General features: G+C 45.1%; 1 protein-coding gene across 1 annotated transcript; it reads left to right on the top strand.

Annotated features, from left to right (window-relative positions):
• Positions 1-24,719: 24,719 nt before the first annotated feature.
• Positions 24,720-68,623, top strand: LOC138680987 (fucolectin-like). Its single transcript, XM_069768174.1, has 5 exons — positions 24,720-24,850; positions 38,759-38,817; positions 46,964-47,041; positions 67,218-67,518; positions 68,404-68,623. The coding sequence occupies exons 2-5, from the start codon at positions 38,760-38,762 to the stop codon at positions 68,546-68,548; spliced, it is 582 nt and encodes a 193-aa protein (XP_069624275.1). The 5' UTR covers positions 24,720-24,850; position 38,759; the 3' UTR covers positions 68,549-68,623.
• The last annotated feature ends 3,466 nt before the right edge of the window (positions 68,624-72,089 follow it).

Raw genomic sequence — 72,089 nt, 5'->3', positions numbered from 1 at the left:
GATGCAGCGATAGGACCATACGCAGTGAAACGGCAGTGACCCAAGCAAGTTCAAACAAAGCATTTCTTTATTGTGTTACTTCACGCAGTCTTTTAGTAATACATAGTAAACGGCTTCTTCATCCAGACCAATTGAAAATATACAGTACACAGCTTCTTCACATAGTCCATCAGAAATACGCAGTAACCAGTACCTTTGCAGTTCCTACACAGGCCACACAAGTCCCTTTGTCCAGTTTCCCTCGGGCAATCGCCTACCGATTCCAAGTCTCTACTCACGCCGTGCACATCACACTATCCTCCGGATTGCAGCCTGGCAACACAAGACAGCCCGGGTCGCAGGGTGTCAGTTCCTTTTGCCCCTGTGTTGCTCCACATAGAGAGAGCTTTGCAGACAACTTCTCTGTCTGCTTCCACACCAACACTGACACACCTCCCCCTCTACTACAGGGCTTTTAATCAGTCACTGCTTCACTATTCTAATTACAGCCTCACCTGTGTCTGCAGTACGCCCTCATGGCCTCACTACGCCTCTGTGCGCATTCTGGAGAGCACAAACAGTGCCCCCTAGCTGTGTCAGGGTTCACTGCCTCACATATCCTCCCTCCTGTTCATACCTGTGGGGTTGAACATTTGTTACCCCATAAGGGCGCAAGACAGGGTATCGGTATGCCCCTGTGACATCCCCGCTCGACACTACACTAAGAAACCAAAGTAGGGACTGGAACCATCGATCAGCTCATGCATCCCTCCCCTTTGCATTTCTCTGTCACTTCACTACGGGACCACCCCCCTCATTCTCCATTACAGAAGCCAAGCCCTCCTTTCTGTTTAACCATAGATTTGGGCCCGTTTTGGGTGGTCTTGACCTTGTTTATTTTGGGCACACTAACCCCACGGGTCATCCTGTTACCTAAGTATCTGCTTTTGGGCCCCTGGTACCGTTTCCTCTGTACCCTTACCCGTGACTCAGTGACTATATCACACTGAAACGCCGCGGACCGCGCTGGCAAATCCAGGCATATATCTGTAATACGCCCCACCCAAACCTGAGCCTCCCGACACTGCTGTCTAGCGAGCGCTCGCTCTATCTAATTTACCCTGACCCCGGCCCCCATCCTTGACAGATGCCAGAGGGTTCCTCGTGTGGATGTCCCCAGTCGCCTCTGTGACCATACACTCCCGACTCTTCTCATACCTGCGTCTCCATGTGGGACCCTGGATATGAGCTGTCCCGACCTTACCAGGGAATACCTACAGCTCAGGGTTCAATGGGGTCCCTACAACCTCTACTGCCACAACCTCTAGAGGGAGCCTATTGGGATTACACTCTAATCCTAAATTGACGACCCCTGTGGCATACATCTTAGGATCTTCGGGTTCTACGCCTGAAACAACATCTTTAGTTTCTCCTGCTATTACCTCTAGGGGGAGCCTATCGGGATTACACTCTGTCCCTAGGTTGGCGACCCCTATGGCAGGTACTGTATCTCAATATCTTTGGGTTCTGCACACGGGACAACACTTTCCTTACGAGAGTTGACCATGGTCTTCCACAGGGACCAAAACAGGGGCAAATCTCTCCCCAACACAGCCCCATATGGAAGGGTCTTTGCCACTCCCACCACATGCTTAATGTCCCCACATACTGTGGAAAAATTAACCTCCATGGTCGGGTACTCCCGGATTTCCCCGTGGATACCCATCACTTCCACTTTCGGCCCTTTTGAGTTGTCCCCGTCAACAAGGGACCGATGGACCAGAGTCACTTTACACCCCGTGTCCAGGAGAGCCTCTGTTCGGCACCCATTCACAAGTACCTGGCACAATTCTGGTTCGCTGCTGGCTGTGCCTGTAGTGGTGATATAGACAGGCTGGGCACACATAGACTCCTGACCAGTGTTCCCACAGTCCATGGGCTTAGAGGTCACTGAACAGTTACTAGCCCCATGCCCAGGCTCTGGTGTAATATCCTGAGTGGGTTTATACCGCTCAATCAATTCTATCAGCTGTTCCAGATGGCCTAGGTCCCTCAGCCCGACCCAACGCTCTATGGCGGTCGGCAGAGCCATCACCATCCCATCAGCCACGATTCTCTCCATCATCTCATACAGAGAACAGAACTCAGGCTGGAGCCACTCCTCCACCAATTGCAATAAGTCATTTGCTTGAGACCGAGTCTCTACATAGGACCACTGGTATGCCCAATGATCGCCCCTCAGCTGTGGAGTCTCTTCAGGACTCTGCTGTTCACCCCCATTTTAGGGGTCTTCTTTTTAACATGCTGAAGTTCTGCTACCTTCCACTGCAGCGCCTCTTGCTGCCGCTAAAACTGCAGCTCCTGCTGCTGCAACTGTAGCTCTTGCTGCTGCAGAACTTCTTGCTGCGAACGCTGAAACTGCAGTGTCTCTTGCTGAAGCCTTTGCTGATTGAGTACAACCTGCTCCAAAAGTTCCTCCATTTCTCCAGAAGTCTTGCACAACGATCTACAGCACTCTCTGGGTGTGCCTTAGTTCACATGGCCCACATTCTCCACCACATGTGATGGAGTGGTAGGACCATACGCAGTACACCTGGGTTCGTTTGTATACATATTGATTTTTCCTGTATTTTTTACAGTGTTCTCCAGTTCCTCACCTGGGTTCGTTTGTATCCATACGCAGTACAGCAGCAACCCAAGCAAGTTCAAACAAAATGTTTCTTTATTGTGTTTCTTCACACAGTCTTTTAGCAATACATAGTAAAAGGCTTCTTCATCCAGGCCAAAGGAAAATATACAGTGCACAGCTTCTTCACATAGTCCATCAGAAATACACAGTAACCGGCTTTACCTTTGCAGTCCCTACACAGCCCAGACTTCCCTTTGTCCAGTTTCCCTCGGGCGACCGCCTGCCGATACCAAGTCTCTACTCACACCGTGCACATCACGCTATCCTCTGGATTGCAGCCAGGCAACACAAGACAGCTTGGGATGCAGGGTGTCAGTTCCTTTTGGCCCTGTGTTGCTCCACACAGAAAGAGCTCTGCAGTCAACTGCTCTGTCTGCTTCTAAGCCAACACTGACACACCTCCCCCTCTACTACAGGGCTTTTAATCAGTCACTGCTTCACTATTCTAATTACAGCCACACCTGTGTCTGCAGTACGCCCTAACGGCCTCACTACGCATCTGTGCACATTCTGGAGAGCACAAACAGCGCCCCCTAGCTGTAACAAGGATCACTGCCTCGCTATATATATATATATATATTATATATACTGTATATATATATATATCTATATATACAGTGGGGCAAAAAAGTATTTAGTCAGTCAGCAATAGTGCAAGTTCCACCACTTAAAAAGATGAGAGGCGTCTGTAATTTACATCATAGGTAGACCTCAACTATGGGAGACAAACTGAGAAAAAAAAATCCAGAAAATCACATTGTCTGTTTTTTTAACATTTTATTTGCATATTATGGTGGAAAATAAGTATTTGGTCAGAAACAAACAATCAAGATTTCAGGCTCTCACAGACCTGTAACTTCTTCTTTAAGAGTCTCCTCTTTCCTCCACTCATTACCTGTAGTAATGGCACCTGTTTAAACTTGTTTTCAGTATAAAAAGACACCTGTGCACACCGTCAAACCGTCTGACTCCAAACTCCACTATGGTGAAGACCAAAGAGCTGTCAAAGGACACCAGAAACAAAATTGTAGCCCTGCACCAGGCTGGGAAGACTGAATCTGCAATAGCCAACCAGCTTGGAGTGAAAAAATCAACAGTGGGAGCAATAATTAGAAAATGGAAGACATACAAGACCACTGATAATCTCCCTCGATCTGGGGCTCCACGCAAAATCCCACCCCGTGGGGTCAGAATGATCACAAGAACGGTGAGCAAAAATCCCAGAACCACGCGGGGGGACCTAGTGAATGAACTGCAGAGAGCTGGGACCAATGTAACAAGGCCTACCATAAGTAACACACTACGCCACCATGGACTCAGATCCTGCAGTGCCAGACGTGTCCCACTGCTTAAGCCAGTACATGTCCGGGCCCGTCTGAAGTTTGCTAGAGAGCATTTGGTTGATCCAGAGGAGTTTTAGGAGAATGTCCTATGGTCTGATGAAACCAAACTGGAACTGTTTGGTAGAAACACAACTTGTCGTGTTTGGAGGAAAAAGAATACTGAGTTGCATCCATCAAACACCATACCTACTGTAAAGCATGGTGGTGGAAACATCATGCTTTGGGGCCATTTCTCTGCAAAGGGGCCAGGACGACTGATCCGGGTATATGAAAGAATGAATGGGGCCATGTATCGTGAGATTTTGAGTGCAAACCTCCTTCCATCAGCAAGGGCATTGAAGATGAAACGTGGCTGGGTCTTTCAACATGACAATGATCCAAAGCACACCGCCAGGGCAACGAAGGAGTGGCTTCGTAAGAAGCATTTCAAGGTCCTGGAGTGGCCTAGCCAGTCTCCAGATCTCAACCCTATAGAAAACCTTTGGAGGGAGTTGAAAGTCCGTGTTGCCAAGCGAAAAGCCAAAAACATCACTGCTCTAGAGGAGATCTGCATGGAGGAATGGGCCAACATACCAACAACAGTGTGTGGCAACCTTGTGAAGACTTACAGAAAACGTTTGACCTCTGTCATTGCCAACAAAGGATATATTACAAAGTATTGAGATGAAATTTTGTTTCTGACCAAATACTTATTTTCCACCATAATATGCAAAAATGTTAAAAAAAAACAGACAATGTGATTTTCTGGATTTTTTTTTTCTCAGTTTGTCTCCCATAGTTGAGGTCTACCTATGATGTAAATTACAGACGCCTCTCATCTTTTTAAGTGGTGGAACTTGCACTATTGCTGACTGACTAAATACTTTTTTGCCCCACTGTATCTATATATATAATTGTCTAAGGTCCATTTCCATCTGTTTGTCTGTAACGGAAATCCCGCGTCGCTGATTGGTCGCGCCCGGCCGGCCGCGACCAATTAGTGATACTGGGGCGGGATTTAAACACAGCTTCACTTTTTACTATTGATGCTGCCTATGCAGCATCAAGAGTAAAAAAATATAATGTGAAAAATAATAATAATAAAAAAAATCGTGATATTCTCACCTCACCTTCTCACCTATTCTCACCGGCAGCTTTTGCCGCTCCTTGCGATGCTCCAGTCCCAGTAATGCTTTGCGGTAATGACCCCAGATGACGTAGCGGTCTAGCGAGACCACTACATCATCGCGGGTTATTGCCACAAAGCATCCTTGGGAACGGACCTAGCGGGAGCATCGCTAAAGGCCTGGGCTGGATCTGGGGGCCGCTGGAAAATGAGTATATAACTATTTTTATTTTAATTCTTATTTTAACAGGGATATGGTGCCCACACTGCTATATACTATGTGGACTGTGCTATATACTGCGTGGGCTGTGCTATATACTACGAGGTCAGTGCTATATACTACGTGGGTTGTGTTATATACTTCATGGGCTGTGTTATATAGTTTGTGAGTTGTGCTATATACTACGTGGCTGTGTTATATACTACGTGGGCTGTGTTATATACTGCGTGAGCTGTGCTATATACTACGTGGGCTGTGCTATATACTACATGGACTGTGTTATATACTACGTGGACTGAGTTACATATTGTGTGGGCTGTGCTATATACTACGTGGGCTGTGTTATATGTTACGTGAGCTGTGCAATATACTATGTGGCTGTGTTACATACTAGGTAGCTGTGCTATATGCTATGTGGGCTGTGTTATATACTACGTGAGCGGTGTTATATACTATGTTGGCTGTGTTATATGCTACGTGGCTGTGCTATATACTACGTGGCTGTGTTATATACTACGTGGCTGTGTTACATATTACATGGGCTGTGTTATATACTATGTGGACTGAGTTAAATACTGTGTGGGCTGTGCTATATACTACATGGGCTGTGTTATATGCTATGTGGGCTGTGCAATATACTTTGTGGCTGTGTTATATACTAGGTGGCTGTGCTATATACTACTTGGCTGTGTTATATACTACGTGGCTGTGTTACATATTACGTGGGCTGTGTTATATACTATGTGGACTGTGTTATATGCTACGTGGGCTGTGCTATATACGACATGGGCTGTGTTATATACTACGTGGACTGAGTTATATACTGTGTGGGCTGTGCTATATACTACATGGGCTGTGTTATATGCTACGTTGGCTGTGCAATATACTTTGTGGCTGTGTTATATACTAGGTGGCTGTGCTATATGCTATGTGGGCTGTGTTATATACTACGTGGGCTGTGTTATATACTACATTAGCTGTGTTATATGCTACATGGCTTTGCTATATACTACATGACTGTGTTATATACTATGTGGCTGTGTTACATACTACGTGGGCTGTGTTATATACTACATGGGCTGTGTTATATACTACGTGGACTGAGTTATATACTGTGTGGGCTGTGCTATATACTACATGGGCTGTGTTATATGCTACGTGGGCTGTGCAATATACTTTGTGGCTGTGTTATATACTAAGTGGCTGTGCTATATACTACGTGGCTGTGTTATATACTACGTGGTTGTGTTACATATTACGTGGGCTGTGTTATATACTATGTGGACTGTGTTATATGCTACATGGGCTGTGCTATATACGACATGGGCTGTGTTATATACTACGTGGACTGAGTTATATACTGTGTGGGCTGTGCTATATACTACATGGGCTGTGTTATATGCTATGTGGGCTGTGCAATATACTTTGTGGCTGTGTTATATACTAGGTGGCTGTGCTATATGCTACGTGGGCTGTGTTATATACTACATGGGCTGTGTTATATACTATGTTGGCTGTGTTATATGCTATTTGGCTTTGCTATATACTACATGACTGTGTTATATACTATGTGGCTGTGTTATATACTACGTGGGCTGTGTTATATGCTACGTGGGCTGTGCAATATATTACGTGGCTGTGTCATATGCTACGTGGGCTGTGTTATATGCTATGTGGGCTTTGTTATATACTATGTGGGCTGTGTTATATGCTATGTGGGCTGTGTTATATACTATGTGGGCTGTGTTATATGCTACGTGGGCTGTGTAATATACTATGTGGCTGTGTTATATGCTACGTGGGTTGTGCAATATACTACATGGCTGTGTTATATACTATGTGGCTGTGCTATATGCTACATGGGCTGTGTTATATGCTGCGTGGGCTGTGTTATATGCTACGTGGCTGTGCTATATGCTACGTGGGCTGTGTTATATACTACATGGGCTGTGTTATATGCTACGTGGGCTGTGCAATATACTACATGGCTGTGTTATATACTATGTGGCTGTGCTATATGCTATATGGGCTGTGTTATATGCTACGTGGGCTGTGTTATATGTTACGTGGCTGTGCTATATGCTATGTGGGCTGTGTTATATACTACATGGGCTGTGTTATATGCTACGTGGGCTGTGCAATATACTAGATGGCTGTGTTATATACTACATAGCTGTGTTATATGCTACATGGGCTGTGCAATATACTATGTGCCTGTGTTATATACTACATGGTTGTGTTATATGCTACGTGGCTGTGCTATATGCTACGTGGCTGTGCAATATACTACATGGCTGTGTTATATACTATGTGGGCTGTGTTATATGCTATGTGTCTGTGCTATATGCTATGTGGGCTGTGTTATATAGTACATGGGCTGTGTTAAATGCTATGTGGGCTGTGCAATATGCTACGTGGCTGTGTTATATACTACGTGGCTGTGTTATATGCTATGTGGGCTGTGCAATATACTTCGAGGGTGTCTTATATACTACATGGCTGTGTTATATGCTACGTGGCTGTGCTATATGCTGCATGGGCTGTGTTATATACTATGTGGGCTGTATTATATGCTACGTGACTGTGCTATATGCTACGTGAGCTGTGTTATATCACCGGGCATGACCAATCAGCGACAGGCGCAGTCCGCCCCCGAATTGGTGTGGGATTTGAACCACGCTTTGCTGTTTGGTCATGCCCAGCCGGCCGAATCCTGTGTATTCATTGCATTATTCTTAAATCTTCATAAATAAACTACATGCATATTCTAGAATACCCAATGTGTTAGATTCGGGCCACCATCTAGTATATACATATATATATACATATCTATATATATAATTGTCTAAGGGTCACTTCCGTCTTTCTGTCTTTCTGTCTGTCTGTCTGTAATGGAAATCCCGCGTCACCGACTGGTTGCGGCCGGTAGGCCGCAGCCAATCAGTGATGGGCACAGTCCGGCCGCAAATTTGCCCCTTCCTATGCTCCGTCAGCGCTCCCTCCATACTCCCCTCCAGTCAGCGCTCACACAGGGTTAATGGCTGCGTTACACCGTATTATGCCCCGGTGTAATGCTGCTATTAACCCTGTGTGACCAACTGTTTACTATTGATGCTGCTTATGCAGCATCAATAGTAAAAAGATCTAATGTTAAAAATAATAAAATAATAAAAAATCATTCTATACTCACCTTCCGGTGCCTTTCCCACTCCTCGCGACGCTCCAGTCCATGCATTGCGATCTCGCGAGACTGCTATGTCATCACCTCGCGAGACCGCAATGCATTCTTGGGACCGGAGCGTCGCGAGGAGCATCGATAAACGCCTGGGCTGGATCCGGAGGCCACCGGAGGGTGAGTATATAACTATTTTTTATTTTAATTCTTTTTTTTAACAGGGATCTGGTGCCCACATTGCTATATACTACGTGGGCTGTGTTATATACTGCGTGAGCTGTGCTATATACTACGTGGCCTATAATAATAATAATAATAATAATAATAATAATAATAATTTTTATTTATATAGCGCCAACATATTCCGCAGCGCTTTACAAATTATAGAGGGGACTTGCACATACAATAGACATTACAGCATAACAGAAATACAGTTCAAAACAGATATCAAGAGGAGTGAGGGCCCTGCTCGTAAGCTTACAAACTATGAGGAAAAGGGGAGACACGAGAGGTGGATGGTAACAATTGCTATAGTTATTCGGACCAGCCATAGTGTAAGGCTTGGGTGTTCATGTAAAGCTGCATGAACCAGTTAATTAATTTTTTTTTTTTTTTTTTAATATAGGCCACACAGGGATCGCTAGGTTAATGCATTGAGGCGGTAGGCCAGTCTGAACAAATGAGTTTTTAGGGCACGCTTAAAACTGTGGGGATTGGGGATTAATCGTATTATCCTAGGTAGTGCATTCCAAAGAATCGGCGCAGCACGTGTAAAGTCTTGGAGACGGGAGTGGGAGGTTCTGATTATTGAGGATGCTAACCTGAGGTCTATGTTATATACTATGTGGGATGTGTTATATACTGCATGGGCTGTATTATATACTGCATGGGCTGTGTTATATACTACATCTCTGTGCTATATACTACGTGGGCTGTGCTATATACTGCATGGGCTGTGTTATATACTGCGTGGGCTGTGTTATATACTATGTCTCTGTTCTATATACTACATGGCTGTGCTATATGCTACGTGGCTGTGCAACATATTTTGTGGATATAACAAAGCATAAGTGGAAAAACTAAAACGTAACTTTTATTATAACTAAAGCCACACAAAAACTAAATCAAACACCCAAGTGAATAAAAGCTGGGGCAAGGTCTAAGCCCAATGGTATGGTGACCATAGAGACCAGTTAACCCCTGACAGGATTGTCTGATTTCATCTACAAAATGTTAGAGAAATCAAACTATACTAGGATGTGACTTGGAAAAAGCTGAAGTCAAAAAACATATATTGTACTCAGCATCATATACCTAGTTACATGTAAAAACAAAGAATTGCCAGCAGTAGACGCATATAATTTGACCAGTACTACTGGTGGCTATATACATAAAAAAGGAACAATCTCACCAATTCCAAGATGTAGTCAAAGGAGCACCGGATGGCCTCTAGTCAGGGGATAATCCGGAAAGGAAGAGACGACAGTCCCTATGTCAGTCCCTATGGGGCTATCAGTAAGCTATCCCCAAAGCTCCTGCCCTTACAAGGGCAGTCCGCAACTACCCCTGTATACACATGCCCTGCACTCTCCCTGTATAGTCCGTCCCGACGCGTTTCATCCAAGCTGAATCTTCAGGGGACTTGCTTGTGCATGGAGATAAAGTACCTATGTGCTAAAAAGGAGGGACATAAAGTCCTGCCACCCTCTATGCTGTCCTGCAGAGAGTGGTACAGGCGTGGGGCTTGTATTTAAATAGACAAAGGGGGAGGAGGAAAGGGGATGACCACTTCCCCTGGGTAATCATATGACAGCTGTGAGTAGCCATGGCAACTTTGAAAACAAAAACATGTGGAAGATCTACTGTTATATGGCGTACATGCGTGCTGCCGCTCAAGAAGTCCACGTGGCTACCCGCATTTCCAGTTCACTTACTAACATGTGACGTCACACGCCGAAGATCATGAGGCAAATTACCTGCAGATGAGGGGCAACGGGCGCTTCCTGTCCAGCGTACCGACGCCGGCGCGAAGCGTTCCTTAGTAACAGAGCCGCCGCGCTGTAAAGTAATGGCGCCGCTCACACTTCCTGTCAGAAGCGCTCACACCGGAAGTGAGTGTAGCTAGGCAACGAGAGACGCCAGGCTGTATGCCTATGCCGCTGTCTGCAAAGCCCACTAAAAAGTATCGGTGATCCTGCGGTAAGGACTAAGGTAATAGAAAGCACCTAAGAATATGTTTAAAAGTAGCATCAGGCGCCTAACTCAATGCTGAGTATACTGAACGGCAAAAGAACTAACCGGAAGTGCCCATCACTAGGCAACCAGACGCCACTAAGGGCTATAATGGGTGCTGCAATTGAACGTGCAATCTAATATATAAAGCTGAATGTGTGTATATATGTGTGTGTATGTCCGGAATTGGCATCTGCACCGTCGCAGCTACAGTTATAAAATTTTGCACAGTCACACGTCTGGACCCCGAGAGCATCATAGGCTATGTTGTGAGGCGAAATTTTAACCCCGCGCTTTCCAATTCACCAAACAATTTTGCCCCTATCTACATAATGGGGAAAAGTGAAAGGTAAAGTGTTGGAGGCAAATTGACAGCTGCCAGATGTGAACAAGGGGAACTTAAAGAATGAGAGCGATGGCGCCAAAGAGTATATACCGTACAGTTGCTAAGTTGGGGCCCCGACATGGGATACTCACCACACACGGGGATATGAACACACACTCAAAATGCGCCACACACTACCACATGCTTGAACACATATTACCCTCAGCACACATTTCACCACACATACACCAACCTCGCCACATAAAAGTTGAAACACAAAAGTCGCCGCTCAAAACTCGCCACACGCAAAACTTGCCACATGCAAAAACTAGGCTCATGCAAAACTCGCCACAAGTGCAAAACTCACCTCATGGAAAACTCGCCACACGCAAAACTTGCACACGCGCAAAAATTGCCATATGCACAAAAGTTGCAACACATGCAAAAGTTGCCTCACACAAAACTTGCACATACTCAAAAGGCACCACACATAAAACTCGCCACGCGCAAAACTCACCATGCGCAAAACTTACTGCACACAACTTGCTACACTAACCTGTCACATGCAACTCGACACACAAAAAGTTGCTACACGCATGTTGCCACACAAAACTCATCTCACAAAAGTCGCTACATGCATGTCGCCACACACAACTCAACACACACAACTTGACAAACAAAACTCGCTCTAAAACACACACAAGTCTGGTATTATCCTTCAAAAATAATAATCTGATTAATAAGCAGACAAACTACAAGAGCAACAAATGTTCCATATAGGAAATACGGCAGCTGTCACTCACATGACCTGTCTATTGTGTGTATGTGTGAGCTAATATATACTGCCAGGGGGTGGGCTTCCTGTTGGCTGGGGATTAATCAGGCTGCCAATTTAGCTTACAAATACTGAGGTAAAAATACTGAGCAAATAACGTGTGAATGAGGTCTAATACAGGAGGAGATGACACACAGGTATATACTATATACAGGGGAGATGACACACAGATATATACTATATACAGGAGAGATGATACACAGGTATATACTATATAGAGGAAGAGATGACATACAGGTACATACTATATACAGGAGGAGATGACATAAAGGTATATAATATATACAGGAGGAGATGACACACAGGTATATACTATATACAGGAGCAGATGACCTACAGGTATATACTATATACAGGAGGAGATGACATACAGGTATATGCTATATATAGAAGATGACATACAGGTCTATACTATATACAGGAGGAGATTACACACAGATATATACTATATACAGGGGAGATGACACACAGATATATACTATATACAGGAGGAGATGACATACAGGTATATACTATATATAGAAGGAGATGACATACAGGTATATACTATAAATAGGAGAAGATGACATACAGGTATATACTATATACAGGGGAGATGACACACAACATGTGTATACTATATACAGGGGAGATGACATACAGGTATATACTATATACAGGAGATGACATACAGGTGTATACTATATATAAGGGAGATGACAAACATGTATATACTGAGGTGAAAATGAGAGGTGTGAGGTGAAAATGAAAAGGTGTGAGTGCAAAATGAGAGGAGTGAGGGAAAATAGTGAAGTGATCGGAAAATGACAGATGTGAGGTCGAAATGACAAGTGTTAGGGGGAATGAGAGGAGTGAGGGAGAAAATGAGAGGTGTGAGGGAGAAAATAAGAGGTGTAGGGGAGAAAATGAAAGATGTGATTGGGAAAATGAGAGGCGTGATGGGAAAATAAGAGAAGTGAGGTGCTATAACTAACCACAGATATTTACTATGCCCAGGCAATGCCGGGCTCTTCAGCTAGTAGCCCAATAAAAGCCAGAAGGAGTAAGTGAGGGCTATAGCGCCATATATTTGCAATGGTTACTGGGGCTAAGAATAATTAGCCAATGAGAAAATAGTGCCACATATGGCAAAAACACCTATACCAGAAAATATATGGTAAACAATATAAAAGCAATTGTTAATCATGAGAATCCCATAACAAAATTGGGTGGACAAAATAAGGACTTAGGCTTGATAAGATAACACTGACTGTATCACACTGAAAGAAGGACATAAAACAAAAGCAAGGGGAAGTGATTCAGATGAAGCAGCTATAATTGATTTGATCATTTACAGTCATGGCCAAAAGTATTGACTCCCCTGCAATTCTGTCAGATAATACTCAGTTTCTTCCTGAAGATGATTGCAAACACAAATTATTTGGTATTATCTTCATTTAATTTGTCTTAAATGAAAAAACATAAAAGAGAATGAAGCAAAAAGCAAAACTTTGATCATTTCACACAAAACTCCAAAAATGGACCAGACAAAAGTATTGGTACCCTCAGCCTAATACTTGGTTGCACAACCTTTAGCCAAAATAACTGCGACCAACCGCTTCCGGTAACCATCAATGAGTTTCTTACAATGCTCTGCTGGAATTTTAGACCATTCTTCTTTGGCAAACTGCTCCAGGTCCCTGATATTTGAAGGGTGCCTTCTCCAAACTGCCATTTTTAGATCTCTCCACAGGGGTTCTATGGGATTCAGGTCTGGACTCATTGCTGGCCACCTTAGAAGTCTCCAGTGCTTTCTCTCAAACTATTTTCTAGTGCTTTTTGAAGTGTGTTTTGGGTCATTGTCCTGCTGGAAGACCCATGACTTCTGAGGGAGACCCAGCTTTCTCACACTGGGCCCTACATTAGGCTGCAAAATTTGTTGGTAGTCTTCAGACTTCATAATGCCATGCACACGGTCAAGCAGTCCAGTGCCAGAGGCAGCAAAGCAACCCCAAAACATCAGGGAACCCCCGCCATGTTTGACTGTAGGGACCGTGTTCTTTTCTTTGAATGCCTCTTTTTTTCTCCTGTAAACTCTATGTTGATGCCTTTGCCCAAAAAGCTCTACTTTTGTCCCATCTGACGAGAGAACATTCTTCCAAAACGTTTTAGGCTTTTTCAGGTAAGTTTTGGCAAACTCCAGCCTGGCTTTTTTACGTCTCGGGGTAAGAAGTAGTGTCTTCCTTTGTCTCCTACCATACAGTCCCTTTTCATTCAGACGCCGACGGATAGTACGGTGTTATGAACAGGTAATTCAGAACCACAATGGACCTTGAAGTTCAGAGCACACAAAGTGACCTGACAATTACCAAAAACATAGGACGAGCTCTGAGACGTGGGAACTCTGCTGACCGCAATCCCTAATCCTATCCAACCACACTAGAGGTAGCCATGGAGCGCTCCTGACCAGTCCTATGAGCCTCGAGCACAGCCTGAGAAACTAGCTAGCCCTAAGAAAGAAAAATAAGCCTAGCTTGCCTCAGAGAAATACCCCAAAGGAAAAGGCAGCCCCCCACATATAATGACTGTGAGTTGAGATGAAAATACAAACGCAGAGATGAAATAGATTTAGCAAAGTGAGGCCCAACTTACTGAACAGACCGAAGATAGGAAAGATTGCTTTGCGGTCAACACAAAACCCTACAAACAACCACGCAGAGGGGGCAAAAAGACCCTCCGCACCGACTAATGGTACGGAGGTGCTCCCTCTGCGTCCCAGAGCTTCCAGCAAGCAAGAAAAACCAATATAGCAAGCTGGACAGAAAAAATAGCAAACAAAAATAACACAAGCAAAACTTAGTTTATGCAGGATAGACAGGCCACAGGAACGATCCAGGAGAAAGCAAGACCAATACTAGAACATTGACTGGAGGCCAGGATCAAAGCACTAGGTGGAGTTAAATAGAGCAGCACCTAACGACTTAACCTCATCACCTGAGGAAGGAAACTCAGAAGCCGCAGTACCACTCTCATCCACCAAAGGAAGCTCATAGACAGAACCAGCCGAAGTACCACTTACGACCACAGGAGGGAGCTTGGCCACAGAATTCACAACAGTACCCCCCCCCTTGAGGAGGGGTCACCGAACCCTCACCAGAGCCCCCAGGCCGACCAGGATGAGCCACATGAAAGGCACGAACCAGATCGGCAGCATGGACATCAGAGGCAAAGACCCAGGAATTATCTTCCTGACCATAACCTTTCCACTTAACCAGATACTGGAGTTTCCGTCTCGAAACACGAGAATTCAAAATCTTCTCCACTATATACTCCAACTCCCCTTCAACCAAAACCGGAGCAGGAGGATCAATAGATGGAACCACAGGTGCCACGTATCTCCGCAACAATGACCTATGGAACACGTTATGGATGGAAAAAGAAGCTGGAAGAGTCAAACGAAAAGACACAGGATTAAGAACCTCAGAAATCCTATATGGACCAATGAAACGAGGCTTAAACTTAGGAGAGGAAACCTTCGTAGGAATATAACGAGATGACAACCAAACCAAATCCCCAACACGAAGTCGGGGACCCACACAGCGCCTGCGGTTAGCGAAACGTTGAGCCTTCTCCTGGGACAAAGTCAAATTGTCCACTACATGAGTCCAAATCTGCTGCAACCTATCCACCACAGTATCCACACCAGGACAGTCCGAAGACTCAACCTGTCCTGAAGAGAAACGAGGGTGGAACCCAGAATTGCAGAAAAACGGCGAAACCAAAGTAGCCGAGCTGGCCCGATTATTAAGGGAGAACTCAGCCAAAGGCAAAAAGGACACCCAATCATCCTGATCAGCAGAAACAGAACATCTCAGATATGTTTCCAAGGTCTGATTGGTTTGTTCAGTCTGGCCATTTGTCTGAGGATGGAAAACCGAGGAAAAAGACAAATCAATGCCCATCCTAGCACAAAAGGCTCGCCAAAACCTCGAAACAAACTGGGAACCTCTGTCAGAAATTATGTTCTCTGGAATGCCATGTAAACGAACCACATGCTGGAAAAACAATGGCACCAAATCAGAGGAGGAAGGCAATTTAGACAAGGGCACCAAATGGACCATCTTAGAGAAGCGATCACAAACCACCCAAATGACCGACATTCTTTGAGAGACGGGGAGATCCGAAATAAAATCCATAGAGATATGTGTCCAAGGCCTCTTCGGGACCGGCAAGGGCAAAAGCAACCCACTGGCACGAGAACAGCAGGGCTTAGCCCGAGCACAAATCCCACAGGACTGCACGAAAGAACGCACATCCCGCGACAGAGATGGCCACCAAAAGGATCTAGCCACCAAATCTCTGGTACCAAAAATTCCAGGATGACCAGCCAACACCGAACAATGAACCTCAGAGATAACTTTATTCGTCCACCTATCAGGGACAAACAGTTTCTCCGCTGGGCAACGGTCAGGTCTATTAGCCTGAAATTTTTGCAGCACCCGCCGCAAATCAGGGGAGATGGCAGACAAAATTACCCCCTCTTTGAGAACACCCGCTGACTCAGGCAAACCCGGAGAATCGGGCACAAAACTCCTAGACAGGGCATCCGCCTTCACATTTTTAGAGAACGGAAGGTACGAAACCACAAAGTAAAAACAGGAGAAAAACAGCGACCAACGAGCCTGTCTAGGATTCAACCGTTTGGCAGACTCGAGATAAGTCAAGTTCTTGTGATCAGTCAAGACCACCATGCGATGCTTAGCTCCTTCAAGCCAATGACGCCACTCCTCGAATGCCCACTTCATGGCTAGCAACTCTCGATTGCCAACATCATAATTTCGCTCAGCAGGCGAAAATTTCCTGGAAAAGAAGGCGCATGGTTTCATCACCGAGCAATCAGAACTTCTCTGCGACAAAACAGCCCCTGCTCCAATTTCAGAAGCATCAACCTCGACCTGGAACGGAAGCGAAACATCTGGTTGGCACAACACAGGGGCAGAAGAAAAACGACGCTTCAACTCTTGAAAAGCTTCCACAGCAGCAGAAGACCAATTGACCACGTCAGCACCCTTCTTGGTTAAATCAGTCAACGGTTTAGCAATACTAGAAAAATTATTGATGAAGCGACGATAAAAATTAGCAAAGCCCAGGAACTTCTGCAGACTCTTCAGAGATGTTGGCTGAGTCCAATCATAAATGGCCTGAACTTTTAACAGGGTCCATCTCGATAGTAGAAGGAGAAAAAATGAACCCCAAAAATGAAACCTTCTGAACACCAAAGAGACACTTTGACCCCTTCACAAACAAAGAATTAGCACGCAGGACCTGGAACACCATTCTGACCTGCTTCACATGAGACTCCCAATCATCCGAAAAGACCAAAATATCATCCAAGTATACAATCAGGAATTTATCCAGGTACTCTCGGAAGATGTCATGCATAAAGGACTGAAACACTGATGGAGCATTAGAAAGCCCGAATGGCATAACCAGGTACTCAAAATGGCCTTCGGGCGTATTAAATGCTGTTTTCCATTCATCGCCCCGTTTAATACGCACAAGATTATATGCACCACGAAGATCTATCTTGGTGAACCAACTAGCCCCCTTAATCTGAGCAAACAAATCAGACAGCAGCGGCAAGGGGTACTGAAATTTGACCGTAATTTTATTTAGAAGGCGGTAATCAATACAAGGTCTCAGCGAACCATCCTTCTTGGCCACAAAAAAGAACCCCGCTCCCAATGGCGACGATGACGGGCGAATATGACCCTTCTCCAAAGACTCCTTCACGTAACTCCGCATAGCGGCGTGCTCAGGTACAGATAACTTAAACGGTCGACCCTTAGGAAACTTACTACCAGGAATCAAATCGATAGCACAATCACAATCCCTATGCGGAGGTAGGGCATTGGACTTGGGCTCATCGAATACATCCCGGTAATCAGACAAGAACTCTGGGACCTCAGAAGGGGTGGATGATGAGATAGACAGAAATGGAACATCACCATGTACCCCCTGACAACCCCAGCTGCACACAGACATTGATTTCCAATCTAATACTGGGTTATGGACTTGTAGCCATGGCAACCCCAACACGACCACATCATGCAGATTATGCAACACCAGAAAGCGAATATCCTCCTGGTGCGCAGGAGCCATGCACATGGTCAGCTGGGTCCAATACTGAGGCTTATTCTTGGCCAATGGCGTAGCATCAATTCCTCTCAATGGAATAGGACACTGCAAGGGCTCCAAGACAAACCCACAGCGCCTAGCAAACTCCAAGTCCATCAAATTCAGGGCAGCGCCTGAATCCACAAATGCCATGACAGAATAGGAAGACAAAGAGCAGATCAAAGTAACGGACAAAAGAAATTTCGACTGTACCGTACCAATGGTGGCAGACCTAGCGAACCGCTTAGTGTGCTTAGGACAATCGGAGATAGCATGAGTGGAATCACCACAGTAGAAACACAGCCCATTCTGACGTCTGTGTTCTTGCCTTTCAGCTCTGGTCAAAGTCCTATCGCACTGCATAGGCTCAGGTTTATGCTCAGATAATACCGCCAAATGGTGCACAGGTTTACGCTCACGCAAGCATCGACCGATCTGAATGGCCAAAGACATAGACTCATTCAGACCAGCATGCATAGGAAATCCCACCATGACATCCTTAAGGGCTTCAGAGAGGCCCTTTCTGAAAATAGCTGCCAGCGCACATTCATTCCATTGAGTGAGCACGGACCACTTTCTAAACTTCTGACAATAAATCTCTATCTCATCCTGACCCTGACACAGAGCCAGCAAATTTTTCTCTGCCTGATCCACTGAATTAGGTTCATCGTACAGCAATCCGAGCGCCAGAAAAAACGCATCAATATTACATAATGCAGGATCTCCTGGGGAGGGAGGGAAAATGCCCAGTCTTGAGGGTCGCCACGTAATAAAGAAATAATGATCTTAACTTGTTGAACTGGGTCACCAGAGGAGCGGGGTTTCAAAGCCAGAAATAGTTTACAATTATTTTTAAAATTCAAAAACTTAGCTCTATCTCCAGAAAATAACTCAGGAATAGGAATTTTAGGTTCTAACATAGGATTCTGAACCACTAAATCTTGAATATTCTGTACATTTATAGCGAGATTATCCATCAAAGAGGACAGACCCTGAATGTCCATGTCCACACCTGTGTTCTGAACCACCCTGATGTAAAGGGGAAAAGAAAGACAGAACACAGTGCAAAAAAAAAAAAATGGTCTCAGAACTTCTCTTTTCCCTCTATTGAGAAGCATTAGTACTTTGGGCCTCCAGTACTGTTATGAACAGGTAATTCAGAACCACAATGGACCTTGAAGTTCAGAGCACACAAAGTGACCTGACAATTACCAAAAACATAGGACGAGCTCTGAGACGTGGGAACTCTGCTGACCGCAATCCCTAATCCTATCCAACCACACTAGAGGTAGCCGTGGAGCGCTCCTGACCAGTCCTATGCGTCTCGAGCACAGCCTGAGAAACTAGCTAGCCCTAAGAAAGAAAAATAAGCCTAGCTTGCCTCAGAGAAATACCCCAAAGGAAAAGGCAGCCCCCCACATATAATGACTGTGAGTTGAGATGAAAATACAAACGCAGAGATGAAATAGATTTAGCAAAGTGAGGCCCAACTTACTGAACAGACCGAAGATAGGAAAGATTGCTTTGCGGTCAACACAAAACCCTACAAACAACCACGCAGAGGGGGCAAAAAGACCTTCCGCACCGACTAACGGTACGGAGGTGCTCCCTCTGCGTCCCAGAGCTTCCAGCAAGCAAGAAAAACCAATATAGCAAGCTGGACAGAAAAAATAGCAAACAAAAATAACACAAGCAAAACTTAGCTTATGCAGGATAGACAGGCCACAGGAACGATCCAGGAGAAAGCAAGACCAATACTAGAACATTGACTGGAGGCCAGGATCAAAGCACTAGGTGGAGTTAAATAGAGCAGCACCTAACGACTTAACCTCATCACCTGAGGAAGGAAACTCAGAAGCCGCAGTACCACTCTCATCCACCAAAGGAAGCTCATAGACAGAACCAGCCGAAGTACCACTCACGACCACAGGAGGGAGCTTGGCCACAGAATTCACAACAGTACGGGTTGACACTGTTGTACCCTTGGACTGCAGGGCAGCTTGAACTTGTTTGGATGTTAGTCGAGGTTCTTTATCCAACATCCGCACAATCTTGCGTTGAAATCTCTTGTCAATTTTTCCTTTCCGTCCACATCTAGGGAGGTTAGCCACAGTGCCATGGGCTTTACACTTCTTGATGACACTGCGCACGGTAGACACAGGAACATTCAGGTCTTTGGAGATGGACTTGTAGCCTTGAGATTGCTCATGCTTCCTCACAATTTGGTTTCTCAAGTCCTCAGACAGTTCTTTGGTTTTCATTCTTTTCTCCATGCTCAATGTGGTACACACAAGGACACAGGACAGAGGTTGAGTCAACTTTAATCCATGTCAACTGGCTGCAAGTGTGATTTAGTTATTGCCAACACCTGTTAGGTGCCACAGGTAAGTTACAGGTGCTGTAAATTACACAAATTACAGAGGCATCACATGATTTTTCGAACGGTGCCAATACTTTTGTCCACCCCCTTTTTATGTTTGGTGTGGAATTATATCCAATTTGGCTTTAGGACAATTTGTTTTGTGTTTTTTTCATTTAAGACAAATTAAATGAAGATAATAATACCAAATAATTTGTGATTGCAATCATTTTCAGGAAGAAACTGAGTATTATCTGACAGAATTGCAGGGGTGTCAATACTTTTGGCCATGACTGTAGGCCTTGTGGACCCACTGTGTTTAAGTAGAAAGTCCACTTGGCCTCACGTTGTAACAACATTTGATCCCAGTCGCCTCCACGTACAGGTTTTGTAACCTTTTCAATGGCCATAAACTTAAGATGTCTAGTCTGGCCATTATGCATGGTATTGACATGCCGAGAGACAGAAGTATCTCTCCCATGTTCCACGTCACCAATATGTTCCAGAACTCTCCTTTTAAACTCCCTGATGGTCTTTCCAACATATTCAATACGACAGACACAGGATACCTTATAAACCACTCCCCTGGTACTACAATTCATAAATTGATTAATCTTGTAGCTTTTACCTGTGACGTTGCTCACAAAATTCGTACCAGTACCGATATATTGACAGGCCGCACAATGACCACATTTATAGCAGCCCGTTACATTGCTTCTGAGCCAGGTCTCATTAACAGGACCAACAAAATGACTGTGAACCAGTCTGTCATTGAGTGAACGGGCCTTTCTGTAGGTAATAGCGGGGGTGTCACTAAGGTAATTGGAGATGTCAGAGTCCATTTGTAAAATGGACCAATGTTTTTTAATGATTTCCCTGACATATGTAGCCCCATTGTCAAAGGTAGTGATAAACCGTACTACATCATTATCTTGTGTCTTGGTAGTGGGATTTAAAAGTGCTGTCCTGTCTCTACTCCTAGCCTCATGGTACGCCCTCTTAAGGATAGTGCACGGGTACCCTCTATCTCGAAAATTGTTCCTCATTTCCCTTGCATGGGCCTCAAAAGTTGCATCATCCGAGCAGTTCCTCCGGACTCTGAGGTACTGTCCCTTAGGGATCCCCCTTTTCAAATGATCTGGATGATGACTATTCCAATGAAGTAGGGCATTTGTGGCTGTGGGTTTAACTGGTCTCTATGGTCACCATACCATTGGGCTTAGACCTTGCCCCAGCTTTTCCAGCTTTTATTCATTTGGATGTTTGGTTTAGTTTTTGTGTGGCTTTAGTTATAATAAAAGTTACGTTTTAGTTTTTCCACTTATGCTTTGTTATATATATTATTTACAGTGGTATTATCTATGTGACCTACAGTCAGTATATAGATTTTGCTTTTCTCTAACATATGATGTGGCTAAGCAATATACTACGTGGCCTGTGTTATATACTGCGTGAGCTGTGCTATATACTACGTGGCTGTGTTATATACTACATGGGCTGTGCTCTATACTACGTAGCTGTGCAATATAGGTGGCTGGGCAATATACTACGTGGCTGTGCTATATACTATGTGGCTGTGTTATATACTACGTGGCTGTGCTATCTTTCGCCCAGTACCCTCAAAAACCTGCAGCAGGCCCTGGCTTCACTGATTGGTCACGCTCGGCCGTGAACAATCAGCGACAGGTTCAGTCTGGCCGAATCCTGTGTACAAAATTGCATTATTCTGAAAACTTCATAAATAAACTACATACATATTCTAGAATACCCGATGCGTTAGAATCGTGCCACCATCTAGTATATATATATATATCGATATACATAATTGTCTATGGGGTACTTCCATCTGTCTGTCTGTCCTTCTGTCATGGTTATTCGTTCGCTGATTGGTCTCGGCAGCTTCCTGTCATGGCTGCCATGGCTGCCACGACCAATCAGCGACGGCCACAGTCCGATTAGTCCCTCCCCTCCTCCCCTGCACTCACTGCCCGGCGCCCGCTCCGTAATCCCCTCCGCTCATCGCTGACACAGGGTCAATGGCAGCGGTAACGGCCCGCGGTGTAACGCTCTCTGTTACTGTTGCTGTTAAGTCTGTAATAGTGACTGCACATTGAGTGGGTTAAGCTTTGTTTATTGATGTGTGCTGATATGCTAATAGTGCTACTTAATCCCGTCACTATTGTTTACCTTATCTTGATGTTGGACTGAAAGACTCTGGGTAATTCTAAAAATAGCTTACATGCCTTGGGTATAAAAAGACTCAGAGATCACATCCTGGAGGAGACTGAAGTACACAGAGCTACCAGCCAGAAATTCTGCAAACCACACTACAGACAGAAGAAAGGACTGCAGCCAATTCATCATGGCACCATCACGAGGGACACTGGTCTAGGATTCTATAGGAAACAACCTAGGGGTTTTCGGCTCCGGTTGGAAGGACACAGATCTGACCCAGTGACCATCTCTGAACCATGGATATGTTTGGAGAAAGCCAGGGTTGGGACCCGCTGGTTGCCTGGTTCCATGGAGATGGTCAGATAAGCCAGGTGGTGACTCTCGTGTCAACTGACTTTGGACCTTGTATGGGCTCCATGGACAGTTCTTGGTCATCTCCCTATGCTTGTTGTTGCCCCTTCTCTGTGTGTTCATCCACAGATGGAGTAGCGACCCTGGGAGCACTGACATCATGTCATACTGGAAATACATGGAGACGCAGTCATATTTTATATGCGCCCATGTAATCAAGCAATTCCAGCCATGTTGGGATTGTTCTGTTTGCTATTGTGTGCTGTGGTTCAATAAAGTATTGCCACACTGTTTTACCTTAACCCTGTGTTGTCTGTGTAGTGTATTGCCCACTGGGAGATAGAGCGGGCATTCAATGGTATGAGCCGTGGTCCATGCAGTCTTGCTAAAGACAGCCGGGCCAGCGGACGAGAGCACCCACTGACCCTGTTTCTCCGTTACAGCCACTAAGGCTAAGTTCACACTGCGTTAGTGCAGTCTGATCAACACATACGTTAAACAGACTGCGCTAACGCAAGTGCCGACTTGGCACAGTGTTAGCGCAGATGGAGCATCTGCTAGCTCCATCTGCGCTAGCAGTGACGGACCCGGAAACGCTGCAGCCCGCGTCTTGGGTCCGTCACTCAATGACGGCGCATCGCTAGCGCACCCATTGTGGGCGTGCGCTAGCGATGCGTCCGCCATAGGAAGTAATGGCGGCGTTAACAGACTATGTTACACCGCGTTATGCCGCGGTGTAACGTAGTCCATCTAACAGATCACACGAACGCAGTGTGAACCCAGCCTAATTGCAACTGCCCGACTGTGCAAATATATCCATGGTCATTTAAAGTGCTTGTGCAATAGTATGTCACAGTAATAAGATAAGATCCCCTCTCTCACAAGAGATGTCACTGCATCTAAACAAAATTCTAAAGGGAGAGGGCTTACCGTAGGCAGAAGTCAGAGGACCCCAGAGTGGGTGTTAGGCAACCCCAGGGGTCTTCTGGGGTCACCTAACACCCACTCTGGGGTCCTCTTACTTCTGCCTATGGTAAGCCCTCTCCCTTTAGAATTTTGTTTAGATGCAGTGACATCTCTTGTGAGAGAGGGGATCTTATCTTATTACTGTGACATACTATTGCACAAGCACTTTAAATGACCATGGATATATTTGCACAGTCGGGCAGTTGCAATTAGTGGCCCTTTTACTTTTCTGTCTTTCTTCAGCATTTGTTTCATTTTTTATTTTTGTGGTGATTTGTGATTATTAGGTTTATTTTTGAACTTTCAATAAAATAACATTTATTAATTGTACCTGATTGCTCTTGTTTCTCTTTGTGTATATATGGATTTTTGAGCGGGTACTTACTTTTTGTATTTCTGATGGGTTACTCATAGCCCTATTTAAGACATAAATATGTCACTGAGGTATGTGTATCTAAAATAAATTTAAGTTTGCGGGTGTAACATGAATAGTTCACAGGGTATGAAGACTTTTCCAAGGCGCTGCAGATATTTGCCTCTGTATAACTTATATGTTTGCCATTTGGCAGGGTGATCTTTTCAGCTATTACAGTAACCCCTGGGTTTTTGATGGCCATTTATGGTAAGTACAGAAATGTCAGTTATGTCTCATTCTCCAGTGCGGTCAACATCATTACTTGTTTTATCTCCTTATCGCACAAAGGTGTTCATCACTGTTTCTGAAATAACTGTTAAAGTTAAGTAACGTGACCTATGTCTGTAGTAAGAGAACTTCCTTCTTTTCATCTGTCCTGTTTGTATTTAAGGCTCCTTGTGATATTACCTGGTAAAGTGGCTGAACACAGGTCTAGGTGGGCGATACATAATATCCTGTTGTGTTTCGTTATATTTTTCTCAGACTTCACATCGGCTGATTGTTGTTCCTCGGACATTGGTTCAGGTGAGAAACAAGTTATTTGCTTTTCTGATTGTTTGTTGTGGGTACTGCTGCGACAGTAAATGAGGCAAGGACGTCAAATAGAAGTTAATATATTTATTACTTGCTTATCTCTCTTATGGTCAGCATGGCCATCTTTCTTTTCAAAGTAAAGTGTAAGCTCTTATGGTCAGTGGGGTCCTCTCTCCTGTAGAGTGTAAGCTCTTATGGTCAGTGGTTCCTCTCTCTCCTGTAGAGTGTAAGCTCTTATGGTCAGCGGGGTCCTCTCTCTCCTGTAAAGTGTAAGCTCTTATGGTCAGTGGGGTCCTCTCTCTCTCCTGTAGAGTGTAAGCTCTTATGGTCAGCGGGGTCCTCTCTCTCCTGTAAAGTGTAAGCTCTTATGGTCAGTGGGGTCCTCTCTCTCTCCTGTAGAGTGTAAGCTCTTATGGTCAGCGGGGTCCTCTCTCTCCTGTAGAGTGTAAGCTCTTATGGTCAGCGGGGTCCTCTCTCTCCTGTAAAGTGTAAGCTCTTATGGTCAGTGGGGTCCTCTCTCTCTCCTGTAGAGTGTAAGCTCTTATGGTCAGTGGGGTCTTCTCTCTCCTGTAGAGTGTAAGCTCTTATGGTCAGTGGGGTCCTCTCTCTCCTGTAGAGTGTAAGCTCTTATGGTCAGTGGGGTCCTCTCTCTCCTGTAGAGTGTAAGCTCTTATGGTCAGCGGGGTCCTCTCTCTCCTGTAGAGTGTAAGCTCTTATGGTCAGTGGGGTCCTCTCTCTCTCCTGTAGAGTGTAAGCTCTTATGGTCAGCGGGGTCCTCTCTCTCCTGTAGAGTGTAAGCTCTTATGGTCAGTGGGGTCCTCTCTCTTCTGTAGAGTGTAAGCTCTTATGGTCAGTGGGGTCCTCTCTCTCCTGTAGAGTGTAAGCTCTTATGGTCAGTGGGGTCCTCTCTCTCCTGTAGAGTGTAAGCTCTTATGGTCAGTGGGGTCCTCTCTCTCCTGTAGAGTGTAAGATCTTATGGTCAGTGGGGTCCTCTCTCTCCTGTAGAGTGTAAGCTCTTATGGTCAGTGAGGTCCTCTCTCTCCTGTAGAGTGTAAGCTCTTATGGTCAGTGGGGTCCTCTCTCTCCTGTAGAGTGTAAGCTCTTATGATCAGTGAGGTCCTCTCTCTCCTGTAGAGTGTAAGCTCTTATGGTCAGCGGGGTCCTCTCTCTCCTGTAGAGTGTAATCTCTTATGGTCAGTGGTTCCTCTCTCTCCTGTAGAGTGTAAGCTCTTATGGTCAGTGGGGTCCTCTCTCTTCTGTAGAGTGTAAGCTCTTATGGTCAGCGGAGTCCTCTCTCTCCTGTAGAGTGTAAGCTCTTATTATCAGTGGGGTCCTCTCTCTCCTGTAGAGTGTAAGCTCTTATGGTCAGTGGAGTCCTCTCTCTCCTGTAGAGTGTAAGCTCTTATGGTTAGCGGAGTCCTCTCTCTTCTGTAGAGTGTAAGCTCTTATGGTCAGTGGGGTCCTCTCTCTCCTGTAGAGTGTAAGCTCTTATTATCAGTGGGGTCCTCTCTCTCCTGTAGAGTGTAAGCTCTTATGGTCAGTGGGGTCCTCTCTCTCCTGTAGAGTGTAAGCTCTTATTATCAGGGGGGTCCTCTCTCTCCTGTAGATTGTAATCTCTTATGGTCAGTGGGGTCCTCTCTCTCCTGTAGATTGTAATCTCTTATGGTCAGTGGGGTCCTCTCTCTCCTGTAGAGTGTAAGCTCTTATTATCAGTGGGGTCCTCTCTCTCCTGTAGAGTGTAAGCTCTTATGGTCAGTGGACTCCTCTCTCTCCTGTAGAGTGTAAGCTCTTATGGTTAGCGGAGTCCTCTCTCTTCTGTAGAGTGTAAGCTCTTATGATCAGTGGGGTCCTCTCTCTCCTGTAGAGTGTAAGCTCTTATAGTCAGTGGGGTCCTCTCTCTCCTGTAGAGTGTAAGCTCTTATGGTCAGTGAGGTCCTCTCTCTCCTGTAGAGTGTAAGCTCTTATGGTCAGTGGGGTCCTCTCTCTCCTGTAGAGTGTAAGCTCTTATGATCAGTGAGGTCCTCTCTCTCCTGTAGAGTGTAATCTCTTATGGTCAGTGGAGTCCTCTCTCTCCTGTAGAGTGTAAGCTCTTATGGTTAGCGGAGTCCTCTCTCTTCTGTAGAGTGTAAGCTCTTATGGTCAGCGGAGTCCTCTCTCTCCTGGAGAATGTAAGCTCTTATAGTCAGTGGGGTCCTCTCTCTCCTGTAGAGTGTAAGCTCTTATGGTCAATGGGGTCCTCTCTCTTCCGTAGAGTGTAAGCTCTTATGGTCAGCGGAGTCCTCTCTCTTCTGGAGAGTGTAAGCTCTTATGGTCAGTGGGGTCCTCTCTTTTCTGTAGATTGTAATCTCTTATGGTCAGCGGAGTCCTCTCTTTTCTGTAGAGTGTAATCTCTTATAGTCAGCGGAGTCCTCTCTCTCCTGGAGAATGTAAGCTCTTATGGTCAGTGGGGTCCTATCTCTTCTGTAGAGTGTAAGCTCTTATGGTCAGCGGAGTCCTCTCTCTCCTGGAGAGTGTAAGCTCTTATGGTCAGTGGGGTCCTCTCTCTTCTGTAGAGTGTAATCTCTTATGGTCAGCGGAGTCCTCTCTCTCCTGGAGAATGTAAGCTCTTATGGTCAGTGGGGTCCTCTCTCTTCTGTAGAGTGTAAACTCTTATGGTCAGCGGAGTCCTCTCTCTCATGTAGAGTGTAAGCTTTTATGGTCAGTGGGGTCCGGTCTCTCCTAGAGAGTGTAAGCTCTTATGGTCAGTGGGGTCCTCTCTCCACTGTAGAGTGTAAGCTCTTATGGTCAGTGGGGTCCCCTCTCTCCTGTAGAGTGTAAGCTCTTATGGTCAGCGGAGTTCTCTCTCTCTTGGGAAGTGTAAGCTCTTATGGTCAGTGGGGTCCTCTCTCTCCTGTAGAGTGTAAGCTCTTATGGTCAGCTGGGTCCTCACTCTTCTGTAGTGTGTAAGCTCTTATGGTCAGCGGGGTCCTCTCTCTCCTGTAGAGTGTAAGCTCTTATGGTCAGCGGGGTCCTCTCTCTCCTGTAGAGTGTAAGCTCTTATGGTCAGTGGGGTCCTCTCTCTCCTGTAGAGTGTAAGCTCTTATGGTCAGTGGGGTTCTCTCTCTTCTGTAGAGTGTAAGCTCTTATGGTCAGCGGAGTTCTCTCTCTCTTGGAAAGTGTAAGCTCTTATGGTCAGTGGGGTCCTCTCTCTCCTGGAGAGTGTAAGCTGTTATGATTATTGGGGTCTTATCTCTCCTGTAGAGTGTAAGCTCTTATGGTCAGTGGGGTCCTCTCTCTCCTGTAGAGTGTAAAATCTTATGGTCAGTGGGGTCCTCTCTCTCCTGTAGAGTGTAAGCACTTATGGTCAGTGGAGTCCTCTCTCTCCTGTAAAGTGTAAGCACTTATGGTCAGTGGGGTCCTCTCTCTCTCTTGGAAAGTGTAAGCTCTTATAGTCAGTGGTGTCCTCTCTCTTCTGTAGAGTGTAAGCTCTTATGATCACCGGAGTCCTCTCTCTCCTGTAGATTGTAAGCTCTTATGGTCAGGAAAGTCCTCTCTCTCCTGTAGTGTGTAAGCTCGTATGCTCTCCTGTAGTGCATAAGCTATTATGGTCAGCGGGGTCCTCTCTCCCCTGTAGAGTGTAAGCTTTTATGGTCAGCGGAGTCCTCTCTCTCCTGTAGTGTGTAAGCTCTTATGGTCAGTGAGGTCCTCTCTCGAGTGTATGCTCTTATGGTCAGCGGAGTCCTCTCTCTCCTTGAGAGTGTAAGCTCTTATGGTCAGTGGGGTCCTCTCTCTACTGTAGAGTGTAAGCTCTTATGGTCAGTGGGGTCCTCTCTCTACTGTAGAGTGTAACCTCTTATGCTCAGCGGAGTCCTCTCTCTCCTGGGTGTGTTAGCTCTTATGATCAGCAGAGTCCTCTCTCTCCTGGAGAGTATACACTGTAAGCTCTTATGGTCAGTGGGGTCCTCTCTCTCCTGGAGAGTGTAAGCTCTTATGGCCAGTGAGGTCCTCTCTCTCCTCTAGAGTGTGAGCTCGTATGGTCAGCGGAGTCCTCTCTCTCCTGTAGAGTATAAGCACTTATGGTCACTGAGGTCCTCTCTCTCCTGTAGCGTGTAAGCTCTTATGATCAGTGGGGTCCTCTCTCTCCTGTAGAGTGTAAGCTCTTATGGTCAGTGGGGTCCTCACTCTCCTGTAGAGTGTAAGCTCTTATGATCAGTGGGGTCCTCTCTCTCCTGTAGAGTGTAAGCTCTTATGGTCAGTGGGGTCCTCACTCTCCTGTAGAGTGTAAGCTCTTATGATCAGTGGGGTCCTCTCTCTCCTGTAGAGTGTAAGCCCTTATGGTCAGTGGGGTCCTCTCTCTCCTGTAGCGTGTAAGCTCTTATGATCAGTGGGGTCCTCTCTCTCCTGTAGAGTGTAAGCTCTTATGGTCAGTGGGGTCCTCACTCTCCTGTAGAGTGTAAGCTCTTATGATCAGTGGGGTCCTCTCTCTCCTGTAGCGTGTAAGCTCTTATGATCAGTGGGGTCCTCTCTCTCCTGTAGAGTGTAAGCTCTTATGGTCAGTGAGGTCCTCACTCTCCTGTAGAGTGTAAGCTCTTATGGTCACTGAGGTCCTCTCTCTCCTGTAGCGTGTAAGCTCTTATGATCAGTGGGGTCCTCTCTCTCCTGTAGAGTGTAAGCTCTTATGGTCAGTGGGGTCCTCACTCTCCTGTAGAGTGTACGCTCTTATGCTCAGCGGAGTCCTCTCTCTCCTGGGTGTGTTAGCTCTTATGGTCAGCAGAGTCCTCTCTCTCCTGGAGAGTATGCACTGTAAGCTCTTATGGTCAGCAGAGTCCTCTCTTTCCTGGAGAATATACACTGTAAGCTCTTATCGTCAGCAGAGTCTTCTCTCTCCTGGGAGTGTAAGCTCTTATGGTCAGTGGGGTCCTCTCTCTCTCTCTCCTGTAGAGTGTAAGCTCTTATGATCAGTGGGGTCCTCTCTCTCTCCTGTAGAGTGTAAGCTCTTATGGTCAGTGAGGTCCTCTCTCTCCTGTAAAGTGTAAGCTCTTATGGTCAGCGGGGTCCTCTCTCTCTCCTGTAGAGTGTAAGCTCTTATGGTCAGCGGGGTCCTCTCTCTCCTGTAGAGTGTAAGCTCTTATGGTCAGCGGGGTCCTCTCTCTCCTGTAGAGTGTAAGCTCTCATGGTCAGTGGGGTCCTCTCTCTCCTATAGTGTGTAAGCTCTTATGGTCAGTGGGGTCTTCTCTCTCTCCTGTAGAGTGTAAGCTCTTATGGTCAGTGGGGTCCTCTCTCTTCTGTAGAGTGTAAGCTCTTATGATCAGCGGGGTCCTCTCTCCCCTGTAGAGAGTAAGCTCTTATGATCAGCGAGGTCCTCTCTCCCCTGTAGAGTGTAAGCTCTTATGATCAGTGGGGTCCTCTCTCTTCTGTAGAGTGTAAGCTCTTATGGTTAGTGGGGTCCTCTCTCTGTCCTGTAGATTGTGAGCTCGATAGGTCAGCTAAGTCCTCTCTCTCCTGGAGAGTGTAAGCTCTTATGGTCAGTGAGGTCCTCTCTCTCCTGGAGAGTGTAAGCTCTTATGGTCAGTGGGGTCCTCTCTCTCCTGTAGCGTGTAAGCTCTTATGGTCAGTGGGGTCCCCTCTCTCCTGTAGTGTGTAAGCTCTTATGGTCAGTGGGGTCCTCTCTCCTGTAGAGTGTAAGCTCTTATGGTCAGTGGGGTCCTCACTCTCCTGTAGAGTGTAAGCTTTTATGATCAGCGGAGTCCTCTTTCTCCTGTAGTGTGTAAGCTCTTATGGTCAGTGGGGTCCTCTCTCTCCTGTAGAGTGTAAGCTCTTATGATCAGTGGGGTCCTCTCTCTCCTGTAGAGTGTAAGCTCTTATGATCAGTGGGGTCCTCTCTCTCCTGTAGAGTGTAAGCTCTTATGGTCAGTGAGGTCCTCTCTCTCCTGTAGAGTGTAAGCTCTTATGGTCAGCAGAGTCTTCTCTCTCCTTGGAGTGTAAGCTTTTATGGTCAGTGGGGTCCTCTCTCTCTCTCACTCCTTTAAAGTGTGAGCTCTTATGGTCAATGGAGTTCTTTCTCCTGTATAGTGTAAGCTCCCACGGCCAGTGGGGTCCTCGCTCTTCTGTAGAGTGTAAGCTCTTATGGTTAGTGGGGTCCTCTCTCCCCTGTAGAGTGTAAGCTCTTATGGTCAGCGGTGTCCTCTCTCTCTCCTGTAGATTGTAAGCTCTTATGGTCAGCTGAGTCCTCTCTCTCCTGGAGAGTGTAAGCTCTTATGTTCAGTGAGGTCCTCTCTCCTGTAGAGTGTAAGCTTTTATGGTCAGTGGGGTCCTCTCTCTCCTGGGAGTGTAAGCTCTTATGGTCAGTGGGGTCCTCTCTCTTCTGTAGAGTGTAAGCTCTTATGGTCAGTGAGGTCCTACCTCTCTCTCCTGTAGAGTGTGAGCTCGTATGGTCAGCGGAGTCCTCTCTCTCCTGTAGAGTATAAGCTCTTATGGTCACTGAGGTCCTCTCTCTCCTGAAACGTGTAAGCTCTTATGATCAGTGGGATCCTCTCTCTCCTGTAGAGTGTAAGCTCTTCTGGTCAGTGGGGTCCTCACTCTCCTGTAGAGTGTAAGCTCTTATGATCAGTGGGGTCCTCTCTCTCCTGTAGAGTGTAAGATCTTATGGTCAGTGGGATCCTCTCTCTCCTGTAGAGTGTAAGCTCTTATGGTCAGTGGGGTCCTCTCTCTCCTGTAGAGTGTAAGCTCTTATGGTCAGTGAGGTCTTCTCTCTCCTGTAGAGTGTAAGATCTTATGGTCAGTGGGATCCTCTCTCTCCTGTAGAGTGTAAGCTCTTATGGTCAGTGAGGTCCTCCCTCTCCTGTAGAGTGTAAGCTATTATGGTCAGTGAGGTCTTCTCTCTCCTGTAGAGTGTAAGCTCTTATGGTCAGTGGGGTCCTCTCTCTCCTGTAGAGTGTAAGCTCTTATGATCAGTGGGGTCCTCTCTCTCCTGTAGAGTGTAAGCTCTTATGGTCAGTGGGGTCCTCTCTCTCCTGTAGAGTGTAAGCTCTTATGGTCAGTGGGATCCTCTCTCTCCTGTAGAGTGTAAGCTCTTATGGTCAGTGGGGTCCTCACTCTCCTGTAGAGTGGAAGATCTTATGATCAGTGGGGTCCTCTCTCTCCTGTAGAGTGTAAGATCTTATGGTCAGTGGGGTCCTCTCTCTCCTGTAGAGTGTAAGCTCTTATGGTCAGTGGGATCCTCTCTCTCCTGTAGAGTATAAGCTCTTATGGTCACTGAGGTCCTCTCTCTCCTGTAGCGTGTAAGCTCTTATTATCAGTGGGGTCCTCTCTCTCCTGTAGAGTGTAAGCTCTTATGGTCACTGAGGTCCTCTCTCTCCTGTAGAGTGGAAGATCTTATGATCAGTGGGGTCCTCTCTCTCCTGTAGAGTGTAAGCTCTTATGATCAGTGGGGTCCTCTCTCTCCTGTAGAGTGTAAGCTCTTATGGTCAGTGGGATCCTCTCTCTCCTGTAGAGTGTAAGCTCTTATGGTCAGTGGGGTCCTCTCTCCTGTAGAGTGTAAGCTCTTATGGTCAGTGGGGTCCTCTCTCTCCTGTAGAGTGTAAGCTCTTATGGTCAGTGGGGTCCTCTCTCCTGTAGCGTGTAAGCTCTTATGATCAGTGGGGTCCTCTCTCTCCTGTAGAGTGTAAGCTCTTATGATCAGTGGGGTCCTCTCTCTCCTGTAGAGTATAAGCTCTTATGGTCAGTGGGGTCCTCTCTCCTGTAGCGTGTAAGCTCTTATGATCAGTGGGGTCCTCTCTCTCCTGTAGAGTGTAAGCTCTTATGGTCAGTGGGGTCCTCTCTCCTGTAGCGTGTAAGCTCTTATGATCAGTGGGGTCCTCTCTCTCCTGTAGAGTGTAAGCTCTTATGATCAGTGGGGTCCTCTCTCTCCTGTAGAGTATAAGCTCTTATGGTCACTGAGGTCCTCTCTCTCCTGTAGCGTGTAAGCTCTTATGATCAGTGGGGTCCTCTCTCTCCCGTAGAGTGTAAGCTCTTATGGTCAGTGGGATCCTCTCTCTCCTGTAGAGTGTAAGCTCTTATGGTCAGTGGGGTCCTCTCTCTCCTGTAGAGTGTAAGCTCTTATGGTCACTGAGGTCCTCTCTCTCCTGTAGAGTGTAAGCTCTTATGGTCAGTGGGGTCCTCTCTCCTGTAGCGTGTAAGCTCTTATGATCAGTGGGGTCCTCTCTCTCCTGTAGAGTGTAAGCTCTTATGGTCAGTGGAGACCTCTCTCTCCTGTAGAGTGTAAGCTATTATTATCAGTGGGGTCCTCTCTCTCCTGTAGAGTGTAAGCTCTTATGGTCAGTGGGGTCCTCACTCTCCTGTAGAGTGGAAGATCTTATGATCAGTGGGGTCCTCTCTCTCCTGTAGAGTGTAAGATCTTATGGTCAGTGGGGTCCTCTCTCTCCTGTAGAGTGTAAGCTCTTATGATCAGTGGGGTCCTCTCTCTCCTGTAGAGTGTAAGATCTTATTGTCAGTGGGATCCTCTCTCTCCTGTAGAGTATAAGCTCTTATGGTCACTGAGGTCCTCTCTCTCCTGTAGCGTGTAAGCTCTTATGATCAGTGGGGTCCTCTCTCTCCCGTAGAGTGTAAGCTCTTATGGTCAGTGGGATCCTCTCTCTCCTGTAGAGTGTAAGCTCTTATGGTCAGTGGGGTCCTCTCTCTCCTGTAGAGTGTAAGCTCTTATGGTCACTGAGGTCCTCTCTCTCCTGTAGAGTGTAAGCTCTTATGGTCAGTGGGGTCCTCTCTCCTGTAGCGTGTAAGCTCTTATGATCAGTGGGGTCCTCTCTCTCCTGTAGAGTGTAAGCTCTTATGGTCAGTGAGGTCCTCTCTCTCCTGTAGAGTGTAAGCTCTTATGATCAGTGGGGTCCTCTCTCTCCTGTAGAGTGTAAGCTCTTATGATCAGTGGGGTCCTCTCTCTCCTGTAGAGTGTAAGCTCTTATGATCAGTGGGGTCCTCTCTCTCCTGTAGAGTGTAAGCTCTTATTATCAGTGGGGTCCTCTCTCTCCTGTAGAGTGTAAGCTCTTATGATCAGTGGGGTCCTCTCTCTCCTGTAGAGTGTAAGCTCTTATGGTCAGTGGGGTCCTCTCTCTCCTGTAGAGTGTAAGCTCTTATGGTCAGTGGGATCCTCTCTCTCCTGTAGAGTGTAAGCTCTTATGATCAGTGGGGTCCTCTCTCTCCTGTAGAGTGTAAGCTCTTATGGTCAGTGGGGTCCTCTCTCTCCTGTAGAGTGTAAGCTCTTATGGTCAGTGGGGTCCTCTCTCTCCTGTAGAGTGTAAGCTCTTATGATCAGTGGGGTCCTCTCTCTTTGTAGAGTGTAAGCTGTTATGGTCAGTGGGATCCTCTCTCTCCTGTAGAGTGTAAGCTCTTATGGTCAGTGGGGTCCTCTCTCTCCTGTAGAGTGTAAGCTCTTATGGTCAGTGGGCTCCTCTCTCTCCTGTAGAGTGTAAGCTCTTATGGTCAGTGGGGTCCTCTCTCTCCTGTAGAGTGTCAGCTCTTATGGTCAGTAGGGTCCTTTCTCTCCTGTAGAGTGTAAGATCTTATGGTCAGTGGGAACCTCTCTCTCCTGTAGAGTGTAAGATCTTATGGTCAGTGGGATCCTCTCTCTCCTGTAGAGTGTAAGCTCTTATGGTCAGTGGGGTCTTCACTCTCCTGTAGTGTGTAAGCTCTTATGGTCAGTGGGATCCTCTCTCTCCTGTAGAGTGTAAGCTCTTATGGTCAGTGGGGTCCTCACTCTCCTGTATTGTGTAAGCTCTTATGGTCAGTGGGGTCCTCTCTCTCCTGTAGAGTGTAAGCTCTTATGGTCAGTGGGGTCCTCACTCTCCTGTAGAGTGGAAGATCTTATGGTCAGTGGGATCCTCTCTCTCCTGTAGAGTATAAGCTCTTATGGTCACTGAGGTCCTCTCTCTCCTGTAGAGTGTAAGCTCTTATGATCAGTGGGGTCCTCTCTCTCCTGTAGAGTGTAAGCTCTTATGGTCAGTGGGGTCCTCTCTCTCCTGTAGAGTGTAAGCTCTTATGGTCGGTTGGGTCCTCTCTCTTCTGTAGAGTGTAAGCTCTTATGATCAGTGGGGTCCTCTCTCTCCTGTAGAGTGTAAGCTCTTATGATCAGTGGGGTCCTCTCTCTCCTGTAGTGTGTAAGCTCTTATGGTCAGTGGGGTCCTCTCTCTCCTGTAGAGTGTAAGCTTTTATGATCAGCGGAGTCCTCTCTCTCCTGTAGTGTGTAAGCTCTTATGGTCGGTTGGGTCCTCTCTCTCCTGTAGAGTGTAAGCTTTTATGATCAGCGGAGTCCTCTCTCTCCTGTAGTGTGTAAGCTCTTATGGTCAGTGGGGTCCTCTCTCTCCTGTAGTGTGTAAGCTCTTATGGTCAGCGGGGTCCTCTCTCCCCTGTAGAGTGTAAGCTTTTATGATCAGCGGAGTCCTCTCTCTCCTGTAGTGTGTAAGCTCTTATGGTCGGTTGGGTCCTCTCTCTCCTGTAGAGTGTAAGCTCTTATGGTCAGTGGGGTCCTCTCTCTCCTGTAGAGTGTAAGCTCTTATGGTCAGTGGGGTCCTCTCTCTCCTGTAGAGTGTAAGCTCTTATGGTCAGTGAGGTCCTCTCTCTCCTGTAGAGTGTAGGCTCTTATGATCAGCGGAGTCCTCTCTCTCCTGTAGAGTGTAAGCTCTTATGGTCAGTGGGGTCCTCTCTCTCCTATAGAGTGTAAGCTCTTATGGTCAGTGGGGTCCTCTCTCTTCTGTAGAGTGTAAGCTCTTATGGTCAGCGGGGTCCTCTCTCCCCTGTAGAATGTAATATCTTATGGTCAGTGAGGTCCTTTCTCTCCTGTAGAGTGTAAGCTCTTATGGTCAGTGGGGTCCTCTCTCTCCTATAGTGTGTAAGCTCTTATGGTCAGTGGGGTCTTCTCTCTCTCCTGTAGAGTGTAAGCTCTTATGGTCAGTGGGGTCCTCTCTCTTCTGTAGAGTGTAAGCTCTTATGATCAGCGGGGTCCTCTCTCCCCTGTAGAGAGTAAGCTCTTATGATCAGCGAGGTCCTCTCTCCCCTGTAGAGTGTAAGCTCTTATGATCAGTGGGGTCCTCTCTCTTCTGTAGAGTGTAAGCTCTTATGGTTAGTGGGGTCCTCTCTCTGTCCTTTAGATTGTGAGCTCGATAGGTCAGCTGAGTCCTCTCTCTCCTGGAGAGTGTAAGCTCTTATGGTCAGTGAGGTCCTCTTTCCCTCTCCCGTAGAGTGTGAGCTCGTATGGTCAGCGGAGTCCTCTCTCTCCTGTAGAGTATAAGCTCTTATGGTCACTGAGGTCCTCTCTCTCCTGTAGCGTGTAAGCTCTTATGGTCAGTGGGGTCCTCTCTCTCCTGTAGTGTGTAAGCTCCTATGGTCAGCGGGGCCTCTCTCTCCTGTAGAGTGTAAGCTCTTATGTTCAGTGGGGTCCTCTCTCTCTTGTAGAGTGTAAGCTCCTTTGTTCAGTGGAGTCCTTTCTCTCTTGTAGAGTGTAAGCTCTTATGGTCAGCGAGGTCCTCTCTCTCCTTTACAGTGTAAGGTCTTATGGCCAGTAGGGTCCTCTCTTTCTCCTGTAGAGTGATCCTGGTTGTACTCTCCTATATATGTTTGCACAAACCCGAGCTGCATAGACTTCAATAACTGCTGCCAGCTTCCACCTCATCCCAATGTTGTGAAACTGGTCTGACTATAGGTCTTTCCTCTAGTAAATCTTTGGCCACAGGTCCTTGTCCTTGGTCCATTGTGCTTTTGTTATTCCTGTTTCCCACCTTGATTCTGGAAGTTGTTTCGCCAATATACAGAGTCCTCATTGACAGACTGTAGAAGGGAAGTGCTCCAAAATGTATATCTTAATGTAGAGATGTGTTTAGTGATATATAATTCCCCCACATGTGCTCAGTAGCCCCCTCCTTAAGCTGGTATATCAGGTTTCATTTAGGACTTAGGGAATGTACCTTTGCCAGTGGATAATAGACTTGTGACCTCATCCCCACATACCTGGGGCTGGACACACCTCTTCTAGCTGGACATAAAAGGCACAAGACACATGTGCTCTGCCACTTTTTCTCTCTGGCTTGCTGGGAAGATCATAGACCCACATGTTGGATAAGTACTCTGTATCCTCTTTTCTTACTAGGCCCTGTAACCTCTTAGGCCTTAGGGTTAGTAAGCTTTAGATTGGGAGGGCTGGTATTGTATGTGTGATTTGGGTAATCGGGCAGTTAATTGTGGGTTTTCATATTGTGGTGATATTGTTGTGATATTACTGGATATTGTGGGTTATTACTGTGTGATACTGTTGGGATATCGCTATATACTGTAGTGATATTAATGTATCAGAGTTGTGATATCCGTATAATTGTATATATTTATATATATTTACAGTCACCAGCTTGGGTATAAATATATATGTATGTTATAGACTGCAGACTTGTGTGTTTGTGTAATAAATATCCTTTATTGTTACACTGTTTTGTCTCAGTTAGTATATAGTATAAGGAAAAGATAATGCTGAGGCATATTTAGTGGATATTAATTATTAATAGTCAAGTTTGGCGATAATAGTTAATATCGGACCTCAATAGAGGTGCTAAGAGAGTTCCCCTTTGATAACCATAAGGTTTGATATTTTGTGGAGGAAGCCCCTCCTTTACCACAGACATTGGTAGGGAAGTGTATGTGTGACCATTTGTAAGGGATATTGTTGTGAATTCCGTTCTTGGGCTCCCTCCGGTGGTTGTAAATGGCACTTTTGTGAATTCTGCCCTTGGGCTCCCTCTGGTGGTTTTGAGTGGAACTGCCGCTCCTTGGGTTTAGCTTTAGCAGCTGCTTTCACTAATCGTCTCTCCTGGCTCTGCTATTTAACCTGGCTCTAGTCTTCTGCCTATGCCACTTGTCAATGTTCTCTGGCTGGATTCACATCTCTGCTTGGATTCTCCTGGTTTCCTGACCAGTTCTGCTAAGATAAGTTCTGGCTTTGCTCATTTCAGTCCACATGTTGTGGACTTATTGTTCTGTGCATTCTATTTTTGTCCAGCTTGTCATTATAGATTTTTTCTCTTAGCTGGAAGCTCTGGGAAGCAGATTTACCCTCCACACCTTTAGTCAGGTGTGGAGATTTTGTAAACTCTGTGTGGATTGTTTTGTAGTTTTTATACTGACCGCACAGTATCCTTTCCTGTCCTATCTATCAAGCAAGACTGGCCTCCTATGCTAAAATCTGATTTCATCTCTGCGTATGTTATTTTCCCCTCCTCTCACCGTCAATATTTGTGGGAGGCTATCTTTCCTTTGGGGATTTTCTCTGAGGCAAGATAGGTTTCCTGTTTCCATCTTTAGGGGAAGTTAGATCTTAGGCTGTGCCGAGGGGTCTAGGGAGCGTCAGGTACCCCCCACGGCTATTTCTAGTTGCGCTGCTAGGTTCAGGGTCTGCGGTCAGAACAGATACCACCTCCTTCAGAGCTTGTCTCATGTTGTTCCTAAACCACCAGATCATAACAGGATATACTTCCCCAGTACACGGACATGGGTAGTAACTAGCGATGAGCGAGTATACTCGTTGCTCGGGTTTTCCCGAGCACGCTCGGGTGGTCTCCGAGTATTTGTTAGTGTTCGGAGATTTAGTTTTCATTGCCGCAGCTGAATGATTTACAGCTACTAGCCAGCCTGAGTATATGTGTGGTTTGCCTGGTTGCTAGGAAATCCCCACATGTATTCAAGCTGGCTAGTAGCTGTAAATCATTCAGCTGCTGCAATGAAAACTAAATTTCTGAGCACTAAAAATACTCGGAGACCACTTGAGCAACGAGTATACTCACTCATCACTAGTAGTAACTTGATGACAGTTTCCCTTTCACAGGCTTTAATGTGTTGCATATATAAATGGGAGTGGACAATTTACCAGAATTATTTGATGATTTGCAGGATGAAGACTCTTTTCCTCATTGCCCTCACCTGGATGGTGTCTGATGGCGCTCCTACAGGTTCAGTAAATTTCTTTCTTTACACTTTATATCAATGGATGATTGACGTGATTAAATACTGGCAATTCCATGAATAATGGAAGCTCTTTCTGACAGTCAAATCTATAGGGCATTGCGCTTGCTTAAAAATAAGCATGTAGGCAGCATCCCCAGGGTAAAAAGAACTGAAGAAATGGAAAGAGAAGATTACCTGCATGTCTAGTGTTATTTGGGGGCAGGTCTGATTTGGGGCATGATAACTTCCAACAGTTAGAACTAAGAATTCAAGAAATCTAATCTCCACCCCCAAGGAGCACTGCAAAAAGCCAGGACAGCCCCCAAGATGTCCAATGGATGTGAGCTTGTTAAACTTTGCCCTCTTTGTTATGCAGTTTACACAGCAGAAATCAAGCAAAACCAGGACTCTTAGGAAGTATGACACTGGGCATTTGTTTTGTTAGTCTTGGGCCTGTAACTGTTTAGAAAGTTTAGTCATTAGTCTGTGTTATTTTTAGGGTCTGGAATAGAGTTCTTTTTATTTTAAGGAATCTTGTTTGAGGTTTGTATTTATTTAGGGGTCTGGTCTGTTGTATGGCTGTAGGGCGTATGGTAAAATATGTTATTGCCTTTGCTTTTCCCCCTTGTATCGGTGTTGTATGTTATCAGTGTTTGTATATAGGTTTATGTGTGATGGTATTGCTACACGATTTAAGTGTATTACCACTTCTTATATAATGGTACTGCTACACAATCAAGTGTATTACCATGTCTTGTTCTGCTAAATGTATATATTATATTTGGTGTGCCTGTTATGTAGGGACAATGTAGTATTAAGTTTGGCCACTACATGGGGAATTTTAGTACACCTAGGTAAGCATGGTTGTGGTTCAGTGTACATAATACCAGTTACTGTAGGAGCGGTCAGCTGCAGCTAAGGGAAGAAGTGTTTCCTGTATCTAGTCAGAAAGGCCGAGCACCCAGACAGTCCACACGCGCTCTAGGCCCAGGACATTAGCAGCTACCATGCAACATTATTTGACTTTAAGGAGAGAGCCCAGCCATCCACAGCATCAGGCCAGAAAAGCAGAGGCCAGTACAGCATTAAGAAAGAAGACAGTACTCTGGCACAGTTTGCCCTAGAATGTGGCAGCTTATAGTTTGGGCAGATGTCCTCAGTTCTGGGGCGAAACGGTGGCAGGAGCAGAACCCAGAAGCAGTAAACTGGGAACAGGACAGCGCTGGGACATCACAGAGCACAATACTGAAGGGCAGGTCACTCGCCAGGAGGCAACTAGCTTTGTAGGTGGAAACTCTTTTGTCTGAGGCGAAGCAGACTGAGAAAAGCCTAACCGTGGCAGAGCAGAATTGGGAGGACACTGAGGACCCGTGCGGCACGGTACGACCTGGATATGTGTTATGTGAAAGGAAGGAAGGTGCAGGGAGAGAAGAGGAAATCCGTAATGCCAATTCTGATGTAATTGCTGTGAAGAGTATGGATGTGCTTTGTAAAGCTTGCAGTAAAGTTATTGATTTGAATGTTGGAAAGGACTGTGTCTCAATATTTGTTGCATCCATTGATGGGAACCTGCAGCGAAGCAGAGGTGACCCTGACGGCGTAGAGAATGGAGCCACAGATACACATAGTAATGGACAATGTTTTCATGTTTTGGGAGACCAGGGCAATGATGTACCAGAGTGTTTGGCCATGACTACAGCCCTGGGCCATCCCCTTATATGGTCTGCATTGATAGTGATGAATGATGTGTGATGTCATAAAATGGGGCATGGCCTATTTAGTAGAATGGAGATAACACCAACATTTTTTAGGCTTCATATGTCATATATCTCTTAACAATAGTGGTGGGCTGCCAAGGCAGTCGGGGTCTACTGAAGACCCATATTGGTGTCATCATTATCTTTCCTGGAAGCTGGGCTTCATATCAGATCATCAATTGTTCTCTGTACTACAGTGTAAATTGCAATCAAACAAACTATCTCAAGTTTAAGTCCCCTACTAAAAAATACACTAAAAATGGAAAAAAAAATTATAAGTTATTAAAGCATTCCTTTTTCCTATTTCAAAAATGCAGAAAAAAAGAAATAAATGAACGTATCCGGTATAAAATCAATTAACCAATAAGGTAAACAGCTTCAAATTTGCCATTTTTCGATTAATGAACCTCCCCAAAACTGGTCCCAATAAAAATATCAAATCACTTCACAAAAATCAAGCCTTCTCACAACTCCATCGATGAAAAAAAAACTAAAATTAAAGTTATGAATTTCTAAATTTTTTTTAAACAACTAAAGCATAAAAATAACTTTAATTTTTGTTACTTAAAGTATCACAGTTCCATGCAATTATTAATGCACGCTGCAATATGCAAATGCAAAAGGAATTAAAACGTAAAAGACAAAAGCCGAATTTCAGTTTTTTTCACCATTTCAGATTAGTTAATGTAGGGGGTGCAGCACTGTGGAGAAGACGCGTAGGATGGTAGACAAAGATGAGGAGGAGATGTACGGCAGTGCAGCACTGTGGAGAAGACGGGTAGGATGGTAGACAAAGATGAGGAGGAGATGTAGGGCAGTGCAGGACTGTGGAGAAGACGGGTAGGATGATAGACAAAGATGAGGAGGAGATGTAGGGCAGTGCAGCACTGTGGAGAAGTCGGGTAGGATGGTAGACAAAGATGAGGAGGAGATGTAGGGCAGTGCAGCACTGTGGAGAAGACGGGTAGGATGGTGGACAAAGATGAGGAGGAGATGTAGGGCACTGCAACACTGTGTAGAGGACAGGTAGGAAAACATAGTGAAATTGGCCTGAAGTATGGCACACAGCTCTTACCCACAGGTAGAGGTGGTGGAAAAGTTTGACGATGAGCACTTCAAAAGAGAGGGGAACACAAGTCAGGTCTCTGAGGGGATGATGTGCATATATATATACTGTACATGTGTGTGTATATACAGTGGGGCAAAAAAGTATTTAGTCAGTCAGCAATAGTGCAAGTTCCACCACTTAAAAAGATGAGAGGCGTCTGTAATTTACATCATAGGTAGACCTCAACTATGGGAGACAAACTGAGAAAAAAAAATCCAGAAAATCACATTGTCTGTTTTTTTATCATTTTTTTTGCATATTATGGTGGAAAATAAGTATTTGGTCAGAAACAAACAATCAAGATTTCTGGCTCTCACAGACCTGTAACTTCTTCTTTAAGAGTCTCCTCTTTCCTCCACTCATTACCTGTAGTAATGGCACCTGTTTCAACTTGTTATCAGTATAAAAAGACACCTGTGCACACCCTCAAACAGTCTGACTCCAAACTCTACTATGGTGAAGACCAAAGAGCTGTCAAAGGACACCAGAAACAAAATTGTAGCCCTGCACCAGGCTGGGAAGACTGAATCTGCAATAGCCAACCAGCTTGGAGTGAAGAAATCAACAGTGGGAGCAATAATTAGAAAATGGAAGACATACAAGACCACTGATAATCTCCCTCGATCTGGGGCTCCACGCAAAATCCCACCCCGTGGGGTCAGAATGATCACAAGAACGGTGAGCAAAAATCCTAGAACCACACGGGGGGACCTAGTGAATGAACTGCAGAGAGCTGGGACCAATGTAACAAGGCCTACCATAAGTAACACACTATGCCACCATGGACTCAGATCCTGCAGTGCCAGACGTGTCCCACTGCTTAAGCCAGTACATGTCCAGGCCCCTCTGAAGTTTGCTAGAGAGCATTTGGATGATCCAGATGAGTTTTGGGAGAATGTCCTATGGTCTGATGAAACCAAACAGGAACTGTTTGGTAGAAACACAACTTGTCGTGTTTGGAGGAAAAAGAATACTGAGTTGCATTCATCAAACACCATACCTACTGTAAAGCATGGTGGTGGAAACATCATGCTTTGGGGCTGTTTCTCTGCAAAGGGGCCAGGACGACTGATTCGGGTACATGAAAGAATGAATGGGGCCATGTATCGTGAGATTTTGAGTGCAAACCTCCTTCCATCAGCAAGGGCATTGAAGATGAAACGTGGCTGGGTCTTTCAACATGACAATGATCCAAAGCACACCGCCAGGGCAACGAAGGCGTGGCTTCATAAGAAGCATTTCAAGGTCCTGGAGTGGCCTAGCCAGTCTCCAGATCTCAACCCTATAGAAAACCTTTGGAGGGAGTTGAAAGTCCGCGTTGCCAAGCGAAAAGCCAAAAACATCACTGCTCTAGAGGAGATCTGCATGGAGGAATGGGCCAACATACCAACAACAGTGTGTGGCAACCTTGTGAAGACTTACAGAAAACGTTTGACCTCTGTCATTGCCAACAAAGGATATATTACAAAGTATTGAGATGAAATTTTGTTTCTGACCAAATACTTATTTTTCACCATAATATGCAAATAAAATGTTAAAAAAACAGACAATGTGATTTTCTGGATTTTTTTTTCTCAGTTTGTCTCCCATAGTTGAGGTCTACCTATGATGTAAATTACAGACGCCTCTCATCTTTTTAAGTGGTGGAACTTGCAGTATTGCTGACTGACTAAATACTTTTTTGCCCCACTGTATATATATATATATATATATATATATATACATGGTATATATGAATAGAATATGAATGATGACACCAAAACGTTTTCTCCACTCATGGTTAGCGGTTGGGTGAAGCCATTTATTGTCAGACTACCGTGTTTTCTCTTTTTAAATCATAATGACAACCCAAAACATCCAAATGACCCTGGTCAGAAGTTACCATACCCTGGTGATTTTGGCCTGATAACATGCACAGAAGTTGACACAAATGGGTTTGAATGGCTACTAAAGGGAAAATCCTCACTTGTGACCTGTTTGCTTGTAATCAGTGTGTGTGCATAAAAGCTGAGTGAGTTTCTGGGATCCAGACAGACTCTTGCATCTTTCATCCAGCCTCTGACGTTTCTGGATTGTGAGTCATGGGAAAAGCAAAAGAATTGTCAACGGATCTACAGTAAAAGGTAGTTGAACTGTATAAAACAGGAAAGGGATCCAAAAAGATATACAAGGAACTGATAATGCCAGTCAGCAGCGTTCAAACTGTGATCAACAAATGGAAAATCAGGAGCTCTGTAATAACAAAATCACGGTCAGGTAGACCAACAAAGTGTTGTCCACATCTGCCAGGAAAATTGTTTGGGATGCAAAGAAAAACCCATAATTAACATTAGCTGAAACACTGGACTCTCTGAAAACTAGCGGTGTGGCTGTTTCACAATGCACAATAAGGAGGCACTTGAAGAAAAATGGGTTGCATGGTCGAGTCGACAGAAGAAAGCCATTACTGCGCAAATGCCACAAAGTATCTCACTTACAATACACAAAACAGCACAGAGACCAGACTCAAAACTTGTGGAAGAAGGTAATTTGGAGTAATGAGACCAAAATTGAACTTTTTGGCTACAACCATAAACGTTACATTTGGAGATAGGTCAACAAGGCCTATGATGAAAGGAACACCATTCCTACTGTAAAGCACGGAGGTGGATCGCTGATGTTTCAGGGATGTGTGTGCTACAAAGGCACAGGAAACTTGGTCAAAGTTGAAGAAGAATGCAGCACATTATCAGCAAATCCTGGAGGCAAATTTGCACACATCAGCCCGGAAGCTACGCATGGGATGTACTTGAAAGTCCCAACATGACAACAATCTAAATCACAAGGCAGAGTCGACCTGTCATTGGCTACAGCAGAACAAAGTGAAGGTTCTGGAGTGGCCATCTCAGTCTCCTGACCTCAATATCATTGAGCCCCTCTGGGGAGATTTCAAGCATGCAGTTCATGCTAGACAGCCAAGGAATTTACAGGAACTGGAGGCTTTTTACCATGAAGAGTGGGCAGCTTTACCATCTGAGAAAATAAAGAACCTCATCCACAACCATCATCCACAACTCATCCATACTGCTGGGGGCTGATGTTAATAATCTGGGAAAGGTGACAATATCCCAAAAGGTTTCCAGGCTATTAATCAAAGCTCACAGCTGTTTGCTTAGTCTGAACTGGTTAATTTATGGGAGGCAACAAAAAAAATACGTGGGGTCCCCTTTAAATTTTAGCCAGCAAAGGCTAAACAGACAGCTGCGGGTTGATATGAATAGCCTGGGAAGGGGCCAGGAATATTTCCTCCCCCAGACTAGATAGCCTAAGCCACTCCAGAAATGATACATCCATAAGACTGGCCAAATCTCGCTCTTATCCTCAATCTTTCCTTTTGCTCTGGTGCAGTGGCCAGTGGGTGAGAGGGTTGGGGTTGATGTCAGCTTTGTATTGTCAGCTGACATCAAGCCCAGGAGTTAGTAATGGAGAGGCGTCTATATGACACCCCAATTACTAACCCCATAATAAGTATTGAAATAAACACACAGTCAGAATAAAGTACTTTCATTGAAATAAATACTCCGCATCATTATTTTGCAATTTATTACTGTAAAAATGAAAATAATAAAGAACCATATTTCTCACCTGTCCGACGATAATCTATTTGTCCCATGCTGTAATCCATCTCTGCTACATCTGTATTACATGGCTGAGAAGTGGCATGATGTGACTGCTAGCTATGAATCCAGGACACACTAAGCTGAGCTTGGGGCGAAGCTTCAGTGTCGAGCAGTGACATCATAGAGGTTACTGCTGGTCACTGACAGCTGTTCCCACCCTCAGTTCACTGTGAGTCAGAAGATGAATTGCCATTACCTTCATTAAGTCACCGCTAGCACCGTGAGAACTTTCTCACGGTGCTAGCAGTGATCTCATTCAGGTCACCACAGTTTATCGGGTCGCTCACAATGAGTTCCTCGTGGGAACCATCAGTGACCGTCGGTAACCTCAATGACCTAACCGCAAGTCACTGAAGCTGTGCTCTGATGCTCAGCTCACTGTCTCCTGAATGTCCGGCTGAGAGGTCGCATCATATCATTGCTCGGCAATGTAATCCAGATGTAGCAGAGATGGGTTACAGTGTGGGACAAATGAACGTGGGACAGGTGAGGAATATGGTATCTTTTATTTTTAATTTTACCTTAAGAAATAGGTAAAAGAAAGTGTAGAGTGTTAAAGGAGTCTATGTCTTTCTTTCAATTAAAGGACTTTATTTTGGCTGTGTATTTTTCAAAATATGACTATGGGGTTAGTAATGAGGGTGTTATAGACTCATTTCCATTACTAACCCATGGGCTTGATATCAGCAGCCATAAATCAGATGACATCAGCCCCAACCCTATTACTATATTTGCCTCTGCACCACAGCAAGTGGGGAGAGCGAGGCTAAGCACGAGATTCGGTGCATCTTATGGATGCAACATTTCAGGGGCCGCCGAGGGCTGGTGTTATTAGCCTGGGAGGGGATAATATCTCTGTCCCCTTCCCAGCCTATTAATATCAGCTCACAGCTGTCTGTTTAGCCTTTGCTGGTTAAAATTTATAGGGGGACCCTGCATTTTTTTTTCTGGGGTCACCCTGTAAACTAACCAGTAAAAGGCTAAGCAAACAACTGTGAGCTGTTATTCATAATCTGGAACATTTAGGGCTATTGGCCCCTTTCCCAGATTAATAATATCAGCTCCCAGTGGTCGGCTTTCCATCGGCTGGCTATGATAATTGAAATAGCTCCTACAATATTTTTTTTTATTTTTTTATCTATCTATTTATCTATTATCTATCCAATACTTATCTATAATCTATTATGTATCATGCTCCTCATCGCTATCCATTTCTATCTTTGAATATCTTTAATACAAAAAACTCTTTAATTTCTATGCTACATTTCATTCCATACGTGTCACACTGACACATGGACACAGACATCACACGGACCTCACACGGATGTCACACACGTACACATGGATGGCACACTTACATGGACCACGGATCTCACCGATACTTTTTTTCCAGTGCCAAAGTCACCAGGACGTGTGAAGGAGACCTAAGGTAGATAGGTATGATGGCTTACATGAGAATCTCTGTCTATGAAATACTGCAGAAAGGGGGACATTCACACCCAGTAAATGGTAATAATGACCAAGGGCGACCCTATTACTCCGACGCACGTCTTCTCCCACCATCTGAGACTGGACACATGTTGTGTCTCTGTGGTCCGGGCTTTTACTTGTTTTGTTTTCTGTTCAGTTGCAGAAAACCTGGATCATGAAGAATTTACGTCAACGATGGAAGATCAAGAATTGGCGCCCTCCTACCCAATCCAATGTAAGTGACAAGATTTAAAGAATATTTCCAACAAGAATGAGAATATCCAGTTAGCCAGAGTCGTCTCCAGTAACAATTAATATGGCAGTGTATGATAATCTCAAGGAGGAGGAAATACCGCCCTGTCCCCTGTAAAAGATTGTTCACATGGGGCAGATGCACTGTAGATTTTCTATAGTAATTTTTAGGTGGAAAATCTGCAGCAAATTTTCTACTTTATTTGCCGCTTTCATTGTAAATCTGCAACACGGTAAGCCTGCAAAACAAAATTTGAATGAAATCCGCAGATGAATTTGAAGCTGAAAAATCCATGTGTGAATAAACCCTAAGGGGATTATTTTCCTGTGAGTTTGATTTTGCTTCAAATACTAAATGAATAAACGTCTGACTGATTTCAGTGAGGAAACATTCGCACAGTGCACACATCTGGAGCTGGTCTCGTCCATGCGTTTTCTCCACATCAGACGGCCAATGTTATAAGCAATTCTCCTCCCCGATAACGTCCAGACACCATAAAACGTTTTTTAATTCCTGCTAGTAGAAGTCAGATACTTCAGACATAGTAGAGAAGAAGAGGAGGAGACATTTTACAGCTTAGCATCTTAGCTAGCTAGTAAGTAGGGGTAACCATATTTAGCAACTGGATAAAAATGAACCTTTATTAGGTATATTAAAAAGCCAATAATTGGCACATTTGTATGGACCAAAATAATAAACAAAATAGGAACCCTAATGTGATACGTTCCCTATTACCTTCACAGAATGGGGAAACAAAACAAGACAAATAACAGATACCCAACAGCACTGCCAGTGTTAGAAATCGCTTCCAATCCACAATTGTTCCTATAGGCTCACCGAATGTGGGCCAACAATTGTATAATTCAACACAGCATAGGTATATGGACACAGGGTACACCCCTATAATTAGGGGTGTACCCCTAATGTACTGTAACTGTGTCTGCTCAACCAAGAAATGCCGTTTTTGCCCTTGATCCTTTACTCAGGATGGCTTCTGAACAACAAAGTGCGTATGCTGTGTGTCCCATACACTTTCCAAGACACCACATGCAGTCGCTCCACTTAAATAATTATAAAAGTAGATACTATACACTGGATTGGAGCACTGTCACTGCAAAGTAGCAGCCCATACATAAAGCGTTTCAAGATGCCCCACAAACATAATTACCCATCCATATATCTATGGGATACATAATAGCTCATTTCACAATTTCATGAGTGTTCCCTAATGGGTTCAATTGTGGCACCTTCAAGGGTTAATCATGGTGGGATATTATCTCAGGAATGCTGCGATGCATGAGACCAGGTAAACAGAAAAAACCAATATGCTTGGGTAGATCTCACCGCATGTTCAACTCCGTCATCCCCAGCTGTTCCTCTATCACCGTCCACCTCATGTCCGGCCCTGGTGTTAAAGTGTGGTGCTGCAAGAAGCGTCTCCCGACGCGTTTCTTCCTTATGGATTCATCAGGGGAAAATGCTGCTGCCATTGCGGGTCTCCCCTTTCTGTGTCATTTATAGATTCAGCTCGGTGCCGCGCTGAAATAGGCTCCGTCCCCTAGCGTGTGACACGCACCCCGGGCTTACCCCTGTATTTCCGGACAGCATGAGACGCTCTCCTGCTTCATTGAGCGCTGGGAATCCTCGCTCAGCGGCGCATGCGCACCGCCGTAGCAGGGCCAGACATATCCCAGGATGTGTGAGCAGACTCCTGCCGGACATTGATAAAGAAGAAAAGTGGGACATAAATGCATGTGTTCATGCTATTTTGTTCCTTAAAGTGCCTGTTCATGCTGCAGCACAGGTTAAATTCTTTATTCATTGTGCCACATATGTGATTGACACCTTAGAAACAGGAAAATTAGTGTGGGATAAAGTATCCCATTTATTAATGAGACACAGAGAGCTAGCAAGGACGAGAGGACCAGAAAAAAGTTATACCGAAGTAAAATAAAATAAATTAAAATTAAAATAAAGCCAAAGAAATATATGGCATAATCGAAAAAAATGTAAAAAATGACAAATTTAGGGAAGGAATTTCCATATGCGGGACACCACCCACCATCACCTCAAAACATGGGAAACAGTGACCCTGTGGATGCCCTGTCATGATATATCTACACTCCATTCCCTGCCTACCGCGTAGGTTGGCACCCTAGGAGAGACCTGCGCATATGGCGCCCCCACTCGACGTAGACTATCCCAAAATACCTTTCCCTATAAAACCCTCGTGTCTACAAAGGATCGCTGGAAAGAAGGAAATTTATGAAAATTATTTTTCAGATATCTTGCAAGGGCAAGGGTAAATTCAGAGGTTGATATAGATTGTCCCTGTAAACGTGACCCTACCTGTCGCGAGGGTTGGCACTTTAAAATCCTTCGCATATGGCGCCCCCACTCCACGACGACTAGCCCTAATCGAAGACCCTACCAAACTTAGCGCCATAGGGGTATTGGAATATTATTCTGAAGACAGCACAACCATAGTTTTACAAAAAACAGCTATATGATTGTGTCTCGTTCAGCCCTAATGGTTGTACTGTTCTCAACATGAATATCCATCTAGTCTCCTTTTGGAGTATTTGTTTGTCCCATTCACCCCCTCTTTGTGGAGGCACTATCCCGTCAATACCCATGAAATAAATTTTACTGGGGTTGCCCTGATGAAACAGATTCATATGGGTTGCCACTGGGGTTCTCTCTCTTGTTTGCAATGTCACGAAGGTGCTCGCCAACCCTCTTGCGAAACTCCCTTTTTGTCTTACCCACATACTCTAGGCCACATTCACACGTGGCCTTATAGACGACCCCTTTTCTATGACAATTAATGAAATGCCAAATTGTGTACGTGGTACCTGTGACATTGCTTACAAAGCTTTTAGAGGGTCTAATAGAGGCACAGGTTTTACAATTGCCACATCTGTAACTGGCCAATCTTACAGATGGATAGAGACATAAAGAAATATGTTCCACCGGTACCTCAGATCACCTATAAAAAGGGTAAATCCCTTCGTGACAGATTGGTTCACAGCCATTTTGACCCTGGAAACAGCTTTGGTTTAACAACAAACCAGATAAAGGGCTGTTACAGATCTTGAAACGCTTTATGTATGGGCTGCTACTTTGCACTGACAGTGCTCCAATCCAGTGTATAGTATCTACTTTACATTAGGGTTCCTATTTTGTTTATTATTTTGGTCCATACAAATGTGCAAATTATTGGCTTTTTAATATACCTAATAAAGGTTAATTTTTATCCAGTTGCTAAATACGGTATTAATTCTATTGGATAAGTACACCACGCTCATTATATAAGTAGGGGTAAGTAGTAATAGTGTAACACCCCAGGAAGCTGGTTGTTACAGTGGTGTTGCCTTCCTTATGGGGAGGGTGATGCCATACCTGGAAGCGAGGAGGATCCCTCTAACAGGTAGTACATACTTGCAATGTGTTCTGATTCTAGGCCAGAAGGGGGAGCTCTGAACCCGGTTTCAGGGGAGCTTCCCCAGATATATATATTCTAGTTTGGAGGAGGAGTTAGGCAGTCTGTGCAGACAGTTAGAGAGTCTGTTGGAGGAGAGAGGAGAGTGAGCAGGAAAGCTGGGGCCGTGCAGCCACGTGGTGATGCAGCTCCAGGCCAGAGAGGAGAAGAAGACAGCGTTGTGTCTGTAGAACGTGTGAGAGGGGAGAAGCACAGTAGAAGTAAGGAGCTGGAAGGGAGCTGCGACTGAGCTCCTTCCAGGCTGGAGCGCAAGAACCGGGCACCGGGAGCCAAAGGCTGTGTGGAACTGTATGTCCCATAGCAGAACCGGAGGGCAGAAGACTTCAGGTCGCCTGTCCGCACCCACACCAGAAGGTACAGCAACATACAGAGCCTGGAGTCATCTTAGAGACACCTGTAAAAAGGCTAGCATTGCCTACCATGCGGGTACTGTCTTAGGACAGAGTAAGAGAGGACCTTGTGAGGAGCCATAGGCAGCAAGAAGGAAGGCTTACAACCTCACCTGAAAGGGGGATCTATAATCGCTCCCAGGCCGACCGGACCTCACCAACACCTGTTACCTGTACAATGGACTGTGGCTGTAAACCACCAGTAAACAGGTAAAGAGACTGCAACCTTGTGACCTCTGATTCTTTCTGGCACCACACCATCCTTGCCTACTACATCGGGAGCCCTGGGAACCCAGCTTCACCTGTGGGAAGCAATACCATCCTTACTGCAGTGCCATCACCCCCATTGGATCCCTTTAAGCAGTGTCAGTCATCCCTGACCGAATATCACAGGTGGCATCACAAACCTTCTTATTCCTAAAAACCCCTTTAAAGACCTTCCATTTAATATGGATGCCCAGGGCCATGGACCAGGTTGATGCCAGCATGACTTTCCATTTAATGACCACCGGACCCGGTAACCCCTAGGCCCTGGCGGGCGCTTCAATAGTATTTACCTGCAGACATAGTGGTAATTTGCAGGTTAACAACGTTTTCAATTATGTTCAGTGGTATAACTGTAAGAGTGTCTACAGGGAGAAAATGAAGATGAAAAATCTATAGAATGAATAATGGCACTCTCAGTATATTATCTCCTATGATTTCAGCGGAGCTTTGAAAGAGCAGCAGAGAGCAGTGTGTGCAATGTGAAAACCATACAGAGAAGAAAAAAATTGCAGCACTCACCGGTCATAAAAAATCCATGATTTTATTTCTAAAGATTAATCAGCAGCGAGGAGGTACTGGAAAGTCCCGACAACAGTAGTTTCATGCTATGTAAGACCAAGAAGAAGCGCGTACTTAGCGAAACTGTTGTTTTCTGTGCTTTCCAGTCATTCACAAGCCGTCTCGCTACTTTTAAATCTTTTTAAATAAAATCATGGATATTTTTTATGACCTGTGAGAGCTGCAGTTCTCTTCTTTGTAGGGTTTAGAAAATGAAGTTATATTCTCTCTGTAGCCGCTAGTGATCAGTCCGGGCTCAGTACGGAGTGAGGAAGCTGGAATGGCTCACCTTTCACCTTGACTGACAGTCAGCACGCATGCTACATAGCAAGACGTTCGTCAAAGAGCAAGAGGAGTGAATTTAACATGTTTAAGCTTTTGCAAATAGCATGTGCAGCAGACTCAGCGGTCTGGTCCCGCATTGGAGTGACAACGACGAACTTCGTGAAATGATCTATCATCACTAGACAATGTTCATATCCCTGTGTGCTGGGCCGATAGTCAGATAGTCCACCATTAGAACTTCCAGCGGGGCAGAAGTCACTATGGTCTGGGTGGAAGCCCTCTGTTCTGGTGGTTTGGCCAATTCGCAGCTTCTACAAACCCTGGCAAAAATTATGGAATCACCGGCCTTGCAGGATGTTCATTCAGTTGTGCAGACATGGCACAAAACTAAAGTCATTTCAAATGGCAACTTTCTGGCTTTAAGAAACACTAAAAGAAATCAAGTACAAAAAATGTAGTCAGAAATGGTTAGTTTTTTAGAACAAGCAGAGGGGAAAAATTATGGAATCATGAAAAACAAATAAACAAAAAAAAACCTCCAACACATCATTAGTATTTTGTTGCACCACCTCTGGCTTTTATAACAGCTTGCAGTCTCTGAGGCCTGGACGTAATGAGGGTCACACAGGACTCTTCATCAATCTGGCTCCAACTTCCCCTGATTACTGTCCCCAGATCAGCTTTGCAGGTTGGATTCTTGTCATCGACCATTTTCTTCATCTTCCACCAAAGATTTTAAATTGGATTGAGATCCGGACTATTTGCAGCCATGACATTGACCTTATGTGTCTTTTTTTCCAGGAATGTTTGCACAGTTTTTGCTCTATGGCAGGATGCATTATCATCTTGAAAAATGATTTCATCATCTCCAAACATCCTTTCAATTGATGGGATAAGAAAAGTGTCCAAAATATCCACATACACTTGTGCATTTATTGAAGATGTGATGACACCATCTCCCCAGTGCCTTTACCTGACATGCAGCCCCATATCATCAATGACTGTGGAAATCTGCATGTTCCTTCAGGCAGTCATCTTTATAAATCTCATTGGAACGGCACCAAACAAATGTTCCAGCATCATCACCTTGCCCTATGCAGATTCACGATTCATCACTGAATATGCCTTTCGTCCAGTAATCCACAGTCCACGATTGCTTTTCCTTAGCCCATTGTAACCTTGTTTTTTCTGTTTAGGTGTTAATGATGGCTTTTGTTTAGCTTTTCTGTATATAAATCCCATTTCCTTTATGCGGTTTCTTACAGTTCGGTCACAGACGTTGACTCCAGTTTCCACCCATTGGTTCCTCATTTGTTTTGTTGTGCATTTCCTGTTTTGGAGACATGTTGATTTAAGTTTCCGGTCTTGACACTTTGATGTCTTCCTTGGTCTACCAGTATGTTTGCCTTTAACAACCTTCCCATGTTGTTTGTATTTGTCCAGATTTTAGACACTGCTGACTGTGAACAACCAACATCTTTTGCAACATTGCGTGATGATTTACCCTCTTTTAAGAGTTTGATAATCCTCTCCTTTGTTTCAATTGACATCTCTCGTGTTGGAGCCAAGATTCATGTCAGAACACTTGGTGCAACAGCTCTCCAAGGTGTGATCACTTTTTTGATGCAGAATATCTAATTTGATGCAGGTGTTAGTTTTGGTAATTGAAATTTAGATGGTGATTCCATGATTTTTTCCCACATAATTGAGTGAGTCAATAATTTTTCCCCTCTGCTTGTTCTAAAAAAGTAACCATTACTGACTACAGCATCTTTTGTTCTTGATTTCTTTTAGTGTTTCTTAAAGCCAGAAAGTTGACATTGGAAATGACTTTAGTTTTGTGCCATGTCTGTGATCTGCTATTTTTCTACAAAATTAAATAACTGAATGAACATCCTCCAAGGCCGATGATTCCATAATTTTTGCCAGGGGTTGTACATACTGTAGCTTACAGGTCTCCTCTACTATAGCTTTCCGGCTAGGATGGTAGACCAACTTTTGCAGCCACTGAAACATCTTTTCAGGCCCGAAGTGAGCCCCTCTTTCATGTGCTTCTGTGGCCACTTTGGACAACCATGGTTTGAGGATCAATGTCTGCCATGTGACGCCCAGCTCACACTGTAGTTGTACTTTCCAGCACAATATTCCAATCCGTATCTGTAGCCTCTCCCACTATGGCAGCATCAATAGGGCACACGGGGACAGAGCATCTCTCTCCTGTTGAATGGGCATTCACTTGGCCAACACCCATTGCCTCATTCGAGCGAGATCTGCATCTCCCTGCTGTATTTAGACCCACTTGTCTCGAGATTTCCCCAGAATGCATTCCCAGGATGCTAGCTGCACCTGTTCCATCATAGCTGCCACCATCCTGGCAGTTTTGGAACTCAAGAAGTTCTTCAACTCCTCATCCCAGTTAGGCTCGGGTTTCCAATGGGCCACTCGGGGCAAGGCATCAGCATGGGTATTTTCAGCCTCCCTATTATAGGTGATTTTATATTGAAATTTAGCAATCTGAGCCAACCAACATTGTTCCAGGGCCCCAAGCTTTGCCTTCTCGAGATGGGACAATGGGTTGTTATTGTTGTGTACGAGAACTTCGAAGCCAGACAAATATTCAGCAAACTTCTCCATCATGGCCCACACCAACGCCAACAACTCCAGCTTAAAGAAACTGTGGTAAACTGGGTTTCTTTCGGAGTCATGGAGGGACCGATTCGCGTAGGCGATCACTCTTTCTTTTCCACCCTGAATCTGGGACAGCACTGCTCCGAGTCCATGCAAGCTTCCGTCGGTATGAAGAATAAATACCTGGGAGAAGTCATCATAGGCCCGCACCGGTGCCTCAGTCAGGGCCAATTTCAGGGCTTGAAATGCTTCCTCCTGACGCTCCCCCCACTGGACAGTTATGTTCTTTGCACTGGACGGTACTCCCTTCAACAGCTCTAGCAACGATTTTACAATACGAGTGAAGTTTTTCACGAAGCGTCTGAAGTACCCAGTCTGTCATAAGAAGGCCCGTAAATCCTTTACAGTCTTTGGCAAGGGCCAATCTTGCATGGCCGCTATTTTCTCCCTGGATGGTCTTACTACTTCCACCGAGACCACATGTCCCAGGTATTTGATTTGAGTGTGGAACAGGTTGCACTTCTGAGGCTTTATCTTTAGTACATGCTGTTGTAGGTGGCTCAAAACCTGTTCCAGTCCCCGAAGATGTTCCTCAAATAAATCAGGGTGGCCTCGAAATTCAGGTTGCCTAAACACCTTTCCATTAGCCGCTGAAACGTCCCCGAGGCATTAGCTAAGCCGAACAGCATCCGATTGAACTCATACAACCCCATGTGGAGTACAAAGGCCCTCTTTGCTTGATCCTGCTCAGACATGGGCACTTGTCAGTATCCACTGGCCAGATCTAGAGTGGAGAAATATTTGGCATTCCCGAGGGCGAACAGTGACTCTTCAATTCTTGGTAGGGGGTAAGAATCTCGCATAGTGCAAGCGTTGAGTTTGCGGTAGTCCACACAAAAACGCAGCGCACCATCCTTTTTCCACACTAGCGCTATAGGGGCGGCCCAAGGGCTCTGACTTTCTTGGATGACACCATTCTGCAACATCTGGGACAGCATTCCCTTCACTTTCTGATACATTTGTGGGTGAATTTGGTGGTATCTTTCCCTTATGGGCGTGGGGTTCTTGGTTGGTATCTTGTGCGTGATCGTCGTGGTGCACCTAAAATCATCTTCATGACGTGTAAACACCCCCTGATACCGTCCTAACAGAGTTGCCACCTGCTGAGGCTTGAGTTCAAATGGAAAGAATTGGCCTGCACTCTGTAACGAGGCGAGGTGCTGGTGTAATGGGCCCTAAGACCCCAAGCCCTTGAAACTGAAATTCAAAACTCACCACACACTCTGTCTATATGGTGATGCAAAAATTATATTTATTACATTTGGTGACAATAATCGTAGAGCAGAGAAAAGAAAAATATTTTGAGCGACTATATTCAATTTGACGTTTCGACCTATCCTAGGTCTTAATCAATACGTCGCTGCAAGAGAAGAAAATTGCATGAATGTCGTGTTCGCATAATTAGTAAAGCAGTGACTTGAATAAAAGGAGCGCAACAAAATACAATAAAAACATTTCACAATCCCAAGTAGAACTCAATGACGTACAGTCCTGATATAAAGTATTTGCAAAGCAAAGTTAATACAATAAAGAGCCAACTTGTTAAACCAACACAAATCACTGCTGACAGTTGTCTATTCAAGCAAGTCTTAGTGTTAAGGGTGGATGTAACAAAAAATCCCAGTGTATATTGACATACAGAAGGAAGGAAGGAGAGTAGGAAAGTGTGTTTAATAGTACATTATATATTAACTGACCCAGTTTGTTGTTGTGCCTGGGTGGTCCTTAGGAATGTGGGGAGAATAAACTGTGAAGGTAAACAAATGAGGCTGGGGGTTAAGTGAAAACCTAAATTTAGGTGAGCGCTCCTGGTGGTCCATAAAATAGGGTCTCTGTACCTTCCAGAGCGCCCCCCGAGGAAGCAGCACATGCGAAACACGCGTCGGGGCTCCCCTTACCGCACACGGCAGCAGGTTGGTACTCTGTATGTGTACCCTTTCATTAGTAGTATGTAGGCAGACTATAGGCTTTATCTACCTTATTGTATGGGACTTTTCCCCTTATGCTTGACTCTTACCTCCAGCCTTAGTATAGTGTATGCCTCATTATATATATTTGGCCCATATTATGTACTTTATGGATAGTATTTAAACATACAATCTCTTGCACTAGGCACTTTACTTTGTATCATCTTGCATTTGGGTATCTCCCTGCATTGGCACTTTATTTGTGAGCACTTATTATTTGTTCCATATCTTACTCTTATAAACACTAATATGATCTCATTATGTGCATTACGCAATACACATCAATCTTAGTGATCTATGTATGATTTTGTGCACTTTTTTGTATCAGTGTAACTGTCCATGATTTTGGAATAGTTCCTTTGATGATCTTTTTGCTCCATATATGTGTCATTTGTCCCGTGTGTGGTACTAGTGTCGCCTCTTTTTATCCTGTTTCATTGCATCCCATTACTTGGTTTTTATCTATTTTTTGTACTATAGGTATATGATTCTCCAATAAATTGTCATAATAAAATTGTTATACTTTAGCTCTTAGTGTCCATTTTTCTTTTGGGTTTCTCTCTGTACCGTCGAGTAGTGTCCAAGGCTCCCGAGTTAGTGGAAATATAAAAAAGGAGCTGGCTTGTTATAAGACCATATAATGTGGTTCCTGTACCTTTAAGTGGTGTGTACCGCTGCGCTCTCGCTCTCAGCCCTTTAAGTGGTGTGTACCGCTGCGCTCTCGCTCTCAGCCCTCTGACCTTTAAGTGGTTTGTACCGCTGCGCTCTCGCTCTCAGCCCTCTGACCTTTAAGTGGTGTGTACCGCTGCGCTCTCGCTCTCAGCTCTCTGACCTTTAACTGGTGTGTACCGCTGCGCTCTCGCTCTCAGCCCTCTGACCTTTAAGTGGTGTGTACCGCTGCGCTCTCGCTCTCAGCCCTCTGACCTTTAAGTGATGTGTACCGCTGCGCTCTCGCTCTCAGCCCTCTGACCTTTAAGTGGTGTGTACCGCTGCGCTCTCGCTCTCAGCCCTCTGACCTTTAAGTGGTGTGTACCGCTGCGCTCTCGCTCTCAGCCCTCTGACCTTTAAGTGATGTGTACCGCTGCGCTCTCGCTCTCAGCCCTCTGACCTTTAAGTGGTGTGTACCGCTGCGCTCTCGCTCTCAGCCCTCTGCTGCTGGTGTACTGAGTGTCAGATGTGGGTGATATTTATATTGTCGCCAGTAGGGTTGAGCGAAACGGATCGTTCATTTTCAAAAGTCGCTGACTTTTGGCAAAGTCGGGTTTCATGAAACCCGACCCGATCCCTGTGTGGGGTCGGCCATGCGGTACGCGACTTTCGCGCCAAAGTCGCGTTTCGTATGACGCGCTCGGCGCCATTTTTTTCAGCCAATGAAGGAGCGTGGGCAGAGTGATGACAGAGGTCTTAGGGGCGTGGACGCCTATCGTCCTTTTCAGTTCAGGGAGAGAGAGAGAGAGAGAGAGAGAAAAGAAGAAAAAAAAAAAAAAAATTCCCATTGACTTTGCATTGGGTTTCGTGTTTCGGTCGATCCTCGACTTTTCGCCATAATCGGCCGATTTCACTCGACTCGACTTTTGAGATAGTCGGGTTTCGCAAAACCCGGCTCGACCCTAAAAAAGTCAAGGTCGCTCAACCCTAGTCGCCAGATTTGACCGGGCTGCCCGCTGCCCTCAGTGAAGCCGATCTTGGAACTGGGGAAATATGCCTGGTGCGTGTCACCGGAAGTGATGCGTGGTTGCGTATAGGAGCGGTTGTGTAGTATGTATGTGGGACGTGGTATCACGGAACCATCACAGATCGTGGTGGTTGTCAAGGAGACAATGATGGCTATCACTCATGCAATAGCTGGGTAGGATGTAGTGATAAAGAGGTGGCCCGACTATGGACCCATATAAAGTACGCAGAGGGGGGGATAACAGTAGCATACCTAGTATAAGAGCCTATTGGAATGTATGGCAAAATCACTGCTATATGACATGGCACTAAGATATAATCATGGGATGCCTCAAAGGCATCTTAAAGGGATGGGGAATTGGTGTTTAAGGCTTAGTGTATGGTATTATGGGGCTATGATACAGTGCATACTGTGGGAGCAAATTGTTGAAACTGTATCATAGAACCTGATAGTGGGCTGCCGTATGACATGGCACTAAGGCATCTTAAAGGGGTGGGGAGTTGGTGTATTATGCTTAGTGTATAGCACTGTCGGAGCTATGACGTAGTGCATCCTGTGGGAGCAAATTGTTAAAGCTGCATCATAGAACCTGCTGGTGGGCCTGAGGTTAGCCCCCATGGGCATAATGGTACTCACCAAGGGGTTGAGAGAAGATCATCTTGTCTGTGAGAAAAGAATTAAAGATTAATTAAGCCAATCAATTTCTCTGTTAAGCCCCCACGGTGCCAGGGTACCCAATGTGTGAATTCAAAATGATTCCCTGAGTTCTAGGGACCTGTTCGATGACCTAGAAGCGTACTTGCGCTACTGTGTGCTTTGCGCTTGTGAAGTGGTCCGGTAAGGGCAGCCATGTCTTGCCACAACGTTTGGTAGATTTATGGCTTGCTGTGCGGTCTCTTAACGTGCTGGGTAGTTTCCCCTTCATATAATAACCCACAAGGACATTTGACTGCGTAGATTACAAAATTGGAATCACATGTGTAGAAACCTTTAATGAGATAAGATTCGCCTGTCCCAGGGTGTGTAATGTGATCAGCCTTATTCACATTGGAGCAAGCCACACAGCTAAGGCATGGGAAGGCGCCATTTCTAGGAGTCCCCAGAAAGGCTGCTGTCAGCCTGGGTACGGGTATATTGAGAACACTGATTCTGTTAACAACGTAACAGACAAGGCATCCCATGACCAGACCGGCCCTTCTGGCATTTGCCAGAATTGCCAGATGGCCAGTCCGGCCCTGACTGGAAGGTACAGAAACCCTTTTGTTACATCCACCCTTAACACTAAGACCTGCTTGAATAGACAACTGTCAGCAGTGATTTGTGTTGGTTTCATAAGTTGACTCTTATATTGTATTAACTTTGCTTTGCAAATACTTTATATCAGGACTGTACGTCATTGAGTTCTACTTGGGATTATGAAATGTTTTTATTGTATTTTGTTGTGCTCCTTTCATTCAAGTCACTGTTTTACTAATTATGTGAACACGACGTTCATGCAATTTTCTTCTCTTGCAGCGACGTATTGAATAAGACCTAGGATTTGTCGATACGTTAAATTGAATATAGTGGCTCAAAATATTTTTCTTTTCTCTGCTCTACGATTATTTTATTGTCACCAAGTGTATTTGCATCACCATATGGACACCATACGGAGTGTGCGGTGAATTTTGAATTTCACGAGGCGTGAGTTCAGACAATTCAGCCCACATTTGTTCTAAAATATGTCCCCCTCTCGTAGGTGTTGAGGCTTGGGCGCCTGGATCGTATCTACTGCCACCGTCCAAGGATCTCCTGGTTTTATTGTCAGGTGCACAGCTTGGGAAGTTAGCATTTCTCCCAATATGCCCACGACTTGGGCCACTTCACTTCCGGGGGGAAACGTGATATCACTTTGCCTCAAATTGACACAGCGTATGAGGACTGTCCCGTCGCGTACAATAGCTAACGAACGTGCCACTAGTAGTCCTGGAGGGAGTTGTTCTGCACTGGCGGGCTCAATCTGAACCTCAACTCCTTCCAGAGGGGTACAGGCCCGGACAGGCAGGGTTAGCTCACTTTGCCCAGGTGGCAGTACTGGATTAGCTGAAACTGGAGCAATGACTTTCGTCATCGTCTTCCCACCGCTGGAGGTTTCTTGGGCTTGCGCTACACTGATTAACTGCTGGAATACTTTCCTCTGTGGGGTGCGAGGGCTCCACTGCCTTAGGAACATGTCTGGGGACTCGTTAATAAGGAGGCTCCCGAGGTCTTTCAGCACAATCATGCCTAGCATCACAGTATGTCTTTATTCCCCTCCTCGGCTGTCAGTACTACTCCTTTACGCCCTAAGTCTTTACCACAGACTGTAATATTCATCCAGATCCAAATTGAAGAAAGGGACAGCGCCACACCAGATAGTGAAAAAGCAGCTCACATTTTATTCTGCCTCCTGCGGCAACGTTTCGGTCAGAAGACCTTTGTCAAGCACAGTACTAAACATTTCAACCACCATTATATACCCTTAGGCCCACCCCATTAATTAACCAACTACCAATAGGGATACCGTATAAGAATAGAAAAAACACATAGCAATATAATTCACATATATATATATATATATATATATAAAAACAATTACACACGAGTAGCAATCATTACATCACCCCATCTAACATAGATCAACTAACCCCGATCGCTTCTTTATGTACATTCCAGTCCACAAAAACAATTATAAACTCCCGGCACCCGAGATGTAAACATATCGCGTCCCACCTATCAAAACGATGCATAGCGGTTGTCATGGAGTTCAGCTATTCCTATAGGCGTGTTCATAGAAGATGTGGCCCAATCAAATCGCCAAGCCCTGTATCATGTGACCGGATTGCCCCCAGCATGCAATGCGCATCACTGCGCAAGTCCGGATGCTATTCTCAATCGCGCATGTCCTAAGTTAGAAGCCGCCCATATACATTAAAGTCCGGCACTCCAGTGCGCATCACCAGTGCGCATGTCTGAAGATCCAGTCAATGTTCTCACAAAGAAGGCCGATCACCAATGCGCATGTCCGGAGATCTCCCAAAGCGCTCCTGCATTCTGCGCCCGCACCAAACAGCACGATAATGCGCATGTCTGGAATCCCAATCTGTGTCCACTCAAAGAAGGCAGAGCAACAGTGTGCATATCCGGTGAACTTCTTCAACGTTCATACCTTCGATGGGATAATATTGCGTATGTCCGAAAACCACCTCCAACATTATTTCTTTATATGTGCCATCAATATTTCGACCATTATATTGGGACCTGTAACAGAATACCAAATACATAGAGGGAAGGGAAACCCCTCCTAATGACGTGATGCAAAAATATAACAATATACAGATGGTAAACCACACTCATATATTATAATAAAATGTCAATGGGTCCATGGTGTCATATGGATGATTTAGTTTCAAGCATAAACATAACATGCATAATACAGAAACGATTACATCAAACAAGGTTCACTTATATTGCTAAAACATGTCGCCGGGAAAAGCGAACAAATCTGGCCATGATGAGACTACGATCGCCCTCCACCAAACAAAGGTAGAGAGTATAAAGTACCAAACATCACTATACATTTTAACCGACTAGGTCTTTTGGTTATGAAACCCCACTTTTAATACATGGGACAAATGTCAATAGGAGTAATTATACCAATGATCCGTGGGATACCCATTAGCCATGGGCAACATGCCACATGGTACTCCCACCATCATTGATACCCATAAACATCCTAAGAAAATACACAAAAGAATGGAAAAACAATAGAGGTGTGCTTCAAAGTACTCAGATAATCTATATATTCCAAGGACAGAACAAAAAAGAATATATAACATAGTTAAAAACAATATACCAATAGGATACCACAATAGAACCACAGAACACTAGAGGAAACAACTCTGTTGGTATTTAATATTCAATCCCTTAGGGAAAAGGGTGTCAAGCTCAAATATCCATCTCAACTCTTTTTCCTTCAAGCGAGAGACGCGATCCCCACCCCGTCTTAACACGGGTACATCATCTCTAACTCTATATCTTAACTGATTGACTGAATGACCTAATTCATGAAAATGTCTTGGTACCGGAAGTTCGATTAGTTTCGTTCTAATAGTGCTTTTGTGTTTACTAATCCTTGCTTTGACCTCCATCGTGGTCTCTCCCACATAGAAGAGGCCACATGGGCAGCTAAGGATGTAAACAACAAAACTACTCTTACATGTATAACGTTTCCTATTGTTTTTCCGTTCTTTTGTGTATTTTCTTAGGATGTTTATGGGTATCAATGATGGTGGGAGTACCATGTGGCATGTTGCCCATGGCTAATGGGTATCCCACGGATCATTGGTATAATTACTCCTATTGACATTTGTCCCATGTATTAAAAGTGGGGTTTCATAACCAAAAGACCTAGTCGGTTAAAATGTATAGTGATGTTTGGTACTTTATACTCTCTACCTTTGTTTGGTGGAGGGCGATCGTAGTCTCATCATGGCCAGATTTGTTCGCTTTTCCCGGCGACATGTTTTAGCAATATAAGTGAACCTTGTTTGATGTAATCGTTTCTGTATTATGCATGTTATGTTTATGCTTGAAACTAAATCATCCATATGACACCATGGACCCATTGACATTTTATTATAATATATGAGTGTGGTTTACCATCTGTATATTGTTATATTTTTGCATCACGTCATTAGGAGGGGTTTCCCTTCCCTCCATGTATTTGGTATTCTGTTACAGGTCACAATATAATGGTCGAAATATTGATGGCACATATAAAGAAATAATGTTGGAGGTGGTTTTCGGACATACGCAATATTATCCCATCGAAGGTATGAACGTTGAAGAAGTTCGCCGGATATGCACACGGTTGCTCTGCCTTCTTTGAGTGGACACAGATTGGGATTCCAGACATGCGCATTATCGTGCTGTTTGGTGCAGGCGCAGAATGCAGGAGCGCTTTGGGAGATCTCCGGACATGCGCATTGGTGATCGGCCTTCTTTGTGAGAACATTGACTGGATCTTCAGACATGCGCACTGGTGATGCGCACTGGAGTGCCGGACTTTAATGTATATGGGCGGCTTCTAACTTAGGACATGCGCGATTGAGAATAGCATCCGGACTTGCGCAGTGATGCGCATTGCATGCTGGGGGCAATGCGGTCACATGATACAGGGCTTGGCGATTTGATTGGGCCACATCTTCTATGAACACGCCTATAGGAATAGCTGAACTCCATGACAACCGCTATGCATCGTTTTGATAGGTGGGACGCGATATGTTTACATCTCGGGTGCCGGGAGTTTATAATTGTTTTTGTGGACTGGAATGTACATAAAGAAGCGATCGGGGTTAGTTGATCTATGTTAGATGGGGTAATGTAATGATTGCTACTCGTGTGTAATTGTTTATATATATATATATATATATATATATATATGTGAATTACATTGTTATGTGTTTTTTCTATTCTTATACGGTATCCCTATTGGTAGTTGGTTAATTAATGGGGTGGGCCTAAGGGTATATAATGGTGGTTGAAATGTTTTGTACTGTGCTTGACAAAGGTCTTCTGACCGAAACGTTGCCGCAGGAGGCAGAATAAAATGTGAGCTGCTTTTTCACTATCTGGTGTGGCGCTGTCCCTTTCTTCAATTTGGATCTGAACCTTTTATCTGGGATGGACCCCCAGGTGAGGACGTGCGCCCTGATGTCCATAGAGGCGGTGTGATTATAGGGATTATAGGGTGCGGCCTTGCTATTTTCTTTGATGCTTGCACTGTAATATTCATCCAGACCACCCCTGCAATCGGGATGGGCAAATGATTGGCAGCTCTCAACTTGATCACCGGGCCCCATTGAGGCCGCTTTGCTTCTGTGATAAGTTGATGGAAGTAGACTTTGAGCATTGTGGTTACCTGTGAGCCCGTAAAAACCAGACAGCGTACAGTCTGACCATCTATTTCAGCCCAAACGAGGGGGCACATGAACACGAGATTTGTGGGACTTTTTGTACTCCTCCTTGACTGTTCAGGCTCCTACCGGCATCCCCCAGACTCGGAAACTCCTAGTTTAACAGATGGCGTTGTAGTGGTCTACTCCGCCGGGTGCATCCCCGTGCTAAATGTTCGGTCTTTCCACAGTTGTAGCACATAAGGGATACTTCTCGGGGGGCACTCTCACCTCTCGGCGGGGTACTGGATCACTTCTATACCCGGTGGATTTGGGGTGACTATGGGTACCTTCTTCAACTCTGCCAACTCTTCACGTATATGCTGAATTTCCTGTCGCAGCTCTTCTACCCATTGGGGTGTATCAGCCATTACCGAGGATATCTCCCGGCTTCAGACCTTCCCCGCCAGAACTGTCACCCCCTGCTCTTGCGCTTGCGTGACTCACTCCCTACTTTGGAGAAATTTGTCATGTCCCATGATTTAGACTCATGCAGACAGTACTGCATTTTATTATGTTGCTGCTGTCATTGCTGTGTATAGATCTGTCCCTTTTGAGGTTGTACTCCTCCCCCCTGCATGTAACCCCTCCATTCTTCCACATGTTTGAGTCTATCGCCATCTTGGAAAGACATGTTTCATACAGCTCTGTACAAGAAAGTCTATTTTTACCTACTGTACTGTGCATTATACAAGAATTCAGGTGGAAATAAACCCTCTACTGGACTCTTCAAACATGCTCTCTTTCAGTGGAGTTAACCTATCTACGGACATCACTAAATGTGAGTAATGGTAAGCAGATGCCATAGAAAGGCAGTCTAAGCGCCCAACACTTGCAGTTTAGCCATGGAGGCAGAATAAAAGTCATACGCGGATTTACCCGTAAATGCTCCCGTAGGGCCTTTTTCAGTAACACGTCACGCCAACCCGTCACTAACTGCTCCCGCAGTACTATGTCGGTGGACCCTATGCCTACACTATCCTTTCGGGCAATGGCAGTGTGAATTTCCTGTAGCGCATTCTTATACTGGGTTACCGTCTCCCCCTCTCTTTGAATCTGACAGAACAGACGCATGCGCAACTCTCCCACGTCCATGTGGTCCCCATGAGTCTCCCCCAGTATTTGCAGTACTTTTTCAAAGGTGTCCCGGGCCTGAGGGGTCAAAGCGTCACAGAGTCCCTGGCTTCACCATCCAAAGCTATCATGGCCACCTCCGCCTCTAACGCCGGGTCATGGAGTGCATTCTCATCATCCCCTGAACCCGTTCCATCCAGCTCCACAACATAGTATTACTCCCGGTAAACTTCGGGAGGTTACTTAACATGACCCCCAGGGATATGCTGGCCCTAGGGCCCCCTCCTGCTTTTTGGTCTGCCGCCTCCGTGCTTTTGAACAACATCCTGCTGACTACGCCAAGTGTAAAAACGCAGGAATCTGGATGTAGTCACGGACCAAAGGCAGATCAAGAGTTAGCAGATTTTTTTTACAAATTTAACTCCATGCAGGGAGGAAAGGATATGAGAGGGTAGGGTTAAATGGGATAGGTGCTGGAAAGGGTCCCAGGGAAAACAGGTGCAAGGGGAAATGTTCAGGAAAAGAAGAAGTCTGTCGGCTTCCTGATTGCAGCTCCTCGGTCTCCAACGTTGGCACCGACAACAGCGGTACGTGAAGTCTCTGGGTGGTCCTGGGTAGCCCGAGGTCCGGTTCTTCAAAGAGAGTACAGAGACTTTGCCGCACAAGCCGGGTACTTGTACCCGTGATTTCTGGGTAATGGACGCAGTCCTGCTATCGGTCCTGATAGCGGCTTTGCAGCGCAGGAACGTGTTCCGCGATGTCAGCGGGCAAGGAGTCGATAAGCTCTAACTCAGTCACTGACGCTGGACTAGGTCGTGCACGCGCAGCAGTCACAGGTCTCATGTATGGTTCACCTCCCGGTACAAAGAACGCCGGGCATGTAACAGTCTGTCGTCTACTTACGAGATGTCGGTCCGGGTCAGAAAGCTTTCCCCTGTGCAACAATGGTGACCGTCCCGACAGTTCCGGTACCGGCGCAACAAAGGGACCCCCGGTCCGGATCATCCTCATACATAAGCATCCATCAAACATCAGTGGTGTCTTCCTCATGTAAGACTGTGGCCATCAAAATTCTCCCAGTGAGAAAAGTTGTTGACCTGTCTCCTGTGCACATCTGCGCTCTTTTACATTCAATTTGTGGGGAACCAAGGGCCACTACATCCTATATAACATTTAGAGGGGGCACATGACCACCCAACGACCCTCTACATGCACACGACCAGGGACGTTCTGCGTAGACACTGGAGCCGCGCAGAATGCAGACAGATTTTTGTTCAGATGCAGCTCAAAACTCCCCATATAGAAAGCAGCTATGGCGTAAAGGGATATTTCAGTTTTGGAAAACAACTGGCCCCGGCTGCAGCTTGTTTTGAAAAACAAACACGTTACTTCCTTTCAGATGATCCAGCTTTGCTAATCAGCTGCTGCTATCAGTCTTTGCTATTGTCTGCAGCACTGAAGTAGCTTCGACAGCACTGCAGGCAATCAGTGAGCATAACGGCTCTGCCTAGGTTGACAGCTGAGTTCACTGATTGGCTGCAGTGCTGTCAATGTGAAATCAACACTGCAGACAGTACCAGTCACTGGGAGAAGGGAGAAGCAACAAAGATAACTCACTGGACTCAGGGAGGTTTATTTTTTTTGTTTTAAACAAAAAACTGCATTCAGGAGACCATAAAATCCCTTTAAGAGACAGTTGGATGTTTATTATGATGTTGTTTGTGTGCAGATTACTGGTATAACCTGCTCATCTTCCATGTTTCACCTTCACTTGTTAGATAGGAACCTCGCACTTCATGGTCGAGCCACTCAGTCTTCGATTCTAAATAATGTGAACTACGGCTTTCAGTCAATGGCAATAAACGCAATAGATGGGAACCAGGACTCAGATTTTAGTCACGGATCCTGCTCTCACACAGACGGTGACTTTTCTCCCTGGTGGAGGGTAGACTTGCTGAGGTCTTACAGAATTAACCGCATAACCATCACTAACAGGAAATACTGCTGTGAAGAACGGCTGAACGGGGCCGAAATCCTTGTTGGAGACTCGTTGTACAACAATGGGAACAATAATCCAAGGTGAGAATGAGCGGCTACGGATTCTGATTTCTCATGTGTCTTTTATATGTTCCAAAGAGCCTATATTTGTGGCGCTTACCACATTAAAATCCATCAAAATATTTATTTCATCTATATATATATAGCAGTTGGGAGATAAATGGCAACTAGACTCTCCAGACTCATCTGTCTCCTCCAGACTTTTCTGTCCTCTAATGACTCCTCTGTCCTCTCCAGGCTCTTGTTTCTCCTCCACATTCCTCTGTCCTTTACAAACCTCTGTGTTTTCCAGACTTCACTATCCTCGTCAGAATCTTCTTTTTTTTCTTCAGACTCCTCTGTCATCTACAGACTTTTCTGTACTCTCCGGATGCTTCAATCTGTTTCAGACTCCTTTGTTCTTTCCAGACTTCTCTGTCCAATCCAGATCTTTCTGTTTTCTCCAAACTCTGCTTTTTCCTCCAGAATCCTCTGTCCTCTCCAACCTCTTCTTTCTCCTCCAAACTCCAAAGTTTTCTCCAGACCCCTGTGTCCTATAAACACCTCTCTGTAGTCCAGACTCTTCTTTCTCCTCCAAGCTCCTCTGTCCTTTCCAGAGGTCTATGTCCTTCAGACTCTCGATAGCCAACACTTCTGTTCTCTTCAGGCTTCTCTCCCATCTTCACTTCATTCTCCACTCTCTGATACCTCATCTTCCTTGGAATTCAAGGGTTTGAATTCAATCTATGTTTGAATCCATGTGCCGCTGACTTACACTAACCTCAGGGAGAAGGTTCATCACTGGGCGATGTTTACTCCTTGAAGCTACCAAAAGGTCCATAACAGCCAGGCCTAGTGCCCTCTTCTATACAGTATGCAGATATGACTTTATGGAAGGATTCCAACCTATCATGGTTCCTATTACAGGTGTGCAGTGGTGACGACAATTCCACGTGGAGCAACTCAAGTCTTCTTGTGCCACGATATGGTGGGGAGATATGTCAACGTCATTGTGCGTGGAAGAAACGAATATCTTCATATGTGCGAAGTTCAGGTCTTTGGAGATCTCTAATGAAGTAGAATGCATGTTGATAATTGACATATACAAGTGCACAATATCATGAAATAAAGGCATTCACATATATAATGCATGATGTCCAATTGTTTCCTGCCTGGAGTTCATAGGATGAGTTTCCATGCTCACGATAATTAGTTCATGTCTAGGGGTTTGTCGTAAAGGAAAGCTCAGACAATGACTTTCACCGCTATAGCCAAGGTTGGTGGAGGCACATCACATCACTTTATTATATTATAGTGGTTTACTGCTAAATTATGCCGCCTAACAGTGTATCCTACCAGTAACTATACAATATTCACATTATCAAAGCACAAAGTTTTCAAATTATAACTTTAACAACCAATTACCAAAATACAAAGTGAATGAACAAAAGAGAAACATAAATCACATCAATATTTGGTGATGACCAGTTGCCTTCAAAAAAGCATCAAAGCAACCGATTCTTGCCTATTCAGTGCCAGGAGTTTATCACAATTTCTGAGTTTTTCTTTGTCCATTCACTTTTTGAGGATTGACCACAGGTTCTTAATGGGATTGAAATCTGAGAAGTTTTCTTGTTATGCACCTCAAATTTCAATGTGCGGACGGACATTCCTGTGCAAGCTACGCACTGGTGTTAAGCTATTCCTTTAGCCCAATCCTCTTTAGGAGACCGTCTTTGCAGTTGCTGGACTTTATTGTGCACCTTCAAGTTTTCTTCACAACAATTGGACCTCTCTTTTTGAAGTTCTTAATGAACCAATAAATGGGTAATTTAAGGTCAATTTTGAAAACAGCAATGTCCTTGTCTGTAAAGCCCTTTGGATGCAAAGCAATGATGAATGCATGTGTTTCCTTGGAGGTAACCATGGTTAAAAACAAATATTAAGATATCAAGAGCCAGCCTTCTTTTAAGGCCCCATTCCAACAACCATATTTTGTGTACAAGAGCTGTCTTTTTCAACATAGTGAATGGGATCATTCAGAAATCTGATATTTTTCATGGAGTGGTCATCGCAAAGTATTCTCCAATATTAGATGCGATAGACAGGGTAGACAGCAGTGTGAGCAGCCTCTTCTTACCTCAGCACTCCAGGTATCTCCAGTAGTTGATAAGATAGACAAGGTTGACAGTAGTGTGAGCAGTATCTTTTTTTACATCAGAATCCCTTTCCTCTCCAAAAATAGATCATGTTGGATGGACAGCAGTGTTAGCAGCTTCTTCTCACCTCATCTCCCCTGGTATCTCCTATATTAGATCATATAGGCAGGCCCGATAGCAGTGTGAGTAGCCTCTTACCTCGGCGTCCCTGCTATCTATCGTATCAGATAAGATAGATGAGGTGGACAGCAGTGTGAGCAGCATCTCCTTACCTCAGAACCCCTCATATCTCCAGTATTAAATCAGATAGACAGGGTGGACAGCAGTGTGCGCAGCCTCTCCTTACCTCAGCACCCCTGGAATCTCCAGTATTCAGAGGTGTAGCTAGAGCTTTTGCCACCCGGGGCTGTTCCCGAGTGTGGCGCGCCCCGACCCCCCCCCCCCCCCGGCTCAATACACACAAAGGTTACCAAAAATAGTTTTCCTGTTTTGTAGAACTTAAACTGGGCCTAATGGTGTCACCCCTACATGCCAAACCTGTGAATTTTCTTAATGACAATGAATGATATGGTTGCCCATAATCATCACTGTGTCATAACATCACAGGTGCACTCCACACTGTGTCATAACATCACAGGTGCACTCCATCAGTCTAACCGGTTAGGTACAGCGGACCATGTAGGTTGCAGCATCTGACAGGTTGAATGACTGGTGATGGGGGGGGCGCCTTTTGCGCTTATGCCACCTGTGTGCTGTGCATATGCTATGCACAATACGCTAAATGTATAGGCACCAGGGGGGTGAATCCCATATTGTAATGCAAATTTTCACTCAGTGCTTACCTGACCGCGCTCCTGCTCTCTCCACGCAGCTGAAGCGTGCACTCGCCGGCGACTGACAATGACGTCAGACGCCGGCGACATGCACGCGGGCCCGCACGTCAATAGCGTTAAACAGCTGCAGCCAGGGTCGGACTGGGGTGTCTGGGGCCCACCAGGGGAATGGACTCTAGGGGTCCACCCTACAGCTATATGCAAATATCTGTCATTATAGTGGAGCATCGGCTGTAAAACACCGGCGGCTGCTGCACATCTACGGTGCGCCCCCATAACTGGGATGTATAATTACGGTAGTTTACATTAATCAAGTTATCACCCATCCATGGGCTCCACAGGATAGGTAATCACTTAGATCCGACCATTAGAAATTGCACTGATCGGAAGAATGGGGAAGTTTTATCCCTGACAGGACACTTTTATCACTAGTTTAAAATGCAGCGGCCGGTGGGATTTCTGACCGCAGCTCCATTCATTCTCTTTGGGGCTTCCAGAAAAAAAACAAGTGCAGCCACTGAGGGAATGAATGGATCAGTGATCGGACATGCCACTTCAGTCTAATGGGGATAAAAAGTTCCACATTTTGCTGAAAGGGTCCAAGCAGTCAGACGCCCACCAATCAATACATTATCACTTATCCTGTGGAGAGGTGATTACTTTTTTCCACAGGAAACCCCCTGTAAGTACATCTCCGCCACTGTGTACAAAGCATTAAAACTAATGGAAATAAAGAATCTTCTACTAATTAATATCAGAGAGAACAAATGACCGCCATACACAACACAATCCACTATACCAAGACCAATAATATCACATACAGGATGAAATACCACCACACCATAACCAGACCACTTAGTGACCGAATAATACTACATACAAGGGACAAATACCGCCACACCATGACCAGATCACATATTACCACCACATAGTGACCGAATAATGCTACATACAAGGGACAAATACCACAACACCATTTCCAGACCACATATTACCACCACATAGTGACTGAATACTACAATACTGATCAGTAATAAAAAAAAACCCACAATACTATCACCATAAGTGCCAGTATTCACAGGAGATTTGTACTTAGTATGCAGTGTCTGTGTAGAGGTAATACAGTGATCACTGGTGGTATTATACACAGGAGCTCTGTATATAATGTATAGGTAATACAGTGATCACTGGTGACATTGTACACAGGACCTCTGTATATAGTATACAGTGTATAGTGTCAGTGTATAGGTAACACTGACTCACCAGTGACGTCTCTAGGTGAAGTCCTTCATCTTTCATCCAGCACAGACCGCCATAATTTCTTCCAAGCAGGACTCGTTTCTGCAGGAAATAACACAGTTATCTCGAGCTCCGCTTGCAGAACACATTACTTAATTTTTAACAACTTCTACATTACACCACATGAAGAAAAAAAGGTGATATAGTGTCACTCTGCACAGTAACAGGACCGCCCCCCCCCATTTAAAACAGTATACTCAAAAAATAAAATAAATACATCACTGCAGTAATAATATCCCTTATTAGCCCCTATGGTAATAACATTCCCCACCCTGGCCCCGTGTGTCTCATTCCTGGCTCCAGCCATATGTTCTCGCATCCT

Source organism: Ranitomeya imitator, chromosome 5 (genome assembly GCF_032444005.1).
Source record: "Ranitomeya imitator isolate aRanImi1 chromosome 5, aRanImi1.pri, whole genome shotgun sequence".
NCBI lineage: Eukaryota > Metazoa > Chordata > Amphibia > Anura > Dendrobatidae > Ranitomeya > Ranitomeya imitator.
Note: the sequence above shows the minus strand (reverse complement) of the source record. Positions and strands in the feature narration are given on the sequence as shown.

Bases quoted from the DNA above. Each gene is read 5' to 3' on its own strand.
- LOC138680987 (XM_069768174.1), top strand. From the start codon at position 38,760: ATGAAGACTCTTTTCCTCATTGCCCTCACCTGGATGGTGTCTGATGGC. The intron at 38,818-46,963 runs GTTCAGTAAATT...TTTTCTGTTCAG, and splicing joins GTCTGATGGCGCTCCTACAG to TTGCAGAAAACCTGGATCAT. The intron at 47,042-67,217 runs GTAAGTGACAAG...TTCACTTGTTAG, and splicing joins GCCCTCCTACCCAATCCAAT to ATAGGAACCTCGCACTTCAT.